General features: G+C 39.4%; 3 pseudogenes; 1 reads left to right on the top strand and 2 right to left on the bottom strand.

The window, feature by feature from the left end:
• Positions 1-2,568: 2,568 nt before the first annotated feature.
• On the bottom strand, positions 2,569-3,169 carry LOC149003861 (major allergen Mal d 1-like; annotated as a pseudogene).
• Positions 3,170-12,022: 8,853 nt separating this feature from the next.
• Positions 12,023-44,143, top strand: LOC149003859 (uncharacterized; annotated as a pseudogene).
• On the bottom strand, positions 31,488-35,205 carry LOC149003860 (TMV resistance protein N-like; annotated as a pseudogene).
• Positions 44,144-72,089: the final 27,946 nt, after the last annotated feature.

Below are 72,089 nucleotides of genomic sequence, written 5' to 3'. Positions count from 1 at the left end.
GAATAGAAGTAAAAACTCAATCAAAGGAAACAATATTCAAAATTATATTGATGAATTCAAGAGTGAGAATTCATAGATAGGCTACATCTGATCCCTAGAAAAATTAAATTAGTTCATACTAGAAACTAAAAACATTACAGAGGAGTTCAAGAACATTGAAAGAAGATCAAGAAAAACTTATTCCCAAGCTTCAGATCTCCAAAGCCAACCAACGTCTCCTGGTTTGATCTCTCCGCTCCTCCAAAGCTCCCAAAAACGTCCTCCCCCTCTTCCTGGAGTTTGATCTCCTTTTATAGATTAATTAAACTCAGAGTTTGAATCAAACTCAGAGTTCTTATCTGACTTAACCAAGGAGTGTTTTGACGTATGAATAGGACTAACTTAGAGATCTCCAATGCATAATCCCACCGTTGGATTTGAAGAACAAGAAGTCGTGAAGCTCTCCTCCAAAAATCAGCTCGATCGGACACTATATGACCATCCGATGAAGATCTTGATCAAAACTGGACAGAGACACTCAAAATCGGGATTCTTCTATCCTTCTTATTTGAATTGGATTCTTCTTCCTCTTTTCCCTTCTTTGATCAAATCCTAAATGGGAAATAAAACGTAGAAGCATGTAAGGACTCATTCTCTTTATGTTTTTGACTTGAGGTAGGACTCTTGCAATAATACCCAGATTTGATTGATAATTTCCTACATGTAAAAGTAATAAATCTTTATTAGAATTTGTTAGGAAATATATAACATCCCCAAAATTATAGAAATTAAAGGAAAGGGTGCAACATATTCATTTTCATATCATATTAGGGTAAATTGATATAAAACAATTGTAAATACATGGAAATATAATAAATTAATCATATAAAATAATATGTATGAAATCAACTTATCACCCATCAATAATAATAAATGCAAGTATAGATAATCAAGAACAAGAACAATTCAATAATTAATAAAAAGGACTATAGGAGTCCAAATACTCCAATAAAATAAACGAGGAAAGAATCAATGTTCAAAAAGTATAACGAGTTTAGCAGAAGCAACAAAATAAATCAAATAAGTTCTTTTCAGTTTCTTTCTCTAAAGCTAAGACTGGCTTTCTAATTTAGCAAGCAAAGGGGTCCTCCAATTCTTCTTCATACAATCGAAAAAATGTCGGACAATCTGTCTCCTCCGTCCATCAATGGGTACTATAAGTACACTCTATGCATCCGCAGGAGCTCCCGCACTGGCTATCTCCATCTCTCATTGCCGGTGCCACATTCTCTTCATACGAGAGGGTTCTTTCATAGGAATCCACTCCAACTTCCGATGTCGTGCCACCATCTATGCAGGTTAATATAACATACAAATAAAGGAATGAGTTCGATGAACTCAAGGAAGGATATACATTTCTCATCCATATGTCAACACAATCAGCAATGCATATATGATATGAATGATGTGCAATAGTATGAATGCTACTAAGATCTAACTATGCAAGTCTCTAGACAGTTGACATGCTTTAAGATATAACACCAGCCCTCCTCTGGGTAGGTCTAGTCACTCTGATCCCTCACGAACTGGCTACCTCTGTTGGGATTCTGGGTAAAGGGATAAGTTCACGCCTGACAAATCCATGGCTGGGGTTTCAGTCAACACTCTTTTACCATGACCATTGGCATGAGTACTGGCGCATGTCGGGGTTTCTAATCCAATGCAAGTCATACTGATAACACATTACATGAAGTCTAGATACTTCTCCTATGGCACCAACCAACTCAATTCAATATCCTTTGCAACCTAGGAATGAGAATCCTCACAGACTGGCTACCGTTGTTGGACTCCACTCCCTAACCCTATGGTCATCCATATATTGTTGGGGCGGAATGCTCTCATGACTCCTCACGACACCCGATCCGCTCCTTGGACGTCCATGTCTATATTACCCTCATTATGGAATAATGACCAATCTACCCCCATTTTCTTGCTTTTTAGTGTCATTATTACTTGGTACTAAGTTTGAAGGAAATAAATGCATTCAATGAACTTTCAGCCCAAGGTTGGGAAGCTTAAGATGTGTTTAGTAACAGTCTCAGAATCTTGGAGATAAATTCTAACTTGTGCAGGAGGTAGGTACTTTGTTCTATTGTTCTTATAATCTTTTACAAGGAACTAGTGAGAAAAATAAATGGATTTTGCAAAACATGTCCCTGTTGGGAAACTCGACAAAATGGTCACGATAGTAAAGCTCTCTTGAGACCAATTCCCCCCCTTGTTTTGCTCTAATTCCCCATGCCCTTTTGCAAAAACAAGATTTTTAGATTATGGGCCCAATTGGAAAATGATTTACGCAACAATTGCTATGAAATAACAGGACGTTACCAAATGCATACTAAAATTTCGACCAAATTTTCTACCCAAAAGACATAGGAGTTATCCAATACTTTACAGTACCTCCAAAGAAAATGCTCCTTTATTACAGCATAACCATTATTCCTTAACATTTAGTTCCACACCAAAAGGGACCAACATACACAAAGAATGACTTCTCGCTATTATTTCTAAGCAAACTGGAGGAGGCTCTTAAGCATAGACATTTGGGTTGTTGCAGAGATACTCTACCACCAACTTGAATGTCCCGTGGCCATTTCCTTACCCATCTCAATTTCTTCTTCACCCATTGTGAAGTCACCAATTGTGTAAAACTCCGAAGTAGTCTTAATAATTGATTCCCATCGGCAGAAGGCAGGAACTGAACAGTATCAACAACCTTTTCAATCTTTTCTCCAATTATAGCTCCTTCAATCAGTGTAAACTTGCACTTGAAGTTCTGTTCATCGACTTCTTCAATCTGACGCTTGATGAAGGGAAAAGGGCCACTTGCACAACAAAGAAAATTCGCCAGTTTGTACTCCATGAAATGTTGTTGTTTTTATCAATCTAGTTGATTCAACATAGAAAGAAAGTTAAAGTTGAATTAAAAAAATAAAAAAAGAAAAACCTTCAGCGAAGTTGATCTGTTTGACAGAACCAGCACCACCATCTCCTTGAATTTCAATGCTTTTAATCTTGTGATCAGAAGGACCTTGGGAAGTAAGTTGTGGGCATCAATGATTGTAGCCTTGAAAATCCTTGCAGGTGGGATTGGGCAATTGAACTCGTTGTTGACGGTGGTGACTCCCATTTTGATCAAGAATCTGAACTTCTTAGTCTGAACTGCTAGTCTTTGATAGATAGAAAACACAAAAAAGGAAGAGACCACAAAGTTTGAATTTGAATTTATGGTGGAACCAATAAGAAGGATACGCTCCATCTTGTCATTTTGCTAAGCGTAATCTTCTTCTTCTTTTTTTTTCTTTTTTTCTTTTTTTTTTTTTTTTTTTTTTTTTTTTTTTGGTACTAGTGCTTTTTTAATGCTGGAATGAAATGCCGTCCGCAAGGGTCGAACCCAAGACCTCTCCACTGAGAAGTATGGATCTTTACTACTTTGACATGAAAACTATAAAACTATTCAAATAAACATAAAAATTAGCAAATGTCTTATTAAGAGAAAAAAAAAAAAACTTTGATGTTATTGAATCACCTTAGAAATTTCTTTCATTCGGTGAATGTATACAATTTATTTTATGTCATATTCTCATCACCTTCCAAAATTATATTGTCAGATGTCAAATTTGGTATATTTTAGATTAACAAAGATGGCATATTTTAGTCATCAAAATTGACTAAGTCTAATACCTTAAAAATTAATATAAAATTGAATCATCAAGTACCTATCAAATCTCACAATCATGTCATGAAGTTAAACTCGGAAATGTGAAGCTAAAGACTTAAAGAGGTGCAAATGGTTATAATTACCAAGATGCCCTTCTTAAGGTGAAGATGTAAATTTTCATGAAAACCTTATTAAAATGTAAACTAATTATCAAATGACCAAAGAACTCTAAAAGAGCCCCTTGGGAGAGTAGAGAGAGGTGTGGCGTTAATGGAGAGTAGCAGAGGGTGGTCTGAAGAGACGACGGAGAAATGGGGTTTGCAAAAAAAACACACTATTAGGGGGTAAAATTGGGGTATTTTAGTAATTTCTCATAAGGGAGGATAATTTCATACATTTACTTCAGTTGTGTAATTGATAAATTTATAGTGAGAGTTTTAATATAATTTACTGAATCCAAAATGGGTTGACTCCCAACCTCAACCTAACCCTAAACAACATATGGGGGAGGTCTTACCTTCATTCCGAACATCTCCAAACACCACTTGACTTCTACCGTGGATCCAACTTCCCAAAGAAGGCAGGTTCTTCATCAAGAGAATCCCGATCCATGGGTTCCTTACTCGAGTTCGTCAGAATTCATTTCTTTCATTGTATATATTATTGAGTTGTATAGATGGTGGCACAACGTCGGAAGTTGAAGATGATTCGTATGAAAGAGCCTTCTTATATGAAGCGATGTGGCACAGACAGTGGTTCATGAACTTGCGAGCATGGAGCCTCCCGAAGATGCTTGGTGTGCGCTTATTGTATGCATTTTAAATTCTATTTCTTCACTGCATTGAGGACAATGCTCATTTTAAAGTTGGGGGTGGATGGTTAAGATTACTCTATTTGGGATTAGACTCACTATAATGAAATTTTCAAGAAATTTTTTAAAAACCAGAATTTTTTTGTTCAAAAGTAGAATTTTTTAGATCTTTTCAAAAGTTTTTTTTGATTGAAACTTACACGTCTAGTTAGTAGAGTAAAATAGAAAGAAGTGATGACATATGAATCCTCTAGTCTTATTTAGTATTTCATGTTTTAGCTGTATTCCTCTACAACTCTTTGAATAGTATGAACTTTGCTAAACACCATATGAGTATGTGGACCATTTTAACATTTACTATGTGACCCATCCTTTGAGCACAAAACATTGCTATTGAGCCATTGTACTAAGGGACATCCGAATGAGACGTGCAATTCTTCTTGTTAAGTCAACATATTACAAGCCACCAAGATTTCCTCTTGAGGTGAAATTCATAAGAGTACCACGTATTAAGGGATATGATAGATGTCATTCTTCTTTTGCTTAAAATTTTGAAAAAACAATATATTCTCTTCTATTTAATTTCACGCTTACCATATTTCAGTTCATCTATTAATTTCACGGAGACATACATGGTGTATTTGCTAGTATCTCATTGGCGACTCTTCCAAATCATGTGATCTCTTGAATAGACTGAAGGTGATATGGATTGGTAAAAACATGGTGAGGGTTAAAAGCATTGTAATTAGATCTTTTTTGCAATTGTGGATCCCCATAGTTAATGTCACTAAGTGAGCCTTTTAGATTCTCACTGGGTTAATATTGCACAACTGGAGCTTAGGAACAAAGGCCACTGCAAGGATTGGATAGATAGTTATTTGAGAGCGTTATAAGTGTAGGATATCTTTTGGGGGAATTCTTGGGAGAAGGGTTAAAGAATGGTCCTTCAATTTTATTATCTCCATATATGTATTTCATTCATCTAGCCCCTTTCTACAATACTTCCACCTTCACTTGACTTCAAACAAGTGGTTGTTCTTCATTAGTAGAGAGAGGGGTGATTGGTTGGACATATGAGAATTGACCTTGGACTAAGAAGTTGTAGGTTGAATTTGAGATCTCAAACATACATACACTTGATTGGTTAAGGTCTACACACACATGTCAAAGTGTTGATTTTGTGATCTACAAACTAGTCTCTTATTTAGCCTATTTCATATCCTTCTTAAATTATGGTTGAACTTGACTAAGATGGAACATTGAATTAATGAGGGATTGTCAGATCTTGATGTTTGCTTGAGGACTAGCAAACTCATAAATTCCTACGCATATGTCGTTTAAGTTGAAAATTCCTATACTAGATTCAGTTTGATGATGAATATGCTCAAAAGGTGAGTATTTTTCATTGTCTGTTTGACATGATATGGTAAAAGCCTTACCTCTTAAAGGTAATTGAGGAAAACCAAAAGCCCTGCCTTCCCCTTCTCCTGTTGGTTAGGGCAACAGTTCCTCATGCAGTAGCCCCAGGGTCCCTATCATGGTTAAACTTATTCTAATTAAGTTCTGTTCTATTGTGGTGATTGGGTTAGATTGAGCAACACGTAATGGGATCAGGTTAGTGAATTAAACCTGATTCACCCTTGATCCTTCACTTATTCTATTCACAAAGAACAGAATTTGATCGATGGGGGTGAAGCATGTATACCTATAAAAAGCACTTCAATGCTTAATTGACACCCAATTTTGGGCTTTGCAGTATGACCTGAAGCTTGTTTTCGTGAAGAACTCCCATGAATTTGTGTATTTACCTATAAAAAGCACTTCAATGCCTAATTAACCTTTTCTGTTGTTGCATTTGCTTGTTCTGTATTTACGATCAACATCACAAGATAAAAGTGAGGTCAAACTGGATCCTTTTGATCATAGATCCCTGTGAATGCAGTGTAAACATTCGTTTCCTTTGTAGATGCCACTCTCTATGATTTGTAAATATTAGATCCCAAAATAGAAACAGCATTTAATTTGATGTCTCAAGCTGTATTAGCTCCTTTTTTTCTTTTCTTACAAGCTTTGACTTAATGAAATTTAAATTTCTCCTACCAATCTCAGCGAGGTAAACCAGATGGCAACTGCAAGAGCAACAACAATGGAGGAAACAGAGGTCAGATGCTCATTGCAAAAGAAGATATCATGTACATCAGTAGTGAGGTATGATGCTAAGTTTGGTCCCAGGATGTACTACATCTACTTTTTGCACCTTCTACCACTCTCAAAAATATTTTGACTTCTTGATTCAAAAATGATAATCCATATGAGAACTTTGTAATAACGAATGGCTTTCTACAGATATTATTCCAGAGATAATAAGCTTCCTTTCCCATCAGAAAATAAAAGTTATGATGGAAGACAATTGTGTTTAAGCAAAACAACGGCTTAAAGAAAACAAAATCTTAGAAATTAACTGGCACCGCCGCCTCCACAGCCACCACCGCCGCCACCACCGCCATCACCACCGCCACAGCCGCCACCACCACCTCCACAACAACATCCACCACTATTGCCGGCACAAGCACCTGCAATCTCCGCAACACCCTCAACGTCCTTGTCATGACGGTGCTTACGACGCTTCTTGTGTTTATCTGGCTTGTGTCCACATGAAAATAGCACCATAGAAATCATCAAAAGGGAAAGAAAAACTATGCCAAGCAAGAAGAAGCCACCACCACCAGAAAAATCATCTTTAAAACCTTCAATAACCCTAACCATTTCTCCCTCTTTTTCTAAACAACACAAAAATCAATATACATTTGATATAACCTTGCTTGTTTTATATAGGCATCCTTTTGAAAAGGAAGTCTAAGCTAACTTGAGACACAAGTTACTAATCAAAACTTTGGGTAAACTTATTTTTTTTCTTGAAATTAATTGACAGAATCCCATTTGGGTATTTAGTTATGAATAATTTATTCCAAGAAGAGAGAGCTCTCTTTCGTGATGTAAACTTGAAATTGGATGGTTGTTATCTACGCATAAAGCCAATCCTATCAACACCTTCTAATTTCATTAATTGACCACACTTAAATAATGAGGGGTGACCATTAGTAACCAATAATAAATCTTGAACTTTAGGTCTTCCAATTTGAGTAATGGTTATGAGGAAAAACAAATGGAAAAGACAGCAACCCAAAACAAAGTGACATTATGATAATGATTTTTTAATAAATCTCTTGCCAGTTCACTTTGTACTTATTTCACTAGTTGCTAATTGACTTTGTACTTATTTGACTAGTTGACTTTGTCTTTATTTGACTGGTTGCTAATTGATTTTGTCATTGTTTGACTAGTCCTTCTAATTGATTCACATCTATAAAGTAGTATTTTAAAAAAAAAAATACTTATGGATAGGAGTCTAGCTAATATTTGGATTTTGACAAAAAAAAGAACAAAAAAAAATTAATACTTTGAGTTGTTTTGAAATGACATTAAAATGAAGGATAACTAATAGGGGTTAAGTCTCTCCCTCATTCTCTTGTTTTGAATGCCTTAAGGAACATAGTTATTGTTGTCTCATGGGATCTTGGTTAATCTCGTTTGCTGACTATTCAATTGTAAACTCCCCACTTCTCTTGTACTTTCTTCTTCATTTTTGAGGTGTTTGGTTAATGATTATTTCATTCATCCAAGAAAAAAAAAAAATTAGGAATAACTCAAGAAATGAGTTAATATTCTTGTTAAGATAAATATTGTTAAGACAACAACTAAATGGTGACTCATCATTATCATCGAATTTGCTTCATCAATGTGCAACTCACAAGTGAAATTTCGAACCGACGGATCCGAAATCTCAATTGAGATCTCAATCTCGACCGAGATTTCGATCTAGCCAAAACTAGTTTCACTTAACCGTCCAACACATTTAATGTGCAGTACTAAAGCAAAGTCCCATTACCATCCATAGAACCAATCTACTAATTCATTACGCTAACAATAATGGTACAAATCAACCAATTTCATACATAAGAAAAATACATTTAACAAGCCATAGAAAATAAAATAAAATAAAATAAAATAAAAATAACTTAGTAGAAGAAGAACAAGAAAATAAATTAGTGTTGAGTTACAAAAGAGAATTCTCTCTGAAGATGAAGATATAAAAAGGGAACTTCTTCATATGTTGGGGTTTGGAGGATTATCCAACAATGTATCCAAGAGGCAGAGTTGAGGGATTGAAAGATTAACATGAAGATTAGCATTGCATGCATGTAGATTAGCATGAAGATTAGCATTTGTATATTCTTTAATCTTTCTTTAATTCCTTTCTTGTAAATTTCTTGTAAACATTCACGCACGCCTACAGTTTCGTGTGTGAAAGTAAAACCCCGTCCACATGGTCAGTTTTTTGTGTGACTGGTGGCGTGCGTGAATGTTTACAAGAAATTTACAAGAAGGGAATTAAAGAAAGGTTAAAGAATATACAAATGCTAATCTATATACATGCAATGTAAAAATGTATCGAGGGGCCTAGGAGATGGTAGAGGCACGACTGTAGGCATGCCATCTCAAATCCTTCCTCTATGAAATTAAGCTAAAAAAAGAGAAAACATACCATCTAATCCCGCATCTTTACCTTGCTTGGATTCCCTTTCAGGTTCCCGAAAAGATTAAAAGACTTAAGAAGGAGGAAATAAGACACTTACCATTAAAAAAACTTGCTTTATTAATTCAAAGAACTCTTCTCAAATGATCTCAAAAGGGCTTTGCTTGGTGGAGTCTCGTGCAAGCAATAGTGTATGTTTCTTGGTGATTGCTTCTTTGTAGTTTAAAGAACTTGGGGTTGATCTTGATTGGGTCACAAGGCAATGATTCGTGAGAATTTGATTTCTGTTGGTTCTTAGTCAAATAAATGATCTTTTCACTAAGAGGCGTTGAGTATTCTTAACTCAAACAATCTGTGAGTCTGTGACGATACTTGTGGTTCTGAATAATGTCAGAGTTGAAACATTGGTTCAGTGGATGTTTATTGGACTAGATGAGTAATGGCCAAGGCTGATCATTGATTTTAATCGTTTCAAAACCGAAACATTGTTGTTTCAATCAATTGAATAATTGATGTAAGATTTTTTTGATGATGAACATAATCTTAGGTCAAAGCCCATCGTTTGATAAATAGTGATTTAGAATTAAGGAACATAATAAGATATAGTAGACTTAACATATTACTTCTGGACTAAAACGATACTCATTTTATAAATGTTACGGGTAAATATGTCTGCTACAATCAATATCAAATCTGATATCACATAGATTTATGTTCACAATAACCATTTAAATACCATGAAAGAAACGTGTGGTTGACTAGATAATTTGTAGGTTTACAAATTCAATTGTATTGTCTCATGAATCATGACCAATTCATTTGGCCTCTTTGTTAAAATGTTTCATCTTTTTTTTTGGCTAAATTTAACTTCTTTTTTTTTTTACATTTTTTTATCAGGTTTATCCGGGCCAGCTTGCGTGCACCACGATTACATCCTCAAATTAATGTCGCCGAATGGGTGCAAACTCAAGACCTCACTGTGTGAGGTAGAGTCTTTAACCGCTTTACTAACCCATCATTGGCAGTTAAAATGCTCCATCTGATTGGTTTAAAACTTTTCTTCATCTTTCATTTATATTCATTTATATTTTTGACGGATTTGCTTTTAATACAATGGTTACAACCTCTTATGCAGAGACAGTAAGATCAAGGAGATTGTCTCTTGACGTATCTTTCCTTCCACTTCTCATCCCTAAGACCCAGTCTTTGTGACAAATTTGATGATGACTAAAAAAGATTTTCACTGTCACTTATTTGAGAAAAAATTATATTACTCACAACCATTATAATAAAAAAATATATAAAAAAATAGTTAACAACTATAGATAAATTCATTATAGAATGTATAATAAGCTTCACTTTGTCCATGTGTATATAATTTTTATAGTATAATTTATAATAAAATCTACGTGTATGTCCTCTTAGCAAGTCCTAAATTATTATTGGGTCCCTTTCGTGTCAAAAATTATGTCATGGCCTTCAAAATTTACATTTAAGTGGAGTTAAGTTTATTTGTAAAATTAATAAAACACTATTTCCACTCACACCTAACCCCTCGAACCTCCACCCAAGCACCGAATTCGGATCATCACCGAATCCGAATAGGTAGGCCCCGCAGCTGAAAAATAAAAAATAAAAAAAAAACTCCCATCACCCACCCCTGGGCCCCCCTGTTTTTTGTGGTGGTAAGCCGTCGGGGAGCACTCTGTGCTCCCCGACGGGGGTGATGATCCGGATTCGGTGCTTGGGTGGAGGTTTGAGGGGTTAGGTGTGAGTGGAAATAGTATTTTATTAATTTTACAAATAAACTTAGCTCCACTTAAATGTAAATTTTGAAGGCCATGACATAATTTTTGGCACGAAATGGACCCAATAATAATTTAGGACTTGCTAAGAGGACATACACGTAGATTTTATTATAAATTATACTATAAAAACTATTTACACATGGACAAAGTGAAGCTTATTATACATTCTATAATGATTTTATCTATAGTTGTTAACTATTTTTTTATATATTTTTTTATTATAATGGTTGTGAGTAATATAATTTTTTCTATACAAGTGACAGTGAAAATCTTTTTTAGTCATCATCAAGTTTGTCACAAAAACTGGATCTTAGGGATGAGAAGTGGAAGGAAAGATACGTCAAGAGTCAATCTCTTTGATCTTACTGTCTCTGCATAAGAGGCTGTAACCATTGTATTAAAAGCACATCCATCAAAATATAAATGAATATAAATGAAAGATGATAAAAAGATTTAAACCAATCAGATGGAGCATTTTAACCAAAGAGGCCAAATGGATTGGTCATGATTCATGAGACAATACAATTGAATTTGTAAACCTACAAATTATCTAGTCAACCACACGTTTCTTTCATGGTATTTAAATGGTTATTGTGAACATAAATCTTTGTGCTCCCCGACGGGTCGCTGATCCGGACTCCCAATCACCTCACCATAAATCATCTACCACCGGCCATACCTTGTCAAAAATAACTCGTAAAGAAACAAATAAAAATATAAAAATCAATACACTTACCCGCCCCACCTTCACCCTGGCAGAAACGATCCGGATCTTCTCTCAGTCGGGGGAGCACAGAGTGCTCCCCCATGGCTTCCTGACCACAAAAACCAGTGGGTCTCACTGGTGAAATTTTTTATTTTTTATTTTTTCCAAAAAGTGTTTTTCATCGTGGGCCCCACTGATGTTTGTGGTCAGGAAGCGTTGGGGGAGCCCGTCGGGGTCGCTGATCCGGACTCGGCAGAAACCACCCTCATCTTCTTCACCCTGGCAGAAACCACCCTCATCACCACCTCACCTTCTTCCTTCACACTGCTCCTCTTCCGAGCTAAAACTGTCAAGGAAGAGTTCGGCAATGGTGCCATGTTTGATTTGACAATCGTCACAGATGAAATTTACATCTTCTAAGTTTCCAAATTTGAATCCATCGAACCCCTTGAGAATTGTTATGCAAGGAGCTCGACCTGTTCGTGTTCAAAGGCCACCTCCTTTACAAGTTCCACCTCCTTCATAGCACTCTCATTCAATTTGAGGAGTTAGCGAAATTAGATAGTTGAACTTTTATGGAATGTGATTTTCTTGGCTCTAATAGTTTCTGGGTTTTTGTGGGTTCTTTTAGTTACAAAAGCAGCAGCAAAGATTGCCAATTCTGATTACTCCAATCGAGTATCTCTCTGTGTGTTTCTATTGCACGTTGTTGCAGTAGTTTGGTTAGTGGGTTTTCTTGTGTTTAAGGGAGTTTAGGGGCTCATGGAGGACGGAAGGACTTATAGAGCACAGAAAAGGATATTAAAATTACTGGCTTCCTCAAGCTGAAGGGGCTATTTTTTTTTTTAGAGCATATTGCACTGGCACTCTAAAATGGAGGCTTTAAAGCACTGACACCTCACTTTATATTTGAAAAACACAGAGACCCAAAATTGAATTTTCTTTAGATATATTAGTCCAATTTGACAATGAAACTGTTAAGTCACTATTTATTATAGGGATATTTTTGGAATTGAAATAAAATAAACAGTGATTTAATAGTTTTCAGTGAAAAAATTTGCCAATAAAAATCCAATTTTGGGGTCTCTGTGTTTTTTAAACATAAAGTGGGGTGTCAATGCTTTAAGGCCTCCATTTTGAAGTGCCGGTGCAATTTGCTCTTTTTTTTAAGCATGATTCTTGCATTTTCTGGCAAATTTCAGTTAAATCATGGCCTCAATTCATGGTTAAATTTATAATTTGGAGCACCTTCAGTTCTTCTCGTTGGGGTCCCCCTTATTAAGGAGGGTGGACAATGCAAGTTGAATTGCATGTGATGCAGCCCAAGCTTTGACATTGTAAAACCTGCATTAAACACATGCTGCCAACAAGTGTTAAGAAAATATATATATAAAAAAAAAAAAGGGGATTTTTCATATCTCAAACACCCCCTTCTCTATCTATATAAAAGGGTAGAGGGTTTTCTCGAAACACAACACACAAAAGAGAGAATACTTAGAGAGAAAGAGGGGTGACCTCAAGAGTGAGTGAGTTGTGGTTGAGCGAAAGTTGGAGTAGTAGGTTAGTAACCTCTTCGAGGTTCAAGAATGTGAGTTGAGAGTATCTAGCTTTGGATATAGGATCAGGTTTGGATCTAAATCCGAACCTTATACTAGTTGTGTATTTTTACTATCATAGTGAGAAGTCTCATTATACCCATGGATGTAGGTAATGCTGAACCATGTAAATTATCGTGTCTATGTTTTTTGTGGTAATTTCTTTTCGTATTTCACACAATATGCATGACAACTCAAGTGTATGTTTTCGTATTTTCTTTGTCAATCCTATACACAAGTGGAAAGATGAACTAGGTATCGGTGCATGTCTTTCCCAACTGATGCGTCAAAGTTATTATTCTGATGCCGACTAAGCCTCTTCAGGTTCCTGAGACGATGAGTCCTGCAGGAAAAGTTAGACGTGGGCCGGCTCGTATGCCAGGCAGCTGCTTCCGATGGCTAAGTCAGTCAGTCAACAGCTTAAGATCCCGTGCGAGAGCTACACAAGATTATGTTCAGAGTGTATTGGATGCTTATCGGAGGGGTGAGTCCTTGTTTAAATAGTGTTTGTGTTACCTTTTCTGGGTTGGACAAGTTCCCCCGACGGAAGTTGTTGTATCTCCCTTGACTACACTCCCTTGTTGTCTATCCCATTTTATCATCATTGTAGTTGACCTTCTATTGCCATATAGGTCCAGCGTAAGTGATGCTCTTCTTAAGTTAGTTAGTGAAGGTCCCGACTTGATATCTGGTTTAGCCCCACCTGGGTCTAACGGTGGTCGGGTACAAAACTTCCCGTATCACTAGCCTCGTATCCCGTGCGATGATTGCTTCGTGCGGGATAGTATTTGGGACTTTCGTGGAGTTCATTAATTGTTCCCGCTTGAGGTGGTTAACCATTACGATGTTTGGGCTTCCTCAAAGATTGTGCCCAGTCTTGCATTGCCACGTCAAATGACAGAGTAAGTGGTCATTATGGTAGCCTCAAGAAGCTCAAGCGTCTCTTCTTATGAGTCGTTGATTCCGTTGCTTCACAACCGTTTGATCAAGATCATTAACTCCTCTTCCGGTAGTATAAATACCCCTTTCCATCTTTGTTTTGATCCATCGCTTTCATCGCTCTCGACCAAGACTTGCTCCCTACAAGCTTTTTGAGTTCAACCTGATCTTTCACTAGTAAGTTTTCTTTCCTGATCATGATGCCAAAAGGTGGTATGCGGTTTGATCCCAGTGTTCCCATCCCAAAATATCATGAGATAAAACGTCGTCCTGATGAGGGTTATGCTAGTGAGGGTGATAGTGGTCAAACGAGGGCTGTCAACCTCACAAGGGATCGTCTGAAGGATTTGCACCAATAGTCCTCGATTGAAATGTCTAGTAGTTCCTGAAGTGATGCTTCTCTCGATGATGATCCTAGGCCTTATGTGGAGATCGTCGAGTTAGCTCAGCTCAGGGCTAGTTCTTCTATTGTCCCTACTGCCCAAAGTCCTAACCCCGAGATCCCAGCCAAAGAAGACTCGAACAAAGAGATCCCAGATGATAAAACTCCTTCGGAGGGTACTTCTGAATCTGAGGATGAGTCGGCTACCCTTTCTGTTTCCTCCAGTACCCTTCATCTCGAGTCAATAGCTACTTCTTCTCATAGTCCGTCTACCTCCAAGGTTGCTCCTTCTCAATCAAGAGCTTCTCTTCGACCTCCTTTTTAACGCCCGAGTGGGTTTTAGGGTGCTATTCCCTACAAACTAGATAAGAAGAAGTTAGATGCCCGAGCCTTGGCATTGGCCCAATCGCAGCCCCGAACTCGTTGGCATGTTGACTTTGTTCAAAATACATTGGGGCCTGAGTTCTACCCCTGCTCTCTTTCTTCTATTGACCTGGATAGGTTTCTTTCTTCTTCTTTTTTTATTCCCGATGGTTATGAAGTCATTCTCCTGAGTGACTCTACTTGAGTAAATAGTCCCCCGAGCAGTTTCTATCCCCTTTACTACGATGCTTTAATCAGGGGGTTGCGTCTTCCTATGCATGAACTATTTGTTGATGTTTTGAATCACTTCTCTATCAGCCCGTCATACCTAGGCCCGAACAATTGGCATAATGTCATTGGGTTTTCCAGTTTTCGCTGTAACCTGGGAGTTGTCCCGACCTTTAGATTGTTCCATCACTACTTCTCATTGCACCCCCACACTCAGCGAGGTTGGTTCTACCTGGCTAAGAGGGTTTCTTCTTCCCTTGACTTTCAAGGGATTTTATTGAAAAAAGATAGTCTCCCGTCCATGACCAAAAAGTAGAGGGAGTTTTATTTTTTTTTCTGTTCTCCTTCTCCTGAACCCTTTCTTACCGATTTCCAAGAGAGGTCGAGAAAAGAAATTGACCTTCTGAATACCCCGTTAGGTCTGGATCCCAAGGAAGAGGATATAATTGGGAGAATTAATCAGGTTGAAGGGGACGAGTTTGTGGTCCATGGTTATTCCATGGAGTATGAGTCCGCCCTTCGACTTGTGGGGTTTTTCCCGGGTGAGCTTTCCTTATGATTGATTTTTCTCTATATATTCTATTTTCTCGACCTGATTAATTTTCTCTGTTGTGTAGTGGCTGATGATGTTCCCATGAACGACCTGTTGGCTGTTGCTAGTGGGGCCATGTCCCTGGCTCGGGCGAGGAAACCACCCTCAAAGCCGAAGCCTTCTTCTACTCTTGCTACCACGACCAAGTCTTCCGCGGCCTTGGGTTAGCCTTTTGCGGCTGCAGTCAGGATTGTTAAGAGTCCCAAAAGAAAATATTTTACTGCCCCCGAGGGGGGAAGTCTCTTGAGCACCGCCGGCTAAGAAGGTTCGGATCTATGAGCCCGGTTTTCGTGTTGGGTCCTCCTTTGTCTTTGTTCCCTGGTGGGATTTGACCAATCAGGATTCAGTCTTCGGTGACTCGAGCGTTGCTCAACGTTGGGTCAAGGGCGCCACCCTTCAGTCCAATCGAGAGTATCTGAAGGATGCCCCGAATGATGAGTTCTTCTCGGATGGGTACAGGTGATTTTTCTCCCTTTTCTTCTTTAACTTCTTTATTTTGATAATTTTGTCTAATACTTTTTCTTCGTATCTGGCCGGGGTTGCTCATTGCTTTGACGAGGCGTTTAGACAAGCTCGACACCAGACGGAGGAGTTGAAGCTTTCTAAGGAGCTTTGTCGGAAGGCTAACTACAACTTCATCTAGGCCAGGAAGGAACTTGAGGACGCTCGGGGACAGATTGCTTCTCTAAATAAGGAGAAGGCTTATTTGACCAAGAGTCGGGATAAATACAAGAAGGCTACCTGGTCTGCTGAGAAGAAACTTGACAAAGCTATAGCCGATCCGGATAGGGCGCAGACTCTTTTGGGAGAGGAGGTTGAGAAGAACAAGAAGCTAACCGAGACGGTCGAGGGACTGAGGGCTAATATGCTTGGGGATCGTCCCGGGTCTAGGAGGAATGTGATTGAGGACTTCTTCAAGACTGCTGAATTCAAGTCTTTGAAGTTGGCTCTCTCAACCCCTGCTTTTAGGAAAGGGATGAGTCAAGGGCTAAAGTTTGCCTTGGAGTAGGGCCCTCTTCTCGATCCACTGAAGCTGTCCGGGTAACTTGACCCAAAGTTGTATGACAAACTCCAGATTCCTCACCTTGAAGGTCTTCCCAAACTCGTTGCCCCAGTGATTCCTAACCCTGCGGAATTCATAGATCCCCCTTCAGAGGATGACATTGAGGATGAGATGGCCAAGAAATCTCAAGTTGAGGCTGAGGAGAGAGAGTCCCCGAGCAACACCGTTGTTAACACTAATGTGTCAATGAAGGTTCGGCTGAGCAGTCTGCGGAGGCGGGATCCACCCCGAGTCCATCCTTGAAGATTGACTAAAGTACTCGGGGCAGGATGCGCGTGACAATCCAAGATGGTCGTCAGCTCATTGGTAAGTTCATGGCTTTCGATCGGCACATGAATCTTGCCCTCGGCGATTGCGTAGAGTTTGAAGATGCTTCAACATGTTAATTACATAGTGTCGAACTTCTCCGGTGTGATCTTGTTGAATTCTTGTCTTGAACTGTATAACTCCTTGTATCCCGAGTCGAGAGACTTACTTGTATCCCGAGCATGGAAAATGGTCTTATCCCGAGCTTTGTAACTTCTTGTATCCCGAGCACGGAAAATCATCTTATCCCGAGCTCTGTATTTGAATGTGGTATTCCGAAGAATGTATTCGAATCTTTTCATGAATGAAATTTGGCTAAGTGTCTTATCATTCATGTCTATTTTTTGAGTTATGCCTTTTGCTTTATCATCAAGACTTACTCGGGAAAAACCGTTGTAAAAGAAATGTCAAGGATACAATCGAGTTCCCCCACATATCTTTGTACTAAAAATATGGTTGGGTTAGGTCCCGTGTCCTTAAAAAGGTGCCATGGATGGTCCTGTAAAAAGGTACCAAGAATGTGATCAGGTTAAGTCCCATGCTCTAGTCCTTAATGACGGTGCTATGGAAGTTTTTTCTTAAGTCCTCAAAAGAGGTGCTAAGATCGGGTGGCTTCTCGGGCCCTCTTACCCAATTCTGGCCTTATAAAAAAAGTGCTAAGTCCTTTTAAAAAAGGTGCGAAGTCCTCAAGAAAAGGTGCGAAAAATGATTGATCATGTTAGTTCTAGAGTTTTTGCGTTATGGCCTAAAAATAGTGCTAAGTCCTTAAAAAAGGTGCTAAAATCCGTAACCGGGTGGGTTCCCGGGCAGTCCTTAAGAAATGTGCGACATGTTCAATTGGGTTATTTCCCGTGTTACTGTTGAAAGAACTTTATTTGTTTTGAAAAAGATACAAAACTATTGGTAGAAGCTTCTCAAGTTGGTCGAGTTCCATGATCAATCAATCGGCTTTCCTGTTATTGGCTCTTTTAATGGCATGCTCTCGGTTTTGTTTCTTTGTCAATGATGTACGGTCCTTCCCAAATTGGGGTTAACTTTCCTTGATTCCCCGAGGTCCGAAGCTCCCGTCCTGCGTAATACCAGATCTCCTACTCGGTATCTTTGGCCTTTTACCCGAGAATTGTAGTATCGAGCTACCCTTTTCTGGTACAATTGATTCCTTTGGTGGGCTTTCTCTCAGGCTTCTGGCATAAAATCTAAGTTTGTTCTTAGGCCCTGATCATTTTCCTTTTCATCAAAGTGCCATACGCCAGGCGGAATGGTGTCTCCCTTGTAGGGGCTCAAGTGTAGTACGGTATGACCACAGGACACTCAAGAGTTCCTCAACCCAAAGAGCCCGACTCTCCTCTAGTCTCTTCTTCATCCCGTCTAGTAGTTTTCTATTTGTGATTTCAACTCGGCCTTTGCTTTGCGGGTAAGCAACTGATGAACAACGGTGTTCAATATGGTACCTGTCACAAAATGACTTGAACCCTAATCCTTCAAATTGCATGCCATTATCAGTCACCAGGATCCGAGAGATTCCAAACCTGTAGATGCTTTTTTCTTCAAAAAATTTCTCCATTTGTTTTTCTGTGATGGAGGCCAAAGGTTCAGCCTCAACCCATTTCATGAAGTAGTCGATGGCTACAACTAGGTATTCTCGATTCCTTGAGGCTTTCGGCAGCTTTCCGACTAGTCCATTCCCCATATAGCAAAAGGAGACGGGCATACGATCGAGGAGAGTGGTACTGCCGGGCCCTTTGGGATGGTACGTATTCAAGGGCATCCTTTAGCATTGGCGGCCAATAAATTCCCAAACAAAGTATTTTCTGTGCCAATGCTTTTCCGCGCATGTGAGCACCACATATACCTTCATGGACCTCCGCTAGGGCATAATTTGCCCGAGATGGTCCAACACATCTCAAAAGAGGTTCGGTGAAAGATCTTTTGTATAACTGGTCCTCCATGATGGTGAACCGAGCAGCTTGGTTCTTAATCTCTGGTTCTCCTTCGGATTAGTCGGGAGTATATCATCTTTCAGATAGGATACCAGAGGGGTGGTCCAGTCGGTATCATTCTCGATTTCCATAATTTCAGCCTCCTGTGTGCTTGGGTAGTCTAGTTCCTCTATATAAACTGCTGAATCCAAGCTTTTGTAGTTGGCCATGGATAATCGGAAGAGTTCATCCGCCTTCTCATTTTCTTTTTTGGGTATCTGTTAAAAGACTACCTGATCAAAGAATGTTTGAAGTTGTTCTACCTTTGCCGATATTTTGCCATTCATTCGTCTTTTGCATTATACTCCCCTTTGATTTGATTTATGACTAATTGGGAGTCACTCCTGACTTCCAACTCCCTTGCTTGAAGGGCTCGGGCAACCCGTAGTCCAGCGAGCACGACCTCGTATTCAGCTTCATTGTTAGAGGCTGGGAAATTGAACCTTAACGCGTAGTTAACCGTGAAGTCTCCCGGGCTTCTAAGGGTCAATCCTGCTCCTGAGCCTAAACTGCTACTTAAGCCATCCACATGTAATATCCATAGGTCAGCTTCATTAGTGGTCGTTGAATCTAAGTTTTCACTTTGCGGTAGGCTATTTTCCACTATGAAGTCGCCAAAACTTGGGCTTTGATGGTTGTTCTTGGTTTAAACTTGATCTGATACTCGTTGAGTTCAATCACCCACCCGACCATTCTCCTGGCTACATCGAGTCTTTGCAGGATCTTCTTGAGCGGAAAATTAGTTGGGACGGTAATTGGATGTGCCTGTAAGTAGGGCTTTAACTTGCGTGAGGCTACCAACAAAGCCAAGACCTGTATGTCAATATCTGGATATCTTGTTTCTACATCTATGAGTACATGACTCACATAATAGATTGGATTTTGTGTAGTTTCTCCTTTTACCAGGACAACATCACCACGGTTGGTGAAACAGCAAGGTAGACTATTAGTCTCTCCTCGGTAATAGGCCGTGCTAAGATGGGGGTTGTCCCGAGTGACTTTTTGAGCTCCTCAAATGCTTTTTGGCATTCGTGTGTCCACATGATTTCTCCCGAGTTTGGTGTGGCCTTTGTTGGCAAATGCCATGTCAGCATTTCCCACATCGGCCTCCATTGGTTTTGATGATAACAAACATGAATTACTAATTGCTATATTGAATTGTGTTGTTTTAGTTCAAAATGAGAACAAGTGGACCAACTCCAAGTCAAAGCCATATGTTCAAGTTAAGCCAAAGCCAAGATCATGCCAAGATGGACATGAAGTCTAAGTCAAGATGACCATGCCAAGATGGACATGAAGATAATCACGAAGAATGGAGTACAAGAAGACTCAAAAACTTCAATGATCAAGAGTTAGTTGGAATTAGGACTTAGGACACTCTCGCATACATGCATATGTAAATACCTTGAAAATATGTAATTCATGTCACTAGACTGACCTAGGACATAGTAGAAAGGTGTATGTGGCTTAGGTTTGACCAAAAAGTCCAAAAACCCAAGCCAAGTCCAAGTCCCAAACTAAGACAACAAAACTGTGCACCAGACGGATGACCATCTGCCAGACGGTCGACCGTCTAGTTGCTAACAACAAGTTTTGGTCACAGAAAGTCAAAGGGAGACGGAATTCCTTCTAGTTTAACTAAGCCAATAATGGCTATTTCCCAGACGGACGACCGTCTGGGCTGAAAACAGGACAATAAATGTGTCCATTTTCTATCCATTGGGGATTGGGTTAAGGCACTCAAAGGCCATCTATTTAAGCCCAATTCACCCCTTTTGAGATGGTTGACACATATACTTGATCAACTACTCCCCAAGTGATCTTAAGCTCTCAAATCACAAGCAAACAATTGTGCTTTGCCTCTCAACCTCTCACAACCTTGAAGAAATATACCAAGGTGTTTACTAAGCTTGTGGAAGCCAAGCTTGAGGTGATTGAAGACGTCGGTGGTGCATGCATTTCATACATTGAGCATACAACTCTCATTGCATCACATTCACACAAGAGGTAAAGTGTCACACCTCTTGTAAGGTAACATCTTTCCTTTGTAACTGTTTCAATTCTAGTCTAGGTATATTAGAATTGGTTTTGGGTGCTCTTGCCACTTTAACAAAGACTGATTGGGTGCTCTTGCCCATGAACAAAGATTGTAAATGGTGCTCTTGCCCTACTTGGTAAACAAAGATTGTAAAGGATACTCCTGCCTCGTAAGGATTTGATCTCTACCCACTGTATTGAAAGAGAATCATTAGTGGAATATTTTCTTGAGGCCAAGCTCAAGAGAGGAGTGGACGTAGACTTGTATAGTCGAACCACTATAAATCCTATGTTGTGGTTGCTTGTTATTGTTTAATTCATTTGAATTTTCAATTTACCTTGTATTTCCGCACAAACCACAAAATTGGGACAATCCACTATTTGCAACCGATTCACCCCCCTCTAGGTTGCACGAACAGCCTTCAATGCTTTGAAGAAAGAATTACATTTTTCTCCCGCTCGGGATATGAATTGATTTACTATTGCCACTCTTCCGGTCAAGCATTGGATTTCTTTTATGGTTCTGAGGGGTTGCATGTCAATCAAGGCCCGGATCTTCTCGAGATTTGCCTCAATCCCCCTTTGAGAAACCATGAATCCGAGAAACTTTCAGGACGAAACCCCAAACGCACACTTCTTGGGGTTCAATCGCATTTGATAAGTCCTTTAGACATCAAATGTCTCTTCCAAGTCTACTAAGTGCTGAGCCCATTCCAGACTTCTCACGAGTGTGTCATCAATGTATACCTCCATGTTCCTCCCGATCTGGTCTTGAAAAATTTTGTTGACTGCTCTCTGGTACGTTGCACCCGCGTTCTTTAAGCCGAATGGCATTACTCGGTAGAAGTAACTCTCGTGGTCTGTCATGAAGGAGTTGTGTTTCTCGTCTTCTCGACTCTTGAAGATTTGATTGTATCCCGAGTAAGCATCCATGAAGCTGAGAACTTCGTGCCCGGCCATTGCGTCGATCAGTAAGTCAATTCTGGGAAGAGGGTAGAAATTCTTCGTACAGGACTTGTTTAGATCTGTGTAGTTAGTACAGATCCTCCATTTCCCGTTCGCCTTTTTGACCATTACAAAATTTGCCAACTAGGTCGGGCACTCGATCGGTTCGATGAAACTTGATTTCATAAGTTTCTCTATTTCTACTCTGATGGCTTCATGTTTCTTGATTGAGAAATTTCTTCTTCTTTGGATGACCGGGATTGCATCCCTCTTAGTCCAAAGTTTATGCTCAGCCACCCGCCTGTCTATGCCAGGCAAATCATTTTCCGACCAAGCGAAGATGTCAGAGTTTTCATGCAAGAAGTCAGTCAATTCCCTTTTGAAGTCCTCGGGTTGTTCAGAACCTATAAAAGTTCCTCGTTCGGGAAAATTTGGATTTAATTGAATTCTTTGCAGCTTCTCGACTAGTTCCCGCCCTCTCGCATGTTTTCCTCGTCCCGATCGTCTCGAACCTCAATAGTCGAGCACTTCTTGAGCCTTCAAACCTCCATTTTTGCTTTAAGTAATTTCCGTAACACTGTTGGGAGGTAGATTGGCCGAGAACTGCATTCGCCCACTCCAACATCTGTTGGAAACTTGAGTTTCATGTGTCAGGGTGACACGACTACCTCTATTGTGTTTAGAGTTGGTCATCCTAATATCACATTAAATGTGGATAGGTCCTTGACCACCATAAAGTTGACCCAAATAAGGGTGTCCCGGGGTGCTATCCTAATCTTTAGATCCAAGTGGATTGTTCCTTCTGCAATTGCTGAAGATCTTGCAAAACCATATAGTGGTGTTGCACAGGGAGTTAGCAAATCATCGGCTAACTTTATCCTTTTAAAAGCTTCATATGATAGCAGGTCAACCGAGGAGCCTGTATCTACCAAGACTCAGTGTACTTCCGGATTGGCTATCTTGACTTTGATGATGATAGCATCATCGTGAGGTCCTACTATCCTGCTCAAGTCATCATCTGTGAATGTTATAGGTTCAAGGCATGCCAGGTTTTTTCTCTTCTTAGGCAAGTGTACTACTCCCACAAACCGGGCCTTCTGTTTTGCCTTTCTGATTGACTCAACAGTCGGCCCGCCCATGATTATGTATACGGGTGATTCCTCGCAACCTTCCTTTTCCTTTCCTTTATCAGCCTTTTTTGTGGCTCCTCCCGGGCTTTCAGATCGAGATCTTTTCTTAGGCTCTAGTGATTTGTCCCGAGGTTTACCCATCCCCCTGACATATTGACCGACCTTTCGGTCTTGGATTAGTTTCTCAATCTCTGACTTGAGAATTCAATAGTTGAAAGTGTGTTGGGCATAATCCTTGTGAAAGCGGCAGTATTTGCTCATATCCCGGTCTTCAGGTCGGGAATGTAATTTCTTGGGCCATTTTAGAGATTTCTTGTCCCAGATTTGCATTAGGATTTCCAACGGCTTTGCATTGAGTGGAGTGAAACTTTCTCATCCTTGGTCCCGTTTCCACTTGCTCTTTGATCCTTTATCCCGATCACTAGAATGGTTCTTTTCATTCTCAGGCCTTCTTTCCCGGTGAGCTTTTACTCGGGCATTTATCACCTCGTACACACTAGCCTGCTTCTGACACTTACACAGTAATGTCCCGTAAGTTTTGGGCTTATCGGTTAATAAGACTTCCAGAAGTCTTTGATGGGTTATGCCACTCCAGAGTGCGTTGTATGCGACTTGGTCGTCTAGCTCCTCGATCTCGATAGCTACCTCATCAAAACGCTTCAAAAAATTTCGAATCGATTTGCTTCGTCCTTGCCTTATGGCAAATAGGCTATCGGACATCTTCTTACTCCTGATCGCACTCCTGAATCAAGCTATGAACTTCCGGGCAAGTTCCCAGAAATTATGGATTGATCCCGGTTGTAGGCTATTGAACCACTTAATGGTCGGGCATTTCAGAGAGGCCGGGAAAGTAAGACAGAGCAACTTGTCCTCTCGACCAAGCACAGTCATTACAGACTTAAAGTAGCTGATATGCTCCTTTGGATTTGTTTTTCCTTCAAATGGAGTAAAGGTCGGCATGATGAAATTTTGAGGGAGGGGCATGTTCATATTTTCATCTGAAAGGACTCCCGATCCACTACATCTAGGTCTCGTCGTGGTCCCGATCTTCTAATCTTTGTTCCACCTCGGCCATCCTTCTCTGTAGTGGATTTTGCCTTGTTCCATTCCCACCCGACTCCGCGGTGCTTGCTCTTCTAGATAGCGTTTGGGAGACTGAGAACCTTGATCGGGCTCCCTGGAGTTGACTCTCTCCCTCCTGCACATTCTAAACCTGGCGATTCCTTTGAGGAAGGGTTCCAGTTCGGGAAGGTACTGAGATGCGGTCAAGGGCGCTGACCCTCGCACCATTTGGTTGTCTCTAGCCACGCTCAAGACCTGTATGTACTAATCTCTAGCCTTTGGCTCGCCCTCCTCTCAGGATCCCACCTTGTGGCCGGGTTCTCCTTGTGTTTTGGAAAGCTCTGGATAACTTCTCCGTTTGGGTGTTGGGCCTTGGTCCTTGTTTGACTCCAATCTGGTGGACCAATCCTCTCAACACCCCCTGCATCTCGAGCATTGCTTTTCGGATGTCATCTACATCAGCAGCAATAGCGAGCTGGTCCTTGGGGCCTTGCTGACGTGCCTTCTCCATGGGGGCCTTGAGGTATTGGATTTTCCTCGAGAGGAACTTCTTCCACTCGGGTTGAGTGCTTGGCCCCATTATCTTGATGTGTTTGATCGTCCAGAATCTCCAGATTCAGGTTATCTCCGGTGGTCTCCTGCTGTGTACGCACGTTATTTGCTCCTCGCCTTGCCATGACTAGCCATGACTAAAGATTGTCATTCCCACAAATGGTGCTAAACTGATGTGTCTCAGTTATTATTCAGATACCGACTAAGCCCCTTCGGGTTCCTGAGATGATGAGTCATGCAAGAAAAGTTAGACGTGGGCCGGCTCGTATGCCAGGCAACTGCCTCCAATGGCTTAGTCGGACAGTGAACAACTTCAGATCCCGTGTGAGAGCTACACAAGATTATGCTCGAGTGTATTGGATGCTTACCGAAGGGGTGAGTCCTTGTTTAAATAGTGTTTGTGTTACCTTTTTTGGGTTGGACGAGTTCCCTCGACGAAAGTTGTTGTATCTCCCTTGACTACGCTCCCTTGATGTCTATCCCGTTTTATCATCCTTGTAGTTGACCTTCTATCTGGGGCATTGTTGCCATATAGGTCCAGCGTAAGTGACGCTCTTCCTAAGTTAGTCGGTGAAGGTTCCGACTTGATATCGGGTTTAGCCCCACTCGGGTCTAACGGTGGTCGGGTACAAAACCTCCTTTATCACCAACAAAGTGATATTAGAGTCGGATTCACAAGTAGTTAATCCTGATTAATTTTATTATGTGATTGTGTATAAGTCAATGGAGAGAGCTACTTTAATAAGGCTGGTTAGCTTGAATGGAGGTAACTGGATGATTTAGAAAGCAAAGACGGACCTGCTATACTTAGGGACTTGAACGCACTCGTGAAAGGTGATTCAGCGAAGCCTAAAAAGACGTTTGCTGTTGATTGGAAACTCTTGGATCGAAAAGTTGTTGGATTTATTCGAAATTTTTTGGATTACTCTGTTCTCCACCATGCATCTATGGAGATATAGACATATTCACTTTGCGAGCAATTTGAAAACCTATTCAAGAGAAAAACTGCTACCAATAAGGCTTTCTTGGTAAGGAAACTTAAGAATCTCAAGTCCAAAGAAGACATCCTTTAAACGAGGTAAAAACCATTGTGAACCGGCTCTTCTTTATGAAGATGGTGCTTGAAGATAAATTGCAAACCTTTGACTTTTTGTCGTGAGAAAGGTAATAAAATTTCAATAAGACTAATGTCAATTACAGATTTTGGATAATGCTATCTTGCTTATTTGTAACTTGTTTCTGTTGTTGCATTTACTTGTTCTGTATTTACAATCAACATTACTAGATAGATGTGAAGTTAAACTGGTTCCTTTTGATCGTAGATCTTTGTGAATGCAGTGTAAACATTCGTTTCTCTTTTGTAGATGCAACTTTCTTATGATTTGTAAATCTTAGATCTCACAAAGGAAACAGCATTTAATTTGATATGCCTCAAGCAACACTAGCTCCTTTTTCCTTTCCTTTTTTTTTTACGAGCTTTTACCTTTATGAAATTCAAATTTCTCCTACCGATCTCAGCGAGGTCAACCTGATGGCAACCGCAGGAGCAACAACAATAGAGGAAACAGAGGTCAGATGCACATTGCAAAAGACATTTGGGTTAGTTCTATTAATTGTCCTGGCAGAAGATGTTACTGCACCTGCTGTCCATATTACTGTTACTACTCCCCACGGAATTCTTTATGTGCCTTCTCACTTTTGAGGGGGAAATATTTACATGTAGGATATTGCTACAGTAATGATTTTTATCTTGTTTTAACATATCTTTTAGCATATTCAGAATCAATATCTTAGATTTATATTTGTGCATGATTTCATGATTGAAGATCAACTTGCACATTTTGCATTGATGTTGTTGACCAAAGGATTTAAAGAAAATTGCAGCAAGGATATCATTCAATCCCCTTGTTGAGCTTCAACATGTCATCCTATTTGACGTGTACTCATATTGGATTCATTCGATACAATATCATCAATATGTCTCTCTATTAGATTGTACAAAAATACATTGTATAATACAATATAGTACTCAATATATCTCTTAAAATGATTTAATCAAAACAATACTCAACACCGACTTTAAACTTTGATTACAAGTATTGTTTCGACATGTTACAAGGCAAATGAATTTGGGGTTCCAATCTTTGAGAGGTGACGATTTTGGATGCAACAAGAAAGATGTGCCACATCTACTTTTCGCACCATGTGCCACTCTTAAAAAACATTTTGACTTCTTGATACAAAAATGATAATTTTTTTGAGAACTTTTGTAGTAACAAATGGCTCTCTACAGATATAATAAACTTTCTTTTCCGTCCAAAAATAAAAGTTATGATGTAAGACAATTGTGTTTAAGCAAAACAAGGTGTCAAAGAAAATTTGTATTATGTGGGTCCATGTAATTATGGTTTTGGTTGTATTTGTAATTGAAACAGGGTTTGGGTCAATTACTAGTACTGGGGTAAACTTGTAATTACATTGGGATTAGGGTTTTAGGTTTCCCTATAAATAGTCTCTGTGGGATAACCTAGTAGACACGGAAGCAAAGGGTAATACTTTGTGGGTGTGAGAGTGGTGTGAGGTTTTTCTGAAATAGTGGAACTCCTTTTCTCTCTGGTGGACATAGACATGGTTTTGCCGAACCACGTTAAATTCCTTTGTGTGCTTTGCTTGTGTTCTTCTCTGTTCATGGTTGTGCATCCATTATTCCTAACACTTTTGTATTCTCTGTTCATGATTGTGCATCCATTATCCCTAACACTTTTGTAGTAACAAATGGCTCTCTACAGATATAATAAACTATCTTTTCCGCCGAAAAATAAAAGTTATGATGTAAGACAATTGTGTTTAAGCAAAAGAAGGTGTCAAAGAAAACAAATCTTAGAAATTAACTGCCACCACCGCCATCACCACCACTTGTGCAACCACCACCACCGCCACCTCCACCACCACACCCACTGCCTCCAGCACCATGATGATGCTGGTGGCCGGCACCAACACTAACAACATTAACATTACCAAACTCAACAACCCCCACAATACCACTGACGTCCATGCCATAACGGCACTTATGATGATTTTTGTGTTTATCGGGGTTGTCTCCACAAGCAAATAGCACCATAGAAATCATCAAGAGTGAAATAAACACTATGCAAAGCAAAGAAGCCACCATCACTGGCAAAACCATCTTTTACACCTTTAATAATCCTAACCACTTCTTTCTCTTTATCCAAACAACCACACAAAAATCAATATACATTTGGTATGACCTTGCTCCCCTCAGGTCATCTTGCCGAAAAGAGGATTTTTATTTGTAGTGCCTGTTGCTGCCTTCAACCAACGATTATGATTTGGCCATATATTCAAAACCAAATAGGACAGTTGTAAGAGAAACTGCAGGGGTATATATGTAAGTACAAAATTTTATTTTCATCTAATGGTTTAAAATTTTAGGAATTTGCAAAATCAAATCCCTAAGACTCAATCCCCAAATAGGGTTTGAAAATTTTGGAGATTAAGTTGGGTAGACTTAGGAACTTGATTTTGTAAATTCCAAAAATTTTAAACCTTAGATATAAAACTAAAATTTTGCATTTTAATCTATACTCCCATAGTTTCTCTTACAACGGTTGAATTTGTTTTTAAATACATAGCCAAATCCGAACCATTGGCAACTGGCAAAAGCATTGCTACAAATAAAAATCCCTAAAAAGGAAGGCTAAGCTTAGATGATACACATGTTTCTTTTCAAAGCCAATTCTATAAAGACATTCTAACTTGATGAAATTGGATAGTTGTTGTCTACAACCAAAGCCAATTCTATAAAGATGAGCCAATGATGGGTTACTAAAGCAGTTAAAGGCCCAACATTCCTAGGGGAGGTCTTAGGTTCGCACCCATTTGGCGGCATTAATTTTATATAAAAGCTCCCTTGATGATGTAATCGTGTGCGCAAGCTGGCCCAGATGAATCTCATATCCAAAAAAAATATATATTGAATGAGGTGTGACAACTGGCAATTAATAATAAATCTTAAACTTTGGGTGTTCCAACTCAATTAAATCTCATATCTAAAAAATATATATATTGAATGAGGTGTGACAACTGGCAATTAATAATAAATCTTAAACTTTTGGTGTTCCAACTCAATTAGATGGTTAATGAATCTCATATCCAAAAAAAAAAAATATATTGAATGAGGTGTGACAACTGGCAATTAATAATAAATCTTAAACTTTGGGTGTTCCAACTCAATTAGATGGTTGATGAATCTCATATCCAAAAAAAATATATATTAAATGAGGTGTGACAACTGGCAATTAATAATAAATCTTAAACTTTGGGTGTTCCAATTCAATTAGATAACCCATTCAACCCTAAAACAAAGTGATATCAATGAAGTAGTATTTTTTTTTCTTTTTAAAAATTATTTATGGAGAGGAGTCTAACTAATATTTTGATTTGGCATAAAAATAGCTAGCTGAATGGCTGCATAAATAAATTCTACCATTAAATAATTGAATTAAATCTGAATTGTTTATGATGGACGATCCAAATTTAATTCTACAGAATTTAATGGTACTATTTTCAGGACCGTTCAGCCAAGCAATTTACACGGTTATTCAGCCACTACCTTTCCTTTTGATTTTGATCAAAAAAAGGAATAAAAAGAAAAGATTAATAGGTTGATTTATTTTGAGATGACATTAAAATGAATAATAACTAATAGGGTTCAACTCTCACCCATTCCCATATTTTGAATACCCATTTGGCGACATTAATTATATAAAAGCTCCCTTGAGGATGTAATCGTGGTGGTGCGCGCAGCTATCCCGGATGAACCTTATATCAAAAAAAAAAAAAAAAAAAAATTTATAAAGACGTTCTAACTTGATTAATTGACCCAGTTAAATAATGAGGTGTGACAACTAGCAATTAATAATAAATCTTAAACTTTGGGTGTTCCAATTCAATTAGATGGTTACTCAAACCTAAAACAAAGTGATATACTGTTTGGTTACTTGAGTCTGGAAATTTCAAATCTCTAGATTCATGAATTTGAGTTTTATACCCGTTTGGTTGTGAAAATCTCTGGATTCATGAAATCAAGAGATTCATCTTTTTACACTAAAAACGTGATTCTCTAGATTTATGGGTATGGGGTGAAATCTAGAGATTTCATTGCCACTATAAAAACACTAGACATTTGTGCATTCACAAAAATCACGTTGACCAAATTTCTTTTAGGATGAATCTACAAATTTTATTCCACAACCAAACAGTTAATTTTATGAATTATGACTCCATAGATTTGAAATCTATACATTTGAAATTTCTAGATATTTGAAATCTCTAGACTCATGTAACCAAACAGGCCCTAAAATAATGATTTTTTGAAAAATCTCGTGCCAGTTGATCATTTTGTCCTTGTTTGACTGGTTCTTCTAGTTAAGAGGGTATAATAGTTACTTCAAATCAATAAAGTAGTATTTCTTTTCTTTTGAAAAATTATTTATGGAGAGGAGTCATAACTAATATTTTGATTTGGCATAAATATAGCTAGCTGAACGGCTGGATAAATAAATTCTACCATTAAATAATTGAATTAAATCTAAATTGTTTATGATGGACAATCCAGATTTAATTCTACAGAATTTAATGGTAATCTTTTCAGGACCATTCAGCCAAGCAATTTACACAGCTATTCAGCCACCACCTTTCCTTTTGATTTTGACAAAATAAAATGAATAAAAAGAAAAGATTAATAGGTTGATTTATTTTGAGATGACATTAAAATGAATAATAACTAACAGGGTTCAACTCTCACCCATTCCCATATTTTGAATACCCCAAGGAAAAAAGCTATTGTTGTCTCGTGGGATCTTGGTTCCTCTTGTTTGTCGACTAGTCAATCGTAAATTCCATTCCCCCCTCCCCTTGTACTTTCTCTTTGAGGTCTTTGGTTTAGATTATTTCATTCATTCAAGAACAAAAAGTATTAGGAATAACTCATGAAATGACATTAACATTCTTATCATGATGAATATTGTTAAGACAATAACTAAATGGTGATTCATCATCATCATCCATAGAACTAGTCTATCAATTCATTATACTAACAACAATGGTATAAATCAACCAATTTTTATAGATCAGAAAATACACATTTAACAAGCCATAAAAAAATAAAAAAATAAAAATATTTAGTACAAGAAGAACAAGAAAATAAATCAGTGTTGAACCACAAGATTTCAACCGCAAGGACTTATCTCATTGTAGTCAGGTCTGGTCTTTCAACCCCTCAACTCTACCTCTTGGATACGTTGCTGGATGATCCTCCAAACCCCAGCATTTGAAGTAGTTCATTCTCTGTATCTTCATCTTCGGTTGGATTTCTCTTTTCCAAAACATGCAGTTTTTTTTTTTTTTTTTGTGGGTAAAAAGAGCTTTAATTAAAAGAGGGGCAAGAACAGCCCAAGACATTTTGATTACATAATTCAAGAAGCCAAGGAATGGAGTTAGACCATACAGTTCTACTTGCCATGGACTGGACCTTTCTAGCTAGAATGTTAGCTACAGTATTAGCCCATCTAGAAATGTGATGAGCTGACCATGACGGTTCAAGAGACAAAAAGTGACGGATATCCAGTGGCTGTAGAAATTTGATCTTTCAATCTCAGTTCTAGACCAATTTATGCTCTGTTTAAGAGGATTCCACCATTATCATCTACCAATGACCAATTGAAGAAATCAACTACCATCATTGCACTGGAATGTTTATCAAGCTTTTGGTGGCCAGGTTTCCTACTCTCAAACGTGACCTCCCAGAATTTCACAGCACAATGATTCTTTGTAGGTTTGATAGCTAAGATCTCAATAGCATCTTTTCCCAATAATGGAATCTCAAACCAATCAAAGCTTTTGAAATGGTGAATGTATATTACATCACGATGAGTGGTAATCTCAATCTCCTCAATTCTCAGAGTATGAAAACACCTGGTTATTCTATCTTTGTTATGATGGATATAAGCTGAAATGTCTAACCCAACAGTTTGTAGCTCGTCCATCTTGGAGGGGAATTCCAAAACAACACACAACGTTAACCCCTTATTATAGATGCCATCATTTGCAGCCAAAGAATATCTACTTTGAGATGACCGGGTAGGCAAAAGGGTTCCCTAAAAATCAGGGGAGAAGAAAAGAAAGGAGATGTAAATCATCAACAAAGAAAAGAAACAAAGGCAAATCCATGACCAATTGTCCAATAATTAGTTAGGCGGGGAAGATAGCTCAATAAATTTACCTGACCATGTATCATATTCACAGTATATGTCACATTGTAGCAATCTCGTGCATTCAATTCTTCTAAGCATTCTGTTCCGTTGATGCCTTGAATCTCCTTGAGCATCCTACAACCTTTGATACGTAATATCCTCAAATTTTTCAGCCTTGACAAGTCTGGAAGCTGAGCCAATGAATTATTTCCTTGACAATTAAGCATAACTAAACTTGAGGGAAGTTCTGGTAGATATTCCAACCACCCAGGTTCATCAAAGGAGCCTTTCGAGTGTGACAAACTTGTCCACCTAGAGAATACCGGGGGAGAATTTCCAACTCCACTACACTTTGGAGCATTGAAAAATCATCAGGAAACTTTAAGATGCCAGTTCCTCTCAAGGAAATTGTATGCAAACACCTCATTCTCCTCATTGATTTTGGTAGCATCACTAGATGACTACAGTCTGAGACATATAATATTTCAAGCTTCTCCAATAGCCCAACACCATTAGGCAATGCTTTAATTCCTAAAACAAACAATTTGAGCTCAACCAAAGATTTTAGATTCCCAATGGACTCAGGCAATTCTTTGATAAGCGGACACACTAGAGTAAGACTCTTGAGCTGACTCAACTGCCCGATGGATTCATCTATTTTACTCAAGTTATAGCAGCCCTCGAGATCTAGTCTCTCCATATTCGGGAACCATGAGAAGTTTGGGGACTTGGATAGCCTCCTACACTTGTTAAGATTGAGAACTTTCAACTTTTGGAACAACTATCAAACAAGGGGGAAGACAAGCATTATAAAACTATCCATAAGAATTGATAATTAAATGAGAAAATAAAAATCAAATGCTATACCTTATTTTTATCTAGAGGTTTGATATTCCAAGCTTCTTTAATATTGTTCTTTGAAAGATCAAGATAAATCACTCTCTCATGAAAAAAAATTAGATGGTATGATATCACAGGGCAGGACTTCCACCTGAACCACCTTAACGCAGATGGAAGGCACGAAAACTCTCCCATGAAGTTTGCTGAGTTAGTGTCAAGAAATCTTAGATTGGACATCATCACAAAATGTTCACTATTTAGATCAATTCTCGGTGATTCAGAAGGAATGATTATGCCTTTTATTTGGTCAGTTCCCTACAATAAAAATTAACCAAAGTCAATAGAAATTTGATATTGGAAACTAAAAATCAAGAAATGGGCAGCAGTAAGTGTGTATCCATAACACTTGGTGAGTCATTGTACAGACAATAAAATGCGCCTAAAACAATGCAAGAGTAATAGATTACTCACTATGTTTCCACTCTACTTGATTCTCATTTCCTTTGCCTAGCTATGAGCTCTCTAATGAATTAATAGCTTAATAGAGAAAGAGAAAGAGATCTGCTTACCTTGTGTCCATCTAACACTTCAAGAATTTGATCATGAGACCATAGCCTGCTACGTTTTCCTGGCTCCATAAAATTTTCTTTCAAGATAATTTCCCTTCCCATTTCCTGAATTTGATCATGCATCTTGAGGAAGTATTTCAATTCCCCGGACTCAATGCAACATTCAAATTTAAAAAGAGATCTTTCAGTTAATATGTGTAATGCTGATTCTGAGTAATAGCCACAAGCTTCCCATATGGTAATTATGCTTTCTTTCTCCCATTCAGTGAAAAAACATGCGGCATCGAGAAACATGGCCTTTTGATAATCATCCTCTAGATTATCATAGCTTATCCTCAACCTTTTTTGGACTTCTTCATCAGGAATTTCTTTCAATTTTAGTAATGTGTTTTCCCACACCTCTTTGTTGTTTGTGTTTGATAAAGAAGAACCCAACACCTCAAGAGTCAGAGGCAATCCTCCAGAAAAACATGTCACATCGTGTGAAAGTTGCAAAAAATTCGTGGGGGGTTGGTCCATTGAAAAGGCATGTAAACTGAATAGTTGAAGAGATTCTTTGTAGTCAAGCTTCCGAGGCCAGTGTATTTTATCCTTATCAACTTTGGCTATTTCAAAAATATGTTCATCTCTTGTTGTTATTATGACCCTACTCCTTGGGCCAAACCAATTGAGTTCACTAGCCAAAGCAGCTACTTGTTCTTGATTGCTCACATCATCAAGAACAAAAAGAACATTTTCATTACAAGCTGTCTTTTCTCTCAACCTTTTCCAATACCAGAGTTCCCTACACGTATGCCTGTGTGTTCAACTCTTCTTACCAAAGATGCAACACCCTTGCTCGTTGTTTGTTCTCTGATATTGAGAAGTAAAATATGCTTTTTAAAGTTCGAAAAGATGCGGTTATAGACTGCCTTGGCAATGGTTGTCTTTCCAATGCCACCGGAACCACATATTACAATGAAGCGAACATCGTTGGAACCAATGTTTAGTAAACGTAACAGATCATTTACCTGAGAATCTATTCCAATAGGGTATTTACAATCAGCAACATGGGTGATACTATTGATCAATTCTTCCACAGTCCTTCTCACAACTAATTCAAGTAGCTTTTCTTGATCTCTGAAATGATTTCATATCAACAGTAAAGCCAGAACTACTAAATTAGATGACATTAGAACTAGTAAAAAACAACAAATAATATAAAAGGTTTGATGGGTTTCAGACTTACCCATTCAAATCTTCCTTGAGAACCCACCCCTTCAAATTCCCGACTACTCTCAAAGTTCTCTCCAACTCTCTACGATGTGAGGCTCAAATTTTTTCCCATACTTCAGAAATGGCTCCTCAAAACTTTCAGTCTGATTTTGAACATGCGAGGGCTCAACATCCAAAAATATGGGCAAGACTATTTGACTATTGGACCGATGGCAATGAAGTATTTGAGAAAGTTCCAGAAGGCACCATTTGCTAGATGCATAACTCTTGGAGAAGATAGGGATTGAGATTTTAGAACCCTTAATTGCACTGATGATGGCTGGACTAATGGTTTCCCCGGTCCACAAGTTCTCATTATCAATAAAGGCATTGATTCCTTTGAACTTTAGAGCTTTGTGGAGGAAGCGAGGAAAGTTTATGCGAGTATCTTCATCCTTGAAGTTGAGAAACACCTGGAAATTAGAAGTTCCAAGTGAAATGGCAGAGGTGGATGGCTTGGATAGTTCTTCCATGAGGAAGCGAAGTAGGAATTTGAGAGATGACAAATGACCCTTCTTTCATAAATATATACTGCTTAGATGGGGTCTTGCCCAATACTGAGAAACCATCTCAATGATCTCAAATGAGCTTTGCTTGGTGGAGTCTCATGCAATACTGTATGTTTCTTGCTGATTGCTTCTTTGTAGTTTAAAAAACTTGGGGTTGATCTTGACTGGATCACAAGGCAAGGATTCATGAGAATTTGATTTTTGTCATTCTTAGTTAAATACGTGATTTTTTCACTAAGAGGCGTTGAGCATTCTTAACTCAAACAATCTGTGATGATACTTGTGATTCTGAATAATGTCAGAGTTGAAATTTCAAGAAGGGTGCTTTCTTTCAAGAAGTAAACTTGAAATTGGATAGTTGTTATCTACAAGCAAAGTCAATTCTATAGACGTTCTAACTTGATTAATTGACCACAGTTAAATAATGAGGTGTGACAACTGGCAATTAATAATAAATCTTAAACTTTGGGTGTTCCAATTCAATTGGATTGTTATTTGCAGAATCTCTCATCTTTTCACCCACTTGAGCTGTCAACTTTGTCAGAGCCTATGAATAACACTGCCAGATGATTATTACAAAGCACAAGGCATCTCTAAAATGCATATTATCTAGGAACATACAAAAGTAGCACACCCCTGAAAGCAAGGATCAAGTTCTTGATATCGAAGTAGTTCCGTCGAAAGAAGACATGTTGGATGTGTTTCAATGTCAAATAGATCCAAATCTCAAACCACGCTTTCCTCACCTTCCAGCATGTGTCTTCTGCCTCGTAACCTTCCACAATAGCAATCCCAAATATAATAATGAGTTGAAAAACATGGGATTTGCTTTTTATAGAGGACAGGGGGCAAATTAGGGCAAAATCCAGCAAACAAACCATGGCGGTCGTTTGGGGCGGTTGATTGGCCCAATCAACCGCCTTAAGCAACCGCCCCTTAGTACATTGCTGCACTTGGGTGCTTCGCTCAAGTGGTTGACTCCCAACCTCAACCTAACCCTAAGCAACACATGGGGGAGGTCTTACCTTCATTCTGAACATCTCCAAACACCTTTTGCCTTCTACCAGAGATCTAACTTCCCAACAAGGCAGGTTCTTCATCAAGAGAATCCAAATCCATGGGTTCAAGGTATGGATCATGGACTTCTATCCAAACACTCCACAACTTAATCTGACTTGACCTTCGGGTTATCGGACCTGCAATACAGTTTCCGGGTTAGAAATACGGGGGGGGGGGGGGTTGTTACATCAATGATTGCAGAAGTTAAAGAGTTATAGTCGTTCTTAGAACAATAAACAAATCAGCACATCAAGCATCCAATTATATATGTAATTGTGTCCTTACCTTACTTAGCAAAAAAAATACCGATAGATGATCAAGATTCTCACAACCAAACACTCTAGTAGATCCTAGTAAAGCCCTAGAGTTATGTTCATAAAATTACATTTAGGTTTAGGAATCAAACTAGGCAGAAACAACCTCAAAACAGGGTTCGGAAACCAACCGGTCGCTTGGGCCGGTTGCATAACCTAGTTGCTTGGGGTGGTTGGTCCAAGCCACCTCCTCAAGCAAACTCCTTAAGAAACCTTCCTCATCTCCAATCATCTTCCATCAGATATTTGAAAGAAAAGCACTCTCTAAAGAGGAGAAAATTAATGGAATAAGAGGTAGGTATCTTACTTTCTTCTAGGATCCAAAAGTCAACAAAGTCTCCTAGAGACTCTCCATGAAACGGGGTCTTCCTCCTCCAACAGATGTTCTCTGACTTTGAAGCCATTCTCAACATCTACAACATTAAAATTATGTGAAAATAGGGTTTAGGGGGCTTAAATAGGGTGTCGAAGGCAAAATAGGCAGTTCTGGCTGTAATTTCCAGTCAACTGCCAAGGGTGGTGGTTGCTTGGCCAATCAACTGCGTCAAGTAACTGTCTCCTAATACTTTTCATTACTTGGGTGCTTTGCACTCTCGGTTGATTCGTAACACTGCTGGAAGCTTAAACATCATGTAGGAGGCTCTTACCTTGCTCATTGACATCTTCCAACTTTGACTCTCTTGCACTATATATCCACCTAGTCAAACCATCCGAGTTCTAATTGGATCTTCTTTTAGTTTCTAATAAGGTAGTTTCTTTACTAACTTTGTCTTGATCCATGGGTTCTGGAGCCGAAACATAGGCTTCAATTCGAATGGCCCACAACTTATTTCGACTGGAGGCTCAGGTATTCGGAATTGCAATTTAGGTTTTGGGTTTGGATTATTGGGGGTTATTACAACCAAAGTCTTGGCGAATGGTGGTTATAACTATAACGGTCCTAAGGCAGTGAAATTCCTTGTCAAGTAAGTTGTGACTAAAATAATGATTTTTTGAAAAATCTCGTGCAGGTTGATCATTTTGTCCTTGTTTGACTGGTTCTTCTCGTTAAGAGGGTATAATAGTTACTTCAAATCTATAAAGTAGTATTTTTTTTTCTTTTATAAAATTATTTAAGGAGAGGAGTCTAACTAATATTTTGATTTGGCATAAATCTAGCTGAACGGCTGGATAAATAAATTCTACCATTAAATAATTGAATTAAATCTGAATTGTTTATGATGGACGATCCAGATTTAATTCTACAGAATTTAATGGTAATATTTTCAAGACCGTTCAGCCAAGCAATTTACACGACTATTCAGCTACCACCTTTCCTTTTGATTTTGACCAAAAAAAGGAATAAAAAGAAAAGATTAATAGGTTGATTTATTTTGAGATGACATTAAAATGAGTAATAACTAATAGGGTTCAACTCTCACCCATTCCCATATTTTGAATACCCTAAGGAAAAAAGCTATTGTTGTTTCGTGGGATCTCGGTTCCTCTCGTTTGTTGACTAGTACGTCAATCGTAAATTCTATTCCCCCGTCCGCTTGTACTTCCTCTTTGAGGTATTTGGTTTATGATTATTTCATTCATTCAAGAAAAAAAAAATATTAGGAATAACTCATGAAATGACATTAGTATTCTTATCATGATGAATATTGTTAAGACAACAACTAAATGGTGATTCATCATCATCATCCATAGAACTAGTCTATCAATTCATTATACTAACAACAATGGTACAAATCAACCAATTTTATAGACCAGAAAATACACATTTAACAAGCCATAAAAAAAATATAAAAATACATTTAGTACAAGAACAAGAAAATAAATCAGTGCTGATCCACAAGATTTTAACCACAAGGACTTATCTCATTGTAGTCGGGTCTAGTCTTTCAACCCCTCAACTCTAGCTCTTGGATATGTTGCTGGATGATCCTCCAAACCCCAACATTTGAAGTAGTTCCTTCTCTATATCTTCATCTTCAGTGGGAATTCCCTTTTTCAAAACATGCAACGGTTGTTGGTCTAGTGCCTATAGCTTTTTTTTTTTTTTTTTTTTTTTTTGGGTGGGTAAAAAGAGCTTTAATTAAAAGAGGGGCAAGAACAGCCCAAGACATGTTGATTACATAATTCAAAAAGGCAAGGAATGGAGTTAGACAGAATGTCAGCTACAGTATTAGCCCATCTAGAAATGTGATGAGCCGACCATGACGGTTCAAGAGACAAAAAGTGACGGATATCCAGTGCCTGTAGTTATTAGTAATAGAAATTTGATATTTCAATCTCAGTTCTAGACCAATTTATGCTGATGCTAATGGAGACAATGTTATGGGCAACACCATAGAAGGTAGCACTGTTATAGGTGATGTCATTGAAGATATTGACGGGAATCTACATTGTGAAGCAACTACAAATGGGAATCTATATGGTAAAGCAACTACAAATGTATCTATTGCAGAAAATGATACTGTTGAAACTACAGCACAATTACCAATTCGCAGATCTACTCGGGGCTCTCAGCCTTCGGTGAGATTGTGCGAGTTTACCACTTATCATACAGCTAAGTTTCCAATCCAATCTCCTATAAGCTATGATAATCTCCCCTCAATATTTTGCATATCTTTCGGCCATTGAAGACCACGAGGAGCTGGACAATTTTATTGAAGCTAAAATTCACCTTAATGGGTGAAGGCTATGAATGAGGAACTAGAAGCTTTTCATAAAAATAAAACATGGGATATAGTGCAAATCCCAAGTGGCAAACATCTAGTTGGATGTCGTTGGGTCTACGAGAACAATTTCAAGAGTGATGGGACTCTAGAGAGGTATAAGGCAAGACTTGTTGTCAAAAGATATACTCAAACATATGGAGTTGATTATAGAGAGTCATTTGCTCCTATAGTTAAAATGAATACTGTAAGAGTGTTGATGCCAATCGCCATTCATTATTGATGGCCACTTTTGCAAATGGATGTAAAAAATGTCTTTTTACAAGGAGACTTACAAGGAGACTTACAAGAAGAAGTTGTTGGTGCAACCTAGAGGGGGGGTGATTAAGTTGTACCTCGTGGATTATCCCAAATTCTTGGTTTGATTGCAATTTCAATGTAAGTTGATAATTTAAATGAAATTCAATAAAGGCAAGTAATCACAACACGGGATTTATAGTGGTTCGACTATACAAGTCTATGTCCACTCCTCTCTTGGCCTCAAGAGAGTATTCCACTATTGATTCTCTTTCAATACAATGGGTAGAGATCAAACCCTTACAATAATCTTTGTTACGGGGCAAGAGAACCCTTTACAATCTTTGTTTAGCAAGTAGGGCAAGAGCACCCCTTAACAATCTTTGTTTACGGGCAAGAGCACCCAAGCATTCTTTGTTCACGAGCAAGAGCACCCAAGCAATCTTTGTTCACAGGCAAGAGCACCCAATGACCAATTCTAATCTACTAACCTGTACTAGAATTGAAACAGTTACAAAGGAAGGATGTTACCTTAACAAGAGGTGCGACACTTTACCTCTTGTGTGAGTGTGATGCAATGTGAGTTGTATGCTCAAATGTAAATGTATGCACCACCGACGCCTTCAATCACCTCAAACTTGGCTTCCACAAGCTTGCTTAATACCTTGGAATGTTCTTCAAGGTTGGGGAGAAGGTGAAAGGCAAAGCACAAGGCTTTCTTGCAATTTGAGAGCTTAGGATCACTTGGGGAGTGGGTGATCAAGTGTGTGTGTTCTGCCTCTCAAATGAAGTGAGTTGGGTTTATATAGAGTACCTTTGAGTGCCAAAACCCAATCCCCAACGGATAGAAAACAGACACATTTCTGTCCTGTTTTTAGCCCAGACGGTCAGCCGTCTAGAAAAGAGCCATTAAACTAGCAGCTGTAGGCATTTTTTTAACCCAGACGGTCATCCATCTCAAATGGAATTCCCTCTGAGCTTCTGTGACTTGGAATCAGTCACACAGCAACCCAGACGGTCGACCGTCTGAGCCCTGTTTTGCTGAATTAAGTTGGGGTTGGGACATGGCTTGGGTTTTTGGACTTTTTGGTCAATCCTAAGCATTGTACACCTCACTAACATGTCCTAAGTCACTCTAGTAATATGAATTACATATAATTGATGCATTTACATGAATGTGTATGCGAGAGTGTCCTAAGCCCTAATTCAGCCTAAGTCTTGATCTTCGACTTGATTTTGTGCAACGATCTTCATGTCCGTCTTGGCATGGTCATCTTGACTTAGACTTCATGTCCGTCTTGGCATGGTCATCTTGACTTAGACTTCATGTCCATCTTGGCATGATCTTGGCTTTGACTTGAGCATATGGCTTTGACTTGGAGTTGGTCCACTTGTTCTCATCTTGAACTTAAACATCATAACTCAATATAGCCATTAATAATTCATGCTTATTATCATCAAAACCAATAGAGGCTGATGGGCAAATGCTGACATGGCATTTCGTAACAGAAGTTTATATGGAAATTCCTCCAGACCGCCCATTAGAAAAACAAGATGGACTTGCTTGTAAATTGAAGAAAGCAATATACGGTCTAAAACAATCACCACGAGCATGGTATGCAAAGTTAAGTACAACTCTTATTAGATTTGGATTCACAAGAAGTGGATCAGATTCCTCCATGTTTGTGAAGAAAGCCTCTACTGGCACAACAATAATTTTGGTATACTTGGATGACATTATAATTACTGGAGATGATCATCAAGGAATCAATACCCTCAAAGAATATTTGAAGAAGACTTTTGACATGAAGGACTTAGGACAACTTCGATACTTTCTTGGAATTGAAGTTGCAAGGTCTAGTAAAGGATTATTCATCTCTCAAAGAAAATATGTTCTTGACTTGTTGAGGGAAACTGACAAATTGAGTGTGAAACCAGCCAACACACCCATGGATTACACTTGTAAGGTTATTAATAATGATTCTCCATTGCAAGATAATAATTGTTTTCAAAGGTTGGTTGGAAAATTGATTTATTTGCCCATTACTAGACCTGACATTGCATATGCAGTGAACTATATTAGTCAGTTTATGCATAATCCTACCAAAGAGCACATTAAATTGGTTAATCATATACTACGTTATCTGAAGTCTTCTCCATGAATGGGGCATTTGCATGAAGAAGAATGGACATACAAACATTGAAGGATATGCCGATGTAGATTGGGCAGGAAATCCTACTAATCGAAGATCAACTACTGGATTTTTTGTATTCGTAGGAAAAAAATTAGTCTCTTGGAGAACTAAAAAACAAAATATTGTCGCTCGTTCTACTGCAGAAGCAAAGTACAGAGCAATGGCGTTTGCCACTAGTGAATTAGTCTGGAGTTGTGCCCTACTTCAAGAATTGGGGGTGAGAAGTTCTAAAGAACCCATGATGTTGTTCTGCGACAATCAAGCAGCTACACACATTGCCTCTAATCGGGTGTTTCATGAAAGAACTAAACACATTGAAGTTGATTGTCATTTTGTTCGTGAGAAGTTCAAGATGGAACTATAGAAACCCCTTATGTAAGAAGTGAAAATCAACTTGCAGATGTTTTCACCAACCTTGTCAAAGGGATTGTTTCAAATTGCATTGAGCAATTTAACTTAAATGATATTTTCGATCCGACTTGAGGGGAAGTGTTATGAATGTAACTTGTTAGTCTCCCACTTTATAAGGAGAGTAGCAGAGAGGGAGAGTCATATTAGAATTTAACAATGTAACTTGCTGGTCTCTCAACTTTATAAAGAGACTAGCAGAGAGAGGGAGTCATATTAGAATTTAACTTCTTGTAGAACTCTTATTTTTTTTCTTTTTTTTTCTTTTTTTTTTCTTATTAAAAGATAATGAAAACTCACCCTAGAAGTAAGTTCATTGGGGTTTTTTTGCTATGAATGCAGGCTTCACAATGAATGCCGAACCATGTTAATTATTGGGTTCTTGTGTGTAAATGTTTATGATAAATTTAACACTCGACCTGTTCATGTTCAAAGACCACCTACTTTACAAGTTCCACCTCCTTCAGAAGCTCCTCCTCCTTCATAGCCCTCTCATTAAATTTGAGGAGTCAGTGAAATTAGATATTTGAACCTTTTATGGAATGTGATGTTCTTGGCTCTAATAGTTTCTGGGTTTTTGTGGGTTCTTTTAGTTACAACAGCAGCAGCAGCAAAGATTGCCAAATCTGATTACACCAATCGAATGTCTCTATGTGTGTCTCTATTGCACATTGTTGCAGTAGTTTTGTTAATGGGTTTTCTTGTGTTTAAGGGAGTTCAGGGGCTCATGGAAGACGGAAGGACTTACAGAGCACAGAAAAGGATATTTAAGTATTGACTTCCTCAAGCTGAAGGGGCTAATGTTTTAAGCATCATTCTTGCCTTCTTATGACAAATTTCAGTTAGACCATGGCCTCAATTCATGGTTAAATTTATAATATGGAGCACCTTCAGTTCTTCTTGTTGGGATCCTCCTCATTAAGGAGGGTGGACCATGCAAGTTGAATTGCATGTGATGTAGCCCAAATTTTGACATTGTAAAACCTGCATAAAACACATGCTGCCAATAAGTGTAAGAAATAAAAAGCAAAAAAAGGGTGGAGAGAAAAAGAAAAAAAGATTGAGATTTTTCATCTCTTCACCACTCCCTTCTCCGTCCATAAAAGGGTAGGGGTTTTTATCCATAACACAACACAAAAAAGAGAGAATATTTAGAGAGAAAGAGGGGTGATCTCAAGAGTGAGCGAGTTGTAGTTGAGCCAAAGTTGGAGTAGTAGGTTAGTAACTTCTTCAAGGTTTAAGAGTGTGAGTTGAAGGAGGGTATACACGGGTATCCAGTTTTGGATATAGGATCATGTTTGGTTCTAAATCCGAGCCTTATATTAGTTGTGTATTTCTACTATCATAGTGAAGAAATCCCATTATACCCGTGGATGTAGGCAATGCCGAACCACCTAAATTGTTGTGTCTGTGGTTTTTGTGGTAATTTCTTTTCGTAATTTCACGCAATATACATGACAACTCAGTATATGTTTTCGTATTTTTCCTTCGTTGATCCTATACACAGGTGGAAAATTGAACTGCGTTTCAGTACTGTATTCTCCAACACTTATCTAGCTGCAAGAGCTGTTCCTCTTGTCTTCCAAAGGCCTTCCTCAGATGGAGTTGGTGTGGCTGTTGTTGGCTTTGCTGGATTAAGTGGAGAGCAGAGTTTTGTGCAATAGTTTTATCCAAATCTCTAGCACCAGCAGCGAAATTTCATGATCTGAGTTGACCCACGTATTGGATGCTTGGAGGCCGTTTCCATGGATTTCAGTTTGGGTTTTTGCAATAGTTGGAGCTCTTAATTTCTACTTACCTTCATTAATCATGATCGCTTTGATTTTGAGCTTAGGTTGGATTGCAGAGGTGATGAGAAATGTTACTAATATGACTGTTAGTAGAGTCAGCTCTAAATTATCCACGGGGAATGCAACCAAACACCCAATTCTGCTTCTAGAGAGCCATGCATGTCAAAAAATTATAACCTTAAAACGATTGCGTGATGCCATGGCTGGACTCTTTTAACTGTTGTGTTGCCCCTGTCCGTCAGACTGTTTAGCCCTTAGAAGAGGAGAAGAATGAAGGTGGGGTCTGTAAGAGATTCAAATCGTGAAGACCAAAGAAAGAAAGAATCAATCAAAGAATTGTTATTGCATTCAAAGTACTTCCATGTTAAGTTAAGACATAATTCAAATTACTTCTTTGTGAGAAAAAGACACAATTGAATCATTTCCTCATAAAACAAAATTGGAATTCGACTGACTCAATTCCCCACTTCCCCATTAGCTCTCTATTCTCCTCACCTCCAAAATAAGTTATTTTGAAGAAAAAAAGAAAAAGAAAAAGAAAAAGAAAAAAGAAAGGGGGTCAAGCTATTAGTTCGAGGTGGCTTCCTGAACTTATCCCGTAAGGGAACGGACCAAATTCTGTTGGGATTGACCAACTGTATTGACAACAAAAGATAGTCATTGTCAAGTATTGTAACCCGCCTACAATACTTCTAAATAATGTACCTTTGAAAAATGGGCAGAATCCATCTCTTTTTTTTTTTTTTTGGCCAAAACAAAAAGATAGCAATTATATTAAATGAAAGAGTTTAGGTCAAAAGACCTATACAAACGAGAAGAATCCGCTATAAACAAAGGTGGGATACCCCACCAGGATCTATCTAGAGATAACTTGCAAGCACCCTTAGCAAGGAAATCACCAAAGCCATTGCCAGTTCTAGGAATATAACTAAAAGAAACCCTTGGGAAAAAAGAACAACACTTCAAAATATCTACTACTAAGCTAAAACGCATCCAATCTAAAGATGAGAGGAGACCCTGGAGAGCACTAACAACAGGTAAACAGTCCGAATGAATATTCAAATCTACCGCTCCTAATGAAGAGCACAGAATAATGCCATCTCTAATTGCTTCAAGTTCAACTAAGGTTGCTGAAGCACTATGACCATATCTGCATTGAGCCGCTACAAAACCACCATTATAATCCCACATGATGCACCCTCTCCCTCCTTTGTGAGAAGTAATATCTCATGATCCATCAATAAAAATTTGAAAAAGAGCAAGTTCTTCAGAAATGATATGACTAGGCCTTGGATAAGGATCTCCATAAGCCCTTAGAAATTCCGTAAAATGAGATTATATATCTGCACATAGATAAAAGAAAGTAGTCATTGTATGAATTATGGAGGCATCAATCCCTCTAAAGAATGTAGCATTCCTAGTATTCCATATACACCAAGCTAAGGCACTCCACATCTGATTCACTAGGATTAATAGAAGAACGTAGAACCATAGGTGTCATCATGGGCTTTGCTTCATCTAAGTCAGCTCTTTTTAAAAATCAGTGGCATATTTTGCTTGAGACAAAACAAAAACAAGCCCATAAGAAGTAGTTGAAACTTCAATCCCCAAAAAATAATGTAACGGTCCAAGATCCTTCATTGCAAAAGTCTTCCGCAAAGTTCCAACAAAAATTTGAATAAAATCCGAATTGTTGCCAATGAGAACAATATCATCCACATAAAGCAATAATATCATGATGTCCATCAGCTTTATAGATGAACATAGAACCATCAAATAGATTGCATATAAACCCAAAATCCAAGAGAAAACCATTAAAACGGTCGAACCAAGCGAGAGGAGCTTTGCGAAGCCCATACAAAGATTTGTGAAGTTGACAAACATCATTGGGTCTAGAACAATCAACAATGCCGGGTGGTTGTGTCATAAAACTAGCGTTGTTAATTGCTCATACAGAAATGCATTTTTCACATCCAATTGTTTAATGGGCCATTGTAACATTGTGGCAATACTCAACGCTAATCTGATGGAAACAGGTTTAATAACGGGACTAAAAGTCTCAAAATAATCTAATCTCTCCTGTTGATTAAAACCTTGAGCAACCAAACGTGCTTTCAACCTTTCTAATGAGCCATCATATTTCAAATTTTGACTTAAAAACCCAATGCAAGTTACAACATTCATATTAGCAGTATTTGGAACTAAACTCCAGGTTTTATTTACAGCCAAGGCATGCGTTTCATCCACCATAGCATCATACTACCCAGAGTGGGCCAAAGCTCCATGCGTGGTTTAGTTGGAATAATAGACACAACAAAGGCATATTTTGGATTGGGTTTTCGAATCCCATCTTTTGCCCTTGTAACCATAGTAAGATTACCTTGTGTAGATAACAGACCTGAAGTGATCCTCAAGGAATCCCCAACACCTTGCTGCCCAGTAACAACTGAACCTATGGCTGTGTTGGAAACATTTGTTAAGCTCAAACCATAAACACTATGACCCATTTCAGTTTGAGTGGGCTCAAGATTAGAACAAGACCCACTACCAAAAACAGAACCAGGATCAGTTTGAGTGGACACAATAGGGCCCAAAGAAGAAGCATTTGCTACCATGAAGAAGACTACGGAGTGTCACCAGCAACATCAGTGAACCTAGGTTTAGGCAGTGAAACATGGTCAAAAACCTCATAGACCACTCTAGTAGATGTAGACTCCTTATAATTTGTCCATCCCTCAAAAGTACAACAGTCGACAATAGGAGACAAAGAAGGAATGATTGGTTTTTTGAAGGGAAAAACTGCTTCATCAAATACAACGTCCCTTGACATATAAACTTTCCCAGCAGAAATGTGCAAACACCCATAACCCTTATAATGATCGTTGTACCCCCATAAATACACAAGGTAAAGATTGAGGATCAAACTTATTTGAGGCATAAGAAAGCAACCAAGGAAAACAATGCACACCCAAAAACCCAGAATGCAAAATAATGTGGCTGCTGACCAAAGAGAACAGTAAGAGGATTACTCATACCTAACACCTTAGAAGGCAACACATTTAAGAGAAAAACAAAAGTCAAGAAGGCCTCTACCCAGAATCTCATCTGCAGGGAAGCATGGAACAACAAAGCCAAACCAAGCTCAACAACATGTTTGTGTTTTCTTTCAACAAGCCTCCTTTTTTACTCCCTGATGCCAGAACCATCTGAATGGTCCGATCCTTAACAACAAAACCAGTCAGTAAATTCAACAGAGCACCCAAGATCTTTTGTCAACTTAGAAACAGAAACCAAGTTACGTTTGATAGAAGGAACGGCCAAGACATCTTTTAGAGAGAAAGAATCTCCAAGATTAACTAAATCAATGTGTGTAATCGGCAACAAATCACCATTACCAACCATAATCAAAGAATCCCCTTTAAAAGAAATAGCAGAGGAAAGCTTACCTTGAGAATCAGTAATGTGATATGTAGCCCCTGAATTAGGGAACCAACTCTCATCTTGGACCGAATTTAGGCAAATAGCTGCTAAAGCCTTAGGAATTCCTTCATCTTGATATGAATGATCAAAATGACCCCAACATTTTAACGCCCCATGGCCTGGTTTCTTGCAGATTTGACAACAAATAAGAGGCGTAACAGAACCCAAGACAGAATTTGAACTAGATTGATTTTCTTTTCCAGAAGCAAAAGACTTAGCAGTAGGCACAAACCCTCGATTCTAAGAGGAAAAACTTCCACGGCCACCACGAAATCCAGTGCAACCACCGCCACAACCATTCTTGGATACTTGAGCACCAAAAAATGCAAGAGTAGAATTTGGCTCAGAAATAACAACAGGATTTTTATTCCACAGATTGTGACTCTGAAGAAGAGGAACCAGATCTGCAAAAGACAGTACCGGCGGTTTCAACATCACCGTCGCAAAGGAATCATATGCTGGTCCCAAATTTGTTAAAACCAAAAAAAAAAAACTTTCGCTGATCAGAGGCTTGTTTTCCAATATTAGCTAACTGATCACAAGAGGAACTTAGGGCTCTGTTTTTGTATCAATTATAATTTTCAATTTTAAGATTTTTTTATTATTTTAAATTATTTAGTATTTATTATTAGTTTTATTTTTATTTAAAATAAAAAAATTAAAATGCTTAATGTGTTATAAATAATATTTATTATAGATGTCCATTACCTCAAATAGATTGTACTTCTAATTGAAGATCTCAACTACCTCATGATGTAATATTGGTGAAGATCATAACCATATCATTACACAATGTTGGCAATCAATATTTGTATTCTATGCACCTTATATCTTGGGTGGCAATCTATCCTTCCATATCAAGATTATTTTATTATGTATGATGATCATATATTGTATTTCTTTGTAGACTCTGATATTATCATATCAGAGAATATGGAGTATGTAATGACTAAGTCAATAGAGGAGCTGAACTGATCTTGTCTTTCTTCTTTGTATTCCATATTTTCTCTTTATTTTATAACACGTTATTAGCACGATTCCGTTCGAAGTAATTGTGAACGACTCCGCTCAAAGTATTGTGTTTTGAGAAGAAAGACAGCAAACTATGTACCTCCTCGCGCATTTTTGTAAACAATGGAGTTTACCTTCTCTATCTAGAAATGTAAGTGCATCGTTATAGAAAGGTATGTATTTTATTGAATATAAGGATCAAATAACATATTAGGTTACCTTAACAATTGTGGTTTGTCATTAACCAATCTAAAAATAACAGTTTTATTTATTGTACATAGTGGTTGTTAGTCTTGCACCACAAATATTGTTAAATGCACCTGAAGTTGCAAGATTTAAAACTGTAAATGAATACAGTTCTACAGATGCACATAAAGTTGCGAGATTTAAAACTGTAAATCAGTATAGTTCTGCAGATGCACTTGAAGTTGCAAAATTTGAAACTGTAAATGAATACAGTTCTGCAAATACACTTGGAATTGTAAAGATCTGAAACTGTAAATGAATACAGTTCTGCAAATGCACTTGAAGTTGTAAGATTTGAAACTATAAATGAATACAGTTCTACAAATGCACTTGAAGTTGTAAGATTTGAAACTGTAAATGAATACAGTTCTGCAAATGTACATGAAGTTGCAAGATTTGAAACTGTAAATAAATAAAGTTCTGCAGTTTTTGAAACTAATTATTCTATTGAAATTATGTGGAGAAAATATTACTGATGAAAATATACCAGCAAATTTTCAAACTTCATATTTGTTTTTACAATAGCAATATTGTAAAAGGAGTTTTAAGAAATACTCTGAATGATATCATGTTTATTTATGGTTGAGTAAAATAATGGACTATTAATGAAAAGTCATGAAGCTCATTTTATTGGTACTGCTCAATTCCCTGAAGTGAATATAGCAATTCATGATATGCTTGAAATAAGGCAAAATTATAATTATGGTTATAACTGTGGAAGATAACGTGGCAAAAGACGGAATAATGACCATCATTATGATGGAAATAAATAAGAGAATAATATATAAAGATTCTCAATATAACTCTTCAAGGAGTGAAGATAATATTTGTTATCGATGTGGTATAAAAGCCATTAGACATGTATCTGTCATACTCCACAATATTTAATTAAGCTTTGTCAAGCCTTAATTAAAGAAATAAAAATAATGTGGAGATAAATTGGATTTTCCAAAATCATGATACTTTAGCAATTTTTGCCAATAAAATGGGTGATTTTGATAGTCTCACAAATACTATACATCTAGATGCTGCAAACTCCTTTGAAGATAATAATTGAATATTTGATTATGTTAGTCGAGTTCAAATAAAAATAAAATTAATATTATATTACTTTGTAATTCTTTTCTCTTCAAATCTCATCTTATATGTTAGTTTATCTTAAATTTAATATTTTTCTTCTATAATTTTTTTTTATTGACTTTCTATATATCTTTTGATTTATTTTGTTTCATTTTGATGAAGAATGTGAATATTCTTTTATATGTTACGACATATATTATACTTAGAAAAAAAAATATATTTATCTTATTTGATGATGCGTAAGCCAATGTTCATATAATAATCGATAGTACAACATTGACTGGAAGCTCCGGAAGAGATAATCTATTATTATCTAGGAGATAAAAATTGGCTATAAATAATTCATTATTTTGTAGTAAGTCTCAAAGAAACTTGTTAAGTTTCGAAGCTATTTGCCAAAATGATTATCAAATTGAGACTACAAATAATGGTAAAAGTGAGTAACTATGTATTACTACAAAAGTGTTAGACAGTTACTCCTAGTTTGTACTACACGAATATTCGCATAGTTGAAACACATGCTTGGGTAAATCAAAAGAACATTGATTATGATAGTTTTATTATTTGGCATGACTGGTTGGACCATCCCGGATGAAGTATAATGCAAAAAATTATTGAAAATTCAATTGTCATCTATTGAATAACCAGAAGATTATTCAATTGAGTGAATTTTTTTTATTCTGCTTGTTCTCAAGGAAAATTTACTGTCAGATATCACTAGCTAAAGTTGAGATTGAATATTTTACGTTTTTAAAACGTAAAGAGGGTGAAATATATGGACCCATTCACCCATCATGTGGACCATTCAGATAATATATGATTTTAATAGATGCATCTATAAAATGGTCACATGTATGTTCATTATGAACTCGCATTTGGTATTTGCAAAGTTGTTTGCTCAAATAATTAGATTAAGAGCACAATTTATGGATTATAAGACAAAGACAGTTTGTCTTGATAATACTGGTGAATTTACATATCAGGCTTTATGATTATTGTATAACAACTGAGATCACAGTTGAATAGCCGCATTATGAATTTACATCTCAGGCTAGTCTGTTGCTCATGTTTATATCCAAAATGGTTTAGTAACATTATTTATTAAATATCTCCAATTAATAGTTAAATCATTGTTTATGAGAAGAAAAAAAAATATCATTTGTACGCATCAAGCCAAAAGGTTGTCATAAATTCTCCCTATTACAATTGGCTGATAGTCAGAAGCAAAATATTTCTCATCTTAAAATTTTTTGGATGTGCGGCTTATATTCTAATTGTTCAACCACAGCATACAAAGATGACTTCCCAAATAAAGTTGGGAATATATGTTAGATATGAATCTCCTTATATAATTCAATATTTAGCCAATGATAGGAGATTTTTTTTAAAACAATACTTGCTGAGTATTATTTTGATGAATTAGTTTTTCCAACATAAGGGGGAGAGAATAAATAGTTGGAAAAAGAGATTGATTGTATGCATTATCATTATCTCATTAAATCCTCGCACTGAGCACTGCGAACTTAAAGTTCAAAGGATAATGCAATAAATATTATGAATCAACTGTCAGATTTGCTAATCTGCTAAGAGTTACTAAATCTCATATTCCAGCTGTAAATGCTCCAATTAAAATTGATGTCCCCGCAGGACAATCTATCAGTACAAATGAAATTAAACCACGTTTAAAACGTGGAAGATCAATCGGTTCCAATGATAAAATCCTAGAAAAGGAAAGGAGCAAATGATCAAGATGGTCATAATATGGAGACAATTGATTATGAAGATCCTGAAGGCATAACTTTCTATAAAACCCCAGAAGAGGTTCCAGTACCTGAAAATAATGAAAAGATCTCGATTAGTTATGTCATTGCAGGAAAAATATGGAACAGAAAATATAAAGTTGTCGACAACATTTTTGCATATTATATTATTGTTGAAATAATGCAATAAGACGAGGATCTTGAATACAAATTTGTTGATGAATAAGAATGAAGAAATGATTGGCCAAAATATAAAGACGCAATTCAAGCAATATTGAATTCGTGAAAAATTGAAGTTTTTGGACCTATAGTCCAACATCTGAAGGTATAAAGCTAGTGGTGTACAAATGAGTTTTCGTGCGAAAAATGAAATGAAAAACATAATGAAATTATGATATATAAAGTATGAATTATGGCACAAGATTTTTCGCAGGGGCCTGACATTGATTACATGGAAATATATTCTTTTGTGGTGGATCCTTTAGATATCTTATTATTCTGGCAGTATATGAAAATTTTGATATGCGTCTATTGGATATTATTACAGCTTATTTATATGGCTCACTCAGAGTATGAAATTTATATGAAAATCCCTGAAGGATTCAAAATAACTGAAGCATATAAAAAAAAAATTCCTAAGAAGTTTGTTCAATAAAGCTTTAGAGATGATCATGACATATATGATATAACCTCTTTAGTGAATATTTACTAAATAAAGAGTATAAAAATGATCCAATTTATTATTGTGCTTTTATTAAAGGATATGGATCTGATTTTAATAAGTGTATATGAAAATGACTTAAATATCATTGGAATTCCTAAAGAATTTCCAAAAGCAATAAATTATTTGAATAAAGTTGAAATGAAAATCTTGAAAAGACAATGTTTTGTCTTGACTTATAAATTGAGCATTTGACGAATGAAATATTCGTTCATCAATCAACTTATATATATAATATTTTGAAACGATTTTTCATAGATAAAGTAAATCCATTAAGTACCCCAATGGTTGTGAGATCGCTCAATATAAAGAAAGATTCATTTCGACTCCAAGAAAACAGTGGAGAATTTCTTGGTCCTGAAGTACCATATCTTAGTGCAATTGAGGTATTAATGTATCTTGCTGATAATACACAATCGGATGTAGCATTTTCTATAAGTGTATTAGCAAGATTTATCTCTTCTCCAATACGAAGACACTGAAATGTTATAAAAAATATATTTCAGTAACTTTGAGGAATTATTGACATTATATTATTTCATGAATGTGGATCAACTTACTTGTTATGCAGATGCAGGATATTTATCTGATTTATATAAAACTAGATCTCAAACATGTTATTTATTCATAAGTGAATGTTAGCTATTTTATATTTGGTTAAGATCAATGATACAACACATTCAGGAAGCATGTGGTCTTCTACTAGAAGGAGTTTCAACAATATTATATGAAGATAATGCTGCATGCATAATTCAATTGAAGAAATGATATATCAAAGGAGATATAACGAAACATATTTCACCAAAATTCTTCTTCATTCATGGTCTTCAATGAAATGGTGAAATCGATGTTCAACAAACTCGTTCAAGTGATAATTTGACAGATTTATCTACTAAGAGTTGCATACTTCAAATCTTAAGAAGCTGGTATATGATATTGGAATGTATGTACTTAAAGATACTCAATGATGTTATTATCAGGGGGAGTAAAATACGTGCTACACTCTTTTTCCCTTAACCAAGGTTTTGTCCCACTGGGTTTTCCTGGTAAGGTTTTTAATGAGGCAGCTACCAATACGTATTATTTAGATATGTATACTCTTTTTCATTCAGTAAGATTTTTCCTCTTTTTCTTAGTAAGGTTTTAACGAGGTTACATTATCTATTGATGGACATCCAAGGGGGATTGTTATAAATAATATTTATTATGGATGTCCATTACACCAAAGAGATTGTACTTCTAATTGAATATCTCAACTACCTCAGGATGCAATATTTGTGAAGATCATAACCATCTCATTACACAATGTTGGCAGTCAATATTTATGTTCTATGCACCTTATATCTTGGGTGGCAATCTATCCTTCCATATCAAGATTATCTTATTGTGTATGATATATTGTATTTCTTTGTATTACTTACCATATCAGAGAAGATGCTAGTTCCATTATAAATATGTAATGACTAACTCAATAGAGGGGCTGAACTGATCTTGTCTTTCTTCTTTGTATTCCATATTTTCTCTTTATTTTATAACATAATGAACTTTTTGTCTATTATGAATTATGATGAGAATTTTATTCTCTTTATTTATGCACAAATTTACTTAATATTTTATAACTATGATGAGGGTAAAATAGTGAATACACATATTTTTTATAAAAATTATATTTTCTTCCTCTTTTATCACTTACTCACTATTATTTACTACAATTTTTTATTTTGATATCAACCTTATTTTTCATTCCATAACTTATTTTCAACAAAATTCACCAAACCAATTTCATTATTGACCAATAATGAATTCTTGTACTTATTTCTAAATAGGCATAATAGAGAATGATACTACGACTGCGATCCGTCGCACGTCCAAAGAACCAACGGGGGTTGGTCCAAGTGGTGAGCAGCTTGGTTCACTTAAGTAAGGTTCCGGTATCGAAACCTTGTGGATGCAAAGAATCCCAGCTGGGAGACTCACCCACCATAGCCAGGTGTGCGACGGGGGTCGAACCACCGGTTTATAAACAGGGATAGGCAAACCAAAAAAAAAAAAAAAAAAGAGAATGATAATTGATACCAAAAAGAGTCTTAAACTGCATCAAGAAATCAGTCAAAGAAACGGAATCCTTCTTGGGTAGAAGGTGAAGACGAGAAAGCGGTTCAAACTTTTTGGGGTTAGACGATTGGTAAAACGCATTAGAAAAACTCTCCATAACGCAGCAGAACTTGGCCATCAACGGCTAAACCAAGTACCGCCTCAGACAAAGTACCAGTGATCCATGTTTTGACTAGACGATCGATTCGAAGCCAATCCTGAAAACTAGGATTAAAATTAACCTCTCTGGTAGCATTAGCGATCATCTTAGTAGGTCCAGAACAATCACTGGTAATAAAATCAACAACTTCTTGACTTTCAAACAACGACATGATTCGAGTCTTCCAAAGAAGATAATTGTCTAAAGTTAAACGAAGGGTTACAAAATTCGCAACATTTAGAGTACTCGGGAAAGGAAAGAGTACTAACAATAATCTAAAAAAGAAGCGAACCACGACCAAGATCTGAAAATTGCAACAGAGAAAACCTCGAAGAATGTCAAAAAACAGAGGAAAAACCTCAAGAACAGAGGTAAACCTTGAAGAAACCGAAGCAAAAGCAAGAAAGGAAATGAAACTTTGCAGAGAGAAGTCAATACTGGTAAAAGCCTGATACATGTCAAGAACCATAAAATGTGAATATGATTTATTACAATATGATAGTCGATAGAGACATAGAATACAACAGGACTATTTATAGATTTACATCATATGAACATGAGGTGACACGTGGCTTACTATTACTATACTCAACAATTTGTACTTATGCAAAACATGATGTTAAAAGAGAACAAAATCTTAGAAATTAACTGCCACAGCCACCACCACCACCTCAACAGCCACCGCCACCACCACCACCGCAACCACCACCACCACCACCACCACCTCCACCTCCACAACCACCACCACCACCACCACCACCACCACCTCCGCAACCGTCACCACCAACTCCTCCACCACCACAACCACCACCACCACCACCGCAACCACCACCTCCACAAGCACTGCCACCCCCACCATGGTGATTCATACGATGATTATGTTTATCTGGGTCGTCTCCACAGCCAAATAGCACCATAGAAATCATAAAGAAGGAAACAAGCACTATGCAAAGCAAGAAGAAGCCACCACCACTGGCAAAACCATCTCTAACACCTTCAATAACCCTAACCATTTCTCCTCTCTTCTCTAAACAATCACACAAAAATTGAAATACATTCCTTGTTTTATATAGGCTTTAAGAAGTGACTGCTCCCTTCAGGTCAGCCTTCTGAAAAGTCTAAGCTTACATGCTATGCTTGTTTTTTATAGGCTTTAAGAACTGACTGCTCCCTTCAGGTCATCCTTCTGAAAAGTCTAAGCATACATGCGACACAGGTTTCTTATCTAAACTTCGTTGGACATTATGTTTACATGACACAGAAGTTTCTTATTGGAACTCTGGAGAAAATATTTTTTCCTTAAGACTTAGTTTATGAATTTCAATCGGATATTCAGTTATGAGAAATTTATTCCAAGATGGAAGCTTTCTTCAACGATGTAAATTAACTTGAACACGAAGAGGTTTTAGCTTTGAGAAACTAATCCTATAAAGACCTTCTAGATTAACTGACTCCAGTTAAACGATGAGGTTCGACAAGTAGTAACCTGCAGAAATTAATCTTGAACTTTGGGAGGTACAACTTGATTAGTTGGTCATTTCAAAGAAGAGAAATCAAATGAAAATAGCACCAACCCTAAAAGAAAGTGACATTACAACAAAGATTCTTTGATCAATCTTTTGAAAGTTGATTTTGTCCACGTTTGACTGGTTCTTATTTAGTTTAAAGGGTTATAATAGCTAATTCACATCTTTGAATTTGTATAGTTTTTTCTTGTAAAAGAATTACTTATTTGTAGGAGACTAATATTTTGATTTGTTTTTAGATGGCATTACAATATTAGAGGCCAGTAACTCAGGAAATTACATTGATATTCTCATTATTGCATCATGATGAATATGGTTAAGGCAAAAACTAAATCGTGACTTATCGTCATCCACAAAACCAGTCTGTTAATTCATTGCACCATATAACAACAATGGTACCAATCAACCAATTTCATAGACCAGAAAACATACATTTAACAAGCCATAAAAAAAATAACTTGTAAATATCATTTTTATAGGCTGCTTTGGCAATAGTTGCCTTTCCAATACCACCGGAACCACAGATTCCAATGAAGTGAATATCATTGGAAACAATGTTTAGTAAGGGTACCAGATCATTTACCCGAGAATCTATTCCAATAGAGTATTTACAATCATCATGGGTGATACTGTTCAATTCTTCTTCAGTCCTTCTCACAACTAATTCAAGAAGCTTTCTTGATCTATGAAAATGATTTCATATCAACAGTAAACCGAGAACTACTTAATTAGATGAGTTTTCTTTTTCACTAAAAGGTCATTTATATAAAAAGCAAAAACTAGTACAACATACGAATCAATTCATGTCATACAAAGGAACCACAAACACTCAATTTGCAACATCAGTTGCACCCATTATACGGATTTTTATCCGCTCTGGTTCTGACACCCTCCTGTTTCCTCCTGTTCATCATTAGATGTTACACACCTGGATCCATTCCAATCGGATGAACCAAAATTCATCAAAACAACACACCTTCCTAATTCTCAATTCTCTCTCCTCTCCTTCACCGTCTCCATCTTTGGGCTGGCCAACGGCGTCCTCAACGAGGAAGGTTTTGGTGAATTCGTCTCCTCCACCACCACCACCAGTTCAATCTACCAACAACGAGGCCGATATCATTGAAGAAGATGCTAAATTGAACCTAGAGAATGATCTCGGCAGGGAACATGAAGAGGAGCAGTATTTGCCAATCGGTGAAGACGGTGCTGGTTTCGCCGCCGCCGCCAGTGCTGGGCTTGCACGCTTAGCGGCGAATACAATTTTGGATCTTTTTGATAGGTCACTCGAGGAGGTGAGAATGACTTTTTCCACTCCAGCTGAATCATCAGAAATGGAGCTTGAGAAGAGATGGCGAGAGCAGAGAGCGGCGGAGCTTTATGTGATTGCTCGTCGCTTGAGATTGGTTCTGGAGAAATCCATCAATGAACGATGAAACCACTTTGATTGATGTAAATTGAATGTACAAACTTTCATTTCTTCGATCTATTTATCGTCTTCTTTAACGTAACCTTCCATCTCTTATGGCCCTTTCTTTTTCTTGGTTTCTCTTCTATTGATTAATCTTCTGGTTGATTTTGTATATTTGATGACAAAACATTCAGTTCACAAGAAGAAAAAGTCAATGATATCGCCAAGAAGAAACGAGAGCGAAGCTAGGTATAGCTATAACTACAACGGTGGTCGTGATCCTCTGTTAAAACATTCCTACTTGTTCGGCTTCGAGCGCAACCTCGCTGCGGATCGGTTGTTATTGGAGCCAACTACAGCTTCACCCTGGAGATATCGCGGAGCGAGCTTCTGGAGCAAGATACCATCTCCGTTCAGCTCGTTGTCGCCGGGAAAATCTAGGGTTTTCTTATTCAGGCAATATAGAGGATTGAAATCACTGTTCGAGATCAGCTTTTTTTCCGTTATCGGAATCGAGTTTGAGATTCACTGGTGGTGGAGGATCATCTTGAAGGGGCAATCGTTGGCGAGTCCGATGTTCATGAGAACGTCGATTGGGAATGGTGTGGGTTTCTCGTCGACTTCGAGCAGATGTGGAGACCCAGAAGTGTTATTGTCGCCATATGATTAGAATGAAACACGTGTCGACGATCTAACGGCTAACAGGAGGAACTGGAGCCTGACACGAACTGGAGCGGATAAACCCATCCTCATTGGTTCCTCACACACAAAATAAACCATAAACTAGGGTGAGCTGTACCACCACTTGTCACATCCCTTGGCCAGTACCCTAACTAAAATACCCGGAGGTGTGATCCACAACTCCGAAGATCAAGTCTCAACAATCATCCTCCCACATAACACACTAGTACAATCATGAGCAAGAACAAATCATTGTATTAATGTAATTAAAAGAGTAATCAAAGTATGGATCTCAAAACAATATCAGAGTGTTGAAGTGATGTCGATTAATCAGAGTAATAAAGTGTGCAGAAGTAAACTCAAATAATCAAGGTATAGAAGAATAGTCAAAACTAAAGTATTACAACTGAAAAAATAACGAGAGATCAAAATTATTCTAAGTGCCACAAAGAGTATATTTCCTTATCAAAAAGGTAATGTCTAAACTCAAAACTGTCCGTATAAAGTATGGGGTAGACCAGCTCCAGAGGAAGACTAATCCTGGTATGCACAATTGACACACGAATATTCTTCACCGTGATATTCGTTATCGCCAACACTTTGTACACCATACGGATCACTCATCGGGGGTCTCGTACTCCTAGGTCTCAATGTCATCAATACCTGCAGCAAAAAGTCTAAACTAAATAATGTCCCCGAAGGGTGAGCTTAAAAGAACTCAGCAAGTAGTTCATATACAAATAACAATTATAATACAATTCAAGAACATAGCATGATGTAATATGATATGAGACAATACGCAAGGATGCAACTAACTCTAACAAATGCTAGTCCCTAATGTCAAACACACATTAAGATGGAACATTAACCTCATCTAGGAAGGTCTCGTCACTCTCATCCCCCACAGACTGGTTACCTCTTTTGGGATCACCGGTAAGGGGTCAAGGCATCCCTCTTAGACTATCACCATCACTGGGGTTTAGGTCTGATGCGTCCAAAATCTGCTCAGCCCTTAGATCTCCACGTGATGTCTTGCAAAACGAAAGGGTCAAATGTGGCCCGACCGTTGGGGTCGGGAGTCCACCTCAAACGCCCGCGCGCAAGGAGAAGAACCGGGAAAGGTGATCTAGATAGCAGATCGCCGATAGTTTAGGTCTATCGCATGTATCCGAACCCGAGTCTCGTATAGTATTCTTTTTCGATCCCCTCACCTTGTATGGTAGTGAGGTTTATATAGAGTGTACCTTCGAATCTCCTTCGTTGGATGCACTTGAGCCTTCTTCGGGTAGTCGTTGGATCTTCTCAGTTAGATCCGTTGAGCAATAGGCTTCTACTAGTTTGGGCTAGTAGAGGACTCTTGAGATAACCTTTAGGTTATGCGATGATTATCCCTTCGATAATGATTATCCGCAGCCGTCAATTCGAGTCTGCCATCATTAGGGGGATTACCCTAATCCATAAGTAGGATTAGGGCACGCTTGCAGCCGAATAAGCTTTCTTCTTCAAAGAAGCCATCTTCCGGATCCGGTTCGCTCGGGAGCGAGTCGGATCTCTCCGTCTCGACCGGGGTCGAGGGTCGGACCAGGTATGAACCCGGTCCGATCATAATCTCTCCATATCACGAGCCCCCTGCACTGCCGCCTTCGGTCGATCCCGAGGGCTTGGTTTTTAACCGGGTTCGTCGTCAGTGATAATCTCGCGTGCTTCATTAAATGTCATATCACATTTAATGCGGTGGTCACTTTTCCTCGAGCGTTGCGAGTGTAAGGCCACATATCTCCTTGCAGCTTGATCCGTCGTGGCTCACGTCATCCAAGCGACGGTTTCCGAACGCCTATTTCGGATTCGTGAGTTCAAACTTTCAAAACGTCTTTCAATCTTGATCGCTGATTTTGAATCAATCTCGATCGTTCGGATTCCCGAACACTCGTAAGGGGAGTTTTAAAAGCGGTTCGTTGTCTTCGTAGGTTTCATTCTTCCCGTCCGGAATTTGAACCTTTGTTGTCCGCTTCGCGCCTTCCCGCTCTCAAGCTTCCGCTCACCGAATCAGTAAGTTTACCGGTCTTTTTCTTTTTGTAGTTTACTCGAAACAAGTAATGGCGGACGATAGGGCTTCTCTAGTACCCAATGTTGGTAATAGCAAAGATGCTTTTGCTTCTCCCCGCTCCCGAACAATCGGATAGTGACAACAAAACCCTAATCGTCCTCCGCGCGAGTTCGCTGAAGTTTCTCAAAAAGGTTTTGAAAGAAAAACCGAAACTTCTCCCCGTCCTTCTCGAGTCCGGATCTTCCAAGATTGTCGAGTCTTCTAGGCAGCCTCAAACTTCCGGGTCCAATGGTGGACTCCGGCTCTGCTCCCTCCATTTACAATGAGGAAACCCTTCTTTCAACTGTCCAAGATTTTGATCTTCCTTCCTCATATCAGGTTAGGGCTCCCCACCCCGATGAGAGGGTTGATTCATCCCTTTCGGGTGAATTTTCTCTCGTATATAGATGCACCGGAAAGCGGGGTTCGCTTTCCTTTTTAATCCTTTGTTCTCCGCAGCTTCCGAATCATTGGAACATTTGTCCCGGAATGCTCCTCCCCAATAGCCGGCGTCTCATCGTCGGCTTCTTGGGTTTGTGTTTTGAACTTGGCATTACGCCATCTCTTTCTCTCTTTGTACATTTTCATGTTCTTTCTATCTCCCATCCTCCCGGATGGGTTTTTCTCGTCCAAACGCAATAAGGCTGAACTTGATTGGAGGGGCAGCATCCTTGTCAAAGGAACTTGCCCTTCTAACCACAAAAGATGGCGCGAACGATACTTTTTCTGTCGAGCGCCTCCATCAGATCTTAACTTCCCAACCACCTGGAGGAGGTGTACTTCTTCTTCCGAGAATAACCGAGGCCTTCCCTTATCCAGAGAAGACGAGGCGGCCATCGTGAAGATCAAATCCATTCCGTGGTATCAAGAGATACATGGATTTGAAGTGGAGTATAACTCCATCCTTCAAGATCGGGGCTTGGCTCATTGTGAGCTTCTAACCACCATCCTTTAATTTGACTCAAGTGATATGTTTTGAATTCTCGACTCTTGTCCTTCTTCTTTGCAAGGCCTCCAAGAATGAACCCCGAAAGCCTCATGGGTGAAGGCCGCCAGGGCCGTTGTGACAGCCGAGCAACGATCGCCCAGAGTCTTGACCGTAGATCAAGAGGCTTCTCTTCCCTCTCCCGACCCCTCTTATAGGGGTATCAGGAATATCAGCCCGTAGCCGATGCTTCGGGTAAAGGGAAGAAACCGATGGTGGAGAGGTCTAATGTCTCTTCCTCCGCCCGAACCAAGAGGAGGCATGACACAATTGATGCTCCCTCCAACAAAAAATCCAAAGCTTCAACGGATGGTGAGGAGGTCTTCACCCCCCCTAAGGGACCCCCGAAGCCGACCGACAGGGTGACTCGGATCCCGAGAAAGCCGCAGAATGGAGCTCCCTCGCCTTGCTCCTTCCGATCGCCATGAATTTGAAGCCCCGGATGACACCTCCCTTGTTAGTCAATCTACAAGGTACCGGTCTTCTTGCTTAGTTATTTTTTCATAATTCCTTATGACTTCTTCTGATATTTTCCGCCTTCCCAGGAATGCTGTGTTGAGCTTTTATCAACACATGGAAGCATTGAGCCGGGTTGGTCGCACCAGCTCCTTGCTGCAAACCTGTGAAGAGAATTTGGCGAAAGCCAATTCTCGAAATAGACCAGCCGACCGCAGCCGCCGTGGAGCTGCAGAAAAAGCATGAGGAAGAAGTGATCTCCCTCAAGGAGGCCCTCGAAGCGCCGAAGATTCGTGCCTCCGCCGCCGAGCGCGAGGCCAGGAAGCAAAAGCAGCTGCCACGTTGTTTGGTGACAAGCTTGAATTCAAATGTAGGGAGCTCGAAGAACATCCGAAGTTGGCGATCCCTAGCAAGCCCGAGCATATAAAGCCGTAGCTTCGGAAGGAGTGTGTTCGGAAATACCCGAACAACGTACCTTTCTCCGAGCCGCTAGGTATCTACAACCTTCAAGCTTATCGCCCGGGGCGTAACGACGTTTGGGAGCGAATCCTGGATCAATCCCCGCCTTCGACACTCGCTCCTTTTCGTGAGGTGTGCCACAAAGAGGTCTTCGGGAAAGTTGGTATGGATCTCCCGACCGGGCTCAGGAAGAAGATGATCCTTTTCCAGCTGACCCTCAATATGAGGCATACCCGGGCCGACGAGCCGGCACTTCCAGAGGAGAAATCACAAGCCGAGTCTCAAGTTGCTGCTGTAGAGGACTCAGCCGATGCCATTCTTGAGGAAGGCTCTTCTCATGATCCCGAGAAAAGTCCTCCCGACTGTGGTCCCTCGGGCAACAATGAAGAAAAGGCTTAGGGAGTTATCTTTTTGTACAGATTTACCCTCTATTTAATGAATAGACATTTCTTTCTCATGTTGGCCTTTATATTTCCCCCGTCTCCTCGCCGAAATCTTGCCTTGAACATCAAAGTATTAATGATAAAACTCATCACTTAACTTTACATTCCTCGCCGAATAATAATCTTGTAGAAATATTGTGAAGATGCGTTTCGGGAAAGATGCATTAGTCTTCCCCACTACTTCATTTATTGCAAAGTCCGCACGTTTCCCTTCCGCGAAGTTCAAACGTTTTCCCGCTTTTGTATACCATTCACTCGTTTCCAATGAATCGGAAATACATCCATTATTTTAATGGCATGGTGCGACGATTGGAGGTATCTCTCGCATCAGGTGCTCGCTTCCACATGTTTCCATGTGGCATCCCTCCGACCGTTGATCTTGCTTTCTCGCGGATTTCGAAGCGTCATTTCGATCTAGGTCGTCGGTTGTCCTTAGCCTTCAACCGTCGTCTTAATACCCGAGGCTATTTAAAGCCTTCGTGGGTACTCTCCATCTATCCCGACTTCGCAAGTTAGATTTGCTAAAGTGCTAAAGCGACCTTTCGTCCTTCGGCCCGCTTCCGTATTCCTCGTACTCCAACAACAGCTCTATCAACTTCTGAACAAGTGAGTTTTTTGATTACTCATCTCTTTCCCCACTTCCCCCCTGAGTAAACTGCACAGTAGTTATACTTGGGGTTTAGTTTTTTGGTTTTGTCAGAAGTGATAGAAAACTAGGGTTTCCCCTTGTTGTTGTCGTTTGTTTCCGTACCGATACGGCTTGTTTCTTTGCATAGTGGCTCCCAAGATCAACCCGAACTTTATCGTAGCAAAATCTTGCAAGAAAATCGTTCCGTCGGTGGTGGTTGGGGCCAATGGGTGGTTTCAGCTAGTGAATCCTCCAAGCGTAAGGCGATCGCTGCCGGTGAATCTTCAAGTCGATTCCCGCAGCTTCTATTGATGCCGTCCCCGCGCCTCCTTTGCCCGAAGTGATCGCTCGTCTTTCCCAGAAGATCTTGATCACCCGCTGCCGATGGTGCTGCCGGCGCCCCGCGGGTGAGCCTCGTTGGTGCACCCCCGAAGGAGACTCTTCGGGCATCCGAGGCAACTATGTTGGCGTCTGATGAAGGTGTGGTCCCAGCAGGTGCTGCTCCTATTTCCAACTCTAGTGCTTGTTTGGCATCCTCCTCCTCTCCTTCCGAGTTGGAGGATTTTGCCACTAGGAAGCGCCGTCGGGTGACAAGTGATGCAGCTCATCCTTCTCTTGGTGTAGCTCATCCTTCTCATCCTTCGCTCGAATTAGTGTCAAACGAGTTTGACAGAGCGTTGGAATGGTGTACCGCTGCTCGAATGACTTCCGAGAGCGCAGCTTCTTTCCAAACTTCCAGATGAAGTCTTTACGAAGTCACCGGTGATGTAAGTCTTTCTTCATTATCCTCCGATTCTGAAAAATTACTTTTCTCGCTCCTCGCTAACTCGGAAGTTGTTTGCAGGAGTCTTGCTGGTAACTTCCACAACCAAGTGGAAGCAGTTACTAGGCTCAGTAGATTGAGCAATGAAGTTTCTAGGCTTCGGGAAATCTCCGAAGCTAAAGATGTTGAGATTGCTCGCCTTCGGAATCTAGCTTGGGAGGTGGCAGGAGAAAAAAATTCGATGATTGGTCGTCTTCGGTCAGACTTGGATGATGCCAGGGAGAAGATCCGGCGATCGGAGCGAACAGCTGGAAAGTCAGAGCCAAAGGATCTGAAACGTTACCCGAAAGGCAAGCCGTCGTTCCTTTGCCCGAATCCCTTCCAACCGATGTTCGCAGAGCCTCGCGTCTTCAAGTATTTACACAAGAAGCCCTTTGTTGATATGCTGAATGCTTATAACTTGCAAAGGCGCATCGGGATGGTGAGAACGAAGTATGGGAATCAATATTAAGGAAGGATCCTCATTTTGATACGACTCCCTACAAAGGTCGTTTGCCATCCCGAAGTATTTACCGACCCGGGTATTCCTCCTCCCGACCGGACCAAGGATAAGATTGATCCTCCACCTTCCGATCCAGATATTATGCAATATCTGGAAGATTCTCCCGTTTATTCTCCCCCGGAAGAAGTCAATTATGACGAGCTTGTACTGAATGCGAGTTTGGTCGAGGACCATACTTCTCCCGGACAAGCCGGACAAAGAGTATGAAATTGCGGAGGATTTTATGCATACCGAAATATTTTTGTAATCCTCATTTCTTCTCTTCTTTTCCTTGAATCCCCACCAATGGTTGACTCATATGTTTGTTCTAGCAAAGTCGCGTCGATCTTGTATAACTTCTTAACAATCACCTATGATGACTTTCTTTTTTGACCGAAGATTGTATCCAGCTCTTGTAATTGTTTTGATACCGGCCTCTTTGGATCTTTTGAAGAAATAAGAAATTAACTTTATCTTGAACTTTGCTAGCCACTTGAATCGCTGTTGCATTAGGTCTTAGTTGTTTGAAACAATGCCTTTACTTAAGGATTTCCGGAGAAATACAATAAGTCTGAGAAGGAACTCACTCGGGTTTTAAACCGATGCCTTTACTTAAGGATTTCCGGAGAAATACAATAAGTCCGAGAAGGAACTCACTCCGATGCCTTTACTGGTTTGCAAGCCCCGGTTTAACCGATGCCTTTACTTAAGGATTTCCGGAGAAATACATAAGTCCGAGAAGGAACTCACTCCGGGTTTTAAACCGATGCCTTTACTTAAGGATAATTCAAAAATTCAATAAGTCTCGAAGGAACTCACTCGGGTTTCAAACCGACGCCTTGCAAAAGGAACTCACTCGGATTTTCATCCGATGCCTCGACTTAAGAAAGTTCGAAAAATTTCCATAAGTGTTGAAGGACCCACACGAATTTTCATCCGATGCCTTATAGTTGGATCTTGTTCTTGAATGTGGTGTATGATGCCCCCCAATCAAAAGATAGTTTGTTGAAAGCCAAAAATTGCATTGATTGAGTTGAAAATGATTACATCGCGAACAAAATTGAAATCATCCTCAAGGATAAAACTTTTTGAGATGCCTAGCATTCCACGAACGATCCAACTCTTTCTCGGGTATTGATGTTCTTCAGCCTCGTAAGCTCCCGAACCGACCGGTTTCACAACCATATAAGGTCCTTCCCAGAAGGGTCCAATTTTCTTTGGTGACGCGGGTCGGAAGCTAGGGTGTTTCTCAACACCAAATCTCCGGCTAAGTACCGACGATTCTTCACTCGAGTATTATAATGAGACGCTATCCTTCTTTGATAATGTTGAGTTCGTGCTATTGCCTTTGCCCGAACTTCGTCCAACAAATCAAGACTATCAAGCAGTCCTTGTTCATTTGCTTTTTCCTCGAACTCACGATCCCGTAATGTCCCCGCCATTATCTCCACCGGTGCCAATGCTTCGGATCCATATGCCAACCCGAATGGAGTTTCTCCCGTGGGTGTTCGAACCGTAGTTCTATAAGCCCACAAGACATTATGAAGTTCTTCGACCCAAGAAGCTTTGTCGCCTTCGAGTCTTCTCTTTATTCCTTCCAAAGAGCGTTCGGTTAGTAACCTCTACCCGTCCATTGCTTTGGGGGTATGCCACCGAGGACATACGATGCTCGATCATATATGTTCCACGGAATTGCTCAAATTGTGGACAATCGAACCGAGTACCATGGTCAAGGACAATAATCTTTGGAATCCCAAAGCGATATATGATTGATTCAAGCACAAATTTCTCCACTTTTTTTCTCGCAATTGCCGCCAAAGCACCGGCTTCTACCCATTTTGTGAAGTAATCAATTGCTACTATCGTATATTCCCGTCCGCCCGATGCCTTGGTGAATTTGCCCATGATATCAATTCCCCACATTGCAAAGGGAATGGGATTTAGAATTGAAGTCATAGTTTCCGCCGGGCGCTTCGACATCGTAGCATGAATTTGACAGCTACCACATCGACGAACGTACTCCATAGCAGCCTCTTGGACCTTAGGCCAATATAACCCAAGTCTCAGTAATTTTGTGAGCCAGGGCTCGGCCACCCATGTGAGCTCCACAAATTCCTTCATGAACCTCACCCAAAGCTGATTTTGCTCCTTCGGGGCCTATACATCTCATAAGGGGTCCAAAGATAAGATCTTTTGTATAGTCTCCCATTCTCGAATGACAAATCTAGCTGATCGAATCTTGATCAACCTTGCCTCTACCGGATCCTCGTGCAATTTGTCATCCCTTAGATACTCGATTATTGGATCCATCCAAAGAACGTTCCGCTTCAATATAAGAAATTTCTTTCTCATGATAACTTGGAAAAGTTATCTCTTCAATGTAGACCGAAGGGTCTAGATTCTTTTCCTTGGCATTGGCTAGTCGGGATAGCTCATCCGCCACCGAATTTTCATTCCTCGAAATCCGAGATATCTTCAAATTCCAAATTGGTTTTGAAATGCCCGCACTATCTCTTGATATTTCGCAAGCGTGGTTCTTTAATACCATACTCCCCCCGGACTTGGTTGACTATAAGTTGAGAGTCACTATAAATAGTAACATCTGCAATAGATAATGCTTTTGACAACCGAAGTCCCGCTATCGTAGCCTCATATTCTCGCTTCGTTATTACTTGCGTCAAATGCGAATCTCAAAGCATATCGAATAATAAATCCCGCTGGACTTTTTAATAGAATTCCAGCTCCCGCTCCATCTTTATTACTCGAACCATCCACATATACCTCCCAAGTGGTTGGTATAATGGGATCCTCAATGGTGGGTTCCACCGGTGCAGTAGTTTCTACTACAAAGTCGGCTAATGCCCGAGCCTTGATTGCGCTTTGGGCTTAAAGCTCACTTGGAACTCGCCGAGTTCAACCGACCAGACACCATCCTTCCGCACAAATCAGGTTTGTTAAGAACTTTACTAAGAGGAAAAGTTGTAAATACCTCAATTGGATGAGCCCGAAAATATGGCCTTAGCTTCCCGGCGGCCATCATGAGAGCCGAGCCTCGCTTCTCAATCTGTGAATATCTTGTCTCCGCATCTAGCAACACGTGGCTTACATAGTAAATCGGCCACCGTTTTTTATCTTTTCCCGAACAAGTACCGCACCGACCGCCGAAAGGGACGTCGCTAGATATAGCTGTAATATTTCCCCTTCTCTCGGTCCGGACAGGATCGGTGGTTGTCCAAGTGCTTCTTTTAATTCCTCGAAAGCTTTCTCGCACTCTTCACCCACTTTGCTTCCTTACCGCCCTTCAGGTCTTTAAGTGCCTTGAAGAAAGGCAAACATTTTTCTCCGTACTTGGAGATAAATCGATTTAAAGCAAAGCAACTCTCCCCGTTAAACACCGTACATCCCGAACGGTTTTGGGAGCCTCCATATCAATCGAGCTTGTATTTTGGCAGGATTAGCCTCAATTCCCTCTCGTGATACCATGAAGCCCAAAAATTTGCCCGAGGAGACTCCAAAGGCACATTTTTCTCGGGTTTAGCTTCATTTGATGTTTCCGCAGTACCGAGAAAACCTCAGCCAAATCTCGCAATATGATTTGCTTTTGTAAAGCTTTTCACTAGCATGTCGTCAACATAAGCTTCAACATTCTTTCCTATGAGCTCTTTGAAAATCTTGTTGACGGCCCTCCGATATGTTGCTCCCGCATTCTTCAGTGCCAAAAGGCATGACCTTGTAATAATAGCTCTCACGATCACTCATGAAAGCCGTATACTTCTCATCCTCCTTATTCATAAGGATCCGATTATACCCCGAGTAGGCATCCATGAAACTTAAAGTTTCATATCCCGCAATCGCATCTATCAAGAGGTCAATCCGAGGCAACGGGTAGCAATCTTTTGGGCAAGCTTTGTTAAGATCTCGTGTAGTCCGTACACATCCTCCACTTCCCATTCGCCTTTTTTACCATTACCACGTTGGCCAACCAAGTTGGGCACTCAATTGGTTCTATGAAACCAGAATTCTTAAGTTTTTCAACTTCGCTTCGAACGGCTTCATACTTTTCAATGGAGAAATTTCTTCTTTTCTCGTATCACCGGTTTCGCCTTAGGGTCTATCCGTAGTTTGTGCTCCGCAATGGCCCGATCGATTCCGGGCATGTCCTCAGCAGACCATGCGAATACATCTTTATTCTCGTTGAAGAAATAACTTCAACTCATCTTTAAACTCTTCCACTGCTCGTCGACCCGATATAAGTAATCTTTTTCTCATCCTCGGTACACAGCTGGATTTGCTCCAGCCTTCTCCACCGGTTCGGGTCTTTGCATCTCTCGTCTCTTCCCGATCATCTCGAACTTCTATAGGCAGGGCAGTTACCTTCCTCGGGCCCTCCTTGTCTTTTAAATAGGCAACATAACACCGCCGAGAGATCTTCCGGGTCGTAGGAGACTTGACCAATTCCCATATCAGCCGGGAATTTTATCTTCAGTGTGCTTTGTCGAAACAATAGCACCTATCTTGGATAAAGATGGTCGCCCGAGGATCATATTATAAGTCGGCAGCTCCCGAACCACCAAAAAATTGATTCGGACAGCTTGTTTCCTTAGGAAAACTTCCAATGGATAAATCCAACCGGACCGATCCTTCCGCCACCGCAGATGACCCCCGCAAAGCCATATAGATGTGTGGATGAAGGTTTCATCAAGTCCCGATCCACCTTCAATTTTTGATACACTTCGTAGGAAATTAGGTCACCGCAGACACTCGTATCAATCAAAACTCTATGCACTTCCCGTCGTGCAATCTCTACCTTGATGACTATAGCATCATCATGAGGTAAACAAACATCTCTTTCGTCTTCCTCGCTAAAGGTGATAGAATCTTCACCATTCAGCTTCTTCCGCTTCGCGTCTCTCCCGGTTCCAACAAATTTGGATTTTGTTTTCGCACTCCGGAGTGATTCGGGCTCGGTCCCCCCGAAGATGGTAAGGATCGGTGACCGAGTAGCTTCAATCACCTCCTTGCCTTTCTTAGACTTCGGGGCCTCCCTTGATCGTTCCGAACTAACCGAACGATCCCTTTTCGGAGCAGCCGCACGTGGCTCACGTGGCTCCTCCCTTCTTCTCGCTAACGAAATCGGACAGATGTCCCCGAGATATCAATCTCTCAATATCCGCCTTCGTATGACGACAATCATTAGTATAATGACCATAGTCCTTGTGGAATCGGCAATACTTTTCCCGATCCCGCTGCTCTCCGGGTTTCAAAAGAATTTTAGGCGGCCACTTTAAAATATTTTTTCTTTTGAGGATATTCAAAATATCAGCCCGAGGAGCATTCAATGGAGTGTACTCACTTTTACCGGGGACCTTTGGCGCCAAGGCTGAGATTTTCCAACCCGATCACGAACATTTTTCTTTGGCTTCCGCTTCGCTCAGAGCCTTTTGTTCCTTATTGGAGACTTTATTATCCCCTTGGCGCGCATCTAGAATCTCCATGACTTCAGCCTCGCTTCGCTCGCATCTCTCGTACCAACTCAAAGATAAGTCGCAGTGCATATCCCGTAGTAATAACTCCAGGAGTTTCCGATTAGTGAGTCCCGTGAATAGAGCAGCTCTCGCTACTTGTTCATCCAAATTTTCTATCTCCATCGTCACTTTGTTGAATCTTTTCGTAAACTCTCTCGATTGATTCGTTCTTTCCTTGTTTGACAAGAAACAAGGTTTCTTCCGTTTTCTTGACCCGTATTCCACTCGAATCGCCCTATGAATTGGCGCGCCAATTGGCGCAAAGTTTACGATCCTTCCGTAGGGGAGGTTCGAAACCACTTTTGTGCCGCTCCAGCTAAGAGATGAACCAAAACCCCGCATAAAATTTCATCGAATTACTCGAAACCGCCATGGTCTCGTTGGTAATAGCCGATGTGAGCCGTTGGATCTCCGGAGCCATCGAATGTTGAGAAGGTAGGCAAACGGAAGTTATGGGGAAACCGATATCCCGCAATTGGCTCGGCAAAGGGAGTCTTCCGAATGACCGAGTAAATATCCTCGCTATTCTTCCCTTAGCCAACCGCCCTAATTTCTCATTGATGTTGGCCAATTCCCGACCAACTGGGTCGGGTGATCTTCAAGAATATGATCACGACCTCGATTAACACGATCATCCCGTGCTACTCGATCATCACGAACAGCCCGTCCTTCCCGAGCATTCCTCTCGTCGCGAACCGCTCGATCATCACGAACGGTTCTTCCGACAAAGGTGAGTGAGTTCTTACCCCCGTATCCAACCTTGTGTTTGAATCAGCTTGTACTCTCTTGCGGTCTGTCGAACCGATCGTCTCGCCTCGGTTGATCATCGATCCTCCTAAGTCCTCGGTCTCCTTCACGGAAATTCTGATCGATATTCCGGTCTTCAGCCAATCTCTCGGTCACGTGGCAATGCACGTCTCCCCCGAATCGCGCCGATCGTGCTCTTGTGGTAAAACCACTCGTCTGGTGAGCATGCGGAGTGCTTGGCTCACCTCCAAGAGTTGAATCTTTACCTGATCCAATTGATCTTGGATTGTATCAGGAGGAGGATTACGTCCTCCCTGGCCACCATCTACCTCGATAGGATTTTGGCTTTCCTGGGGAATATCTGGATTATTCACCCAGTGGATCCGAACACCGGAATTGCGTTGTGCAAAGGCTGCTGCGCGCTGCTGATCTAGTCACCATGGCTTTTCAAGTTGTTTCCCACAGACGGCGCCAATTGATGCGTCCAAAATCTGCTCAGCCCTTAGATCTCCACGTGATGTCCTGCAAAACGAAAGCGTCAGATGTGGCCCGACCGCTGGGGTCGGGAGTCCACCTCCGAAGGCTAAGTCGGCTTGATGAACTTAATCACAAACGGCTCGCTAGAAGCGCAGAGCTAAGGAATGAAGAACTGGGAAAGGTGATCTAGATAGCAGATCGCTGATAGTTTAGGTCTATCAGTATGTATCTGAACCTGAGTCTCAGATAGTATTCTTTTTCGATCCCCTCACCTTGTATGGTAGTGAGGTTTATATAGAGTGTACCTTCGAATCTCCTTCGTTGGATGCACTTGAGCCTTCTTCGGGTAGTCGTTGGATCTTATCGCTTAGATCCGTTGAGCAATAGACTTCTACTAGTTTGGGCTAGTAGAGGACTCCTGAGATAACCTTTAGGTTATGCGATGATTATCCCTTCGATAATGATTATCCGCAGCCGTCAATTCGAGTCTGCCATCATTAGGGTGATTACCCTAATCCATAAGTAGGATTAGGGCACGCTTGCAGCCGAATAAGCTTTCTTCTTCAGCAAGCCATCTTCCGGATCCGGTTCGCTCGGGAGCGAGTCGGATCTCTCCGTCTCGACCGGGGTCGAGGGTCGGACCAGGTATGAGCCCGGTCTGATCATAATCTCTCCATATCACCCCCCGCCCCCCCGTGGGGGGGCCCCCCCCCCCCCTTCCCCCCCCGCCCCGGCCTCCTCACGCCGATAGGGTGTGATATGACGGGGTTTCTAACCAAACACTTCTAGACATCGTAGGTATGACATCCAGTACTTATGAAAAACACCAAGGGGCATCATAC

Source organism: Hakea prostrata, chromosome 9 (genome assembly GCF_041222555.1).
Source record: "Hakea prostrata isolate BN-2017 chromosome 9, UWA_Hpros_2, whole genome shotgun sequence".
Taxonomy (NCBI): domain Eukaryota; kingdom Viridiplantae; phylum Streptophyta; class Magnoliopsida; order Proteales; family Proteaceae; genus Hakea; species Hakea prostrata.
Note: the sequence above shows the minus strand (reverse complement) of the source record. Positions and strands in the feature narration are given on the sequence as shown.